The 72,089-nt window shown below is 36.3% G+C and overlaps 2 protein-coding genes across 9 annotated transcripts; one reads left to right on the top strand and one right to left on the bottom strand.

Moving 5' to 3' along the window:
- Positions 1-10,187: 10,187 nt before the first annotated feature.
- Positions 10,188-13,829, top strand: LOC107818244 (uncharacterized). Its single transcript, XM_016644198.2, has 3 exons — positions 10,188-10,642; positions 12,185-12,856; positions 13,015-13,829. Exons 2-3 carry the CDS (start codon positions 12,246-12,248, stop codon positions 13,697-13,699), a joined length of 1,296 nt encoding a protein of 431 aa, XP_016499684.1. The 5' UTR covers positions 10,188-10,642; positions 12,185-12,245; the 3' UTR covers positions 13,700-13,829.
- A 2,464-nt stretch (positions 13,830-16,293) lies between these two features.
- Positions 16,294-41,710, bottom strand: LOC107818245 (uncharacterized). 8 transcript variants are annotated; one of them, XM_075238866.1, is made up of 27 exons: positions 41,378-41,710; positions 40,569-40,649; positions 37,783-37,920; positions 36,882-36,992; positions 36,581-36,631; positions 36,351-36,451; positions 35,275-35,368; positions 32,878-33,009; positions 32,397-32,660; positions 32,215-32,293; positions 31,177-31,265; positions 31,000-31,083; positions 30,575-30,649; positions 30,411-30,458; positions 30,058-30,153; positions 29,715-29,944; positions 22,525-25,298; positions 21,838-22,308; positions 21,651-21,730; positions 21,363-21,443; positions 20,560-20,631; positions 20,377-20,482; positions 20,189-20,243; positions 19,274-19,402; positions 19,068-19,185; positions 18,351-18,430; positions 16,294-17,034 (listed from the first exon to the last, which is right to left on the bottom strand). In XM_075238866.1, exons 1-27 carry the CDS (start codon positions 41,540-41,542, stop codon positions 16,620-16,622), a joined length of 6,219 nt encoding a protein of 2,072 aa, XP_075094967.1. In that variant the 5' UTR covers positions 41,543-41,710; the 3' UTR covers positions 16,294-16,619. The 8 variants fall into 8 exon arrangements, with proteins under 8 accessions (XP_075094967.1, XP_016499686.2, XP_016499687.2 ...); XM_016644200.2 differs by having other exon boundaries at positions 21,838-25,298; XM_016644201.2 differs by having other exon boundaries at positions 16,294-17,031; positions 21,838-25,298.
- Positions 41,711-72,089: the final 30,379 nt, after the last annotated feature.

Genomic DNA, 72,089 nt, shown 5'->3' with positions numbered 1-72,089 from the left:
ACGTCTGTAGTCTCAATTTAAATATGCAATGCAAGATAAAATGACAGGTATGGCCTCGAATTATACAGTTTACACTAATCACAGATAAGGAAAATAGGGATTTAACTAAGCATGGCGCACAGAATGTCAAATAGGCAGTTAAAACACGTAAGCATGCTTTTCTAGTCTAAACTAAACAAGTAAACATATTAGTGCAATTTAATAAGAGAAACCATTTATGATTTTAAAAGGATAAACAGGATTTTTGAAATAGCAGCCCGTGTACGTACTCTTCACCTCACGTACACGGCGCCCACACACCAAATAATATCGAAATATCCTAAGGGGAAAGTCCCCAACACAAGGTTAGTCAAGCCACTTACCTCGAACCGCTCAAATCAACTCGATATCACGTTCTTGCCATAGGTATCCGACTCCAAATTGCCCGAATCTATTCAAATTAATTGCATAATGTAAATATAACTACAATTAACTAATTTAAATAATTAATTTGAAGCTAAAGCGTGAAATTAGAAAAAATGCCAAAAAGTGTCCCTGGGCCCACATCTTCGGATCGGGTAAAAATTACAAATTTTGAACACACATTCACTCACGAGTCTAACCATATCAAATTTACTAAAATCCGACACCAAATGGTCCTCTAAATCCACAAATCAAATTTCCAAATCCCTAGCCCCCATCTTCCAATTTCCACCTTAAATACACACTAACTAGGTGGGAAATTAAATGGCAAAGCAATATTATTGATCAAAAATAAGCACAAGGGACTTACCTCAAGAAATGCCTAGAAAATGCTCTGAGAAATCGCCCTAAACCGAGTTTGCAAAGTCAAAAATGACAAAAATCGCGAAGCCCTTCGGTTTTAACCACTACCTAGTTATTTTCGCACATGCGGAACCTGGGATCACACATGCGGGTGCGCTTGTGCGGAAAAAGTGCGCATCTGCGCAATTTACTTGCCCCCTCCGCCTTCTCACCTGCGATGAAAGGGCCGCACCTGCGCGTGCACGCCTGCGGAAATCCCTTCCGCTTCTGCGTAACTTGCGCACTTGCGAACGGTCTTGTGCATTTGCGGGCATCGCAGATGCGGCCTTTTCCCACGCACCTGTGACCCCTGACCAATCCACCCAACTCCGCTTCTGCGTCAATTTTCTCGCACCTGCGGGCAGCCTTGCGCAGGTGCGATTACAACAGAACCAACATAAGCACCACATTTTTCCTAAGTCCAAATTCATTCCGTTAAGCATCTGAAACACACCTGAGGCCCACGGGACCTCAACCAAATATACCAACCAATCCTAAAATACCATACGAACTTAGTCGAGCCTTTAAACCACATCGAACAATACCAAAATCATAAATTAAGCACGAATTCAAGCCTAAGAATTTAAAATCTTCCAAATTCTATAAACGACGCCGAACCACATCAAATCAAGTCCGAATGACCTCAAATTTTCACACAGGTCACAAATGACATTACGAACCTACATCCACTTTCGAAATTCCATTCCGAGCTCGATATCAAAACTTTCTTTATCGGCCAAAATCGCCAAAAAACTAACTTTCGCCAATTCAAGCCTAAATCTACTATAGGCTTCCAAAACATATTTCGGACGCACTCCTAACCCCAAAATCACTCAACGGAGCTAACGGAGTTGACGGAATTCCATTTCGGATCCGTCTTCACATAGTTCCGAATACGGTCCAAATTCTAAGACTTAAACTCATAACTAGGGACTAAGTGTCCCAAAACTCTCTGAATTCCATAACCAATCACTCCGGCAAGTCCCAATAGCGGAAACAAACATGGGCAAAAAAGTTATTAGGGGATCGGGGCTCTAATTCTCAAAATGACCGGTTGGGTCATTACAATGGCTCCATACAGTGTGTATAAAACCTCAAAACAACAACAGAGATGGAAAATACTCAGCATAGGGCACCGCCTTCATTAATCCAAATTCTTGATAATTATATAACGCCTCGGTTTAAACTTATTTCATTAATTATTTACAGATGAAAAATCCATAATATAATTATTTCCAGGAAATATCAAATCACCAAACTCACGAAATTCACATAAATATACAAGCAATAACCACATCAAATTGTCATATAAAAACAAATTCAACAAATGCGAATTGAGGCATGGAAAATAGATTATTTAATAAATGCCAACAATTATCCAATTTACTACACAATATGCCTAAGACTTCAACCCAATCAATTTTGCACATATAATCCCGAGTACGTACTCGTCAACTCGCGTACACGGCTTTTCACATTTCACAAATGGCACATAAGACTCGATGCCTAAGGGGTAATTCCCCCCACTCAAGGTTAGGCAAGATACTTAGCTTTTTGAAGTTAGGCCGATATTCCAAAATTGCCTTCTTGCTTGAATTGACCTCCGGACAGCTCAATTCTATCCAAATTAATTCAATTCAGTCAATACTAATTATAGGAATTAATTCCATATGAAAATACTAATTTTCCAACAAAATTCGAAATTTAACTCAAAAATTCTCCGTGGGGCCCACGTCTCAAAATCCGATGAAACTCACAAAATCCGACAACCCATTCAATTACGAGTCCACCCATATCAATTTTATCAAATTCCGACAACTCGACCTCTAAATCTAAATTTTTTGTTCTTGAAAAGTTTTACAAAAATCTTGATTTCTTCCATTTAAATCCGAAATAAATGATGAATATAACCATGGATTTATGAAATATAATCACTTTTGGATATATATTACACTTACCCAAGTTGAAGTCGTGAAGAAATCCTCAAAATCGCCCAAGAACCGTGCTCCAAAAATCCAAAACGAAATGAAGGAAATGACCTTTTTTTGGTCCTTATGTTTCTGCCCATCCGTCACTAAAAGCCCATTTTCCGTCACTAAAAGTCCATTATTTCGTCACTAGAAGTCCACACGAGAACTTGCTTGCACCAGCAGTTATTGTTTTCACTAAAAAGGATCTAACTTCATCATACGAACTCGGAATTCGACGATTCTTATTCCTATGAGTCACAAATAATAATACGAATCTAGTCGTTCAATCAAAACTCAATTCGGAGCTCATTTACTCAATACAATACCAATTTCACTCGTTAAATAATTAACTCATGTTTTGCGCTAAAAACCCAATCGCGACTTGATGAAATTAGACCAAACATTCTAAATCACTCCTATAATTCATTATCAAAATCTCGGAAGTATCGAAATCGAATTTCGATCTATAGAACTAAAAATGGACATTTGGATCATTACATGCTTATGCTGAAAACATCAAATTCTTCCAAAACTCTTCCCCGACAGCCTGTAGTGTATCAATCATAACTTCTTGTACTCAACTCCAACTGCCAAACAGTTTAAATTTCTGCAAACTAGATACAAAGGGCTACAACTTTCATATTTTTCTCATCGCCCCAACTCCTTGTAGATTGCGAGATATAAGCTCTCAAAGTCAGCCCTGTGCAGCAGAAATTTCTGGCGATGCACACTGTTGTAGCCAAAATCTGCAGTACCAGCTTCAGTCAATCGATCATAACTTTTTGTACAAATGTCCAAATAATGAATGGTTTATCATTCTGGAAAGTAGCATCAAAGGGCTACAACTTTAATATTTTAATAATTTCCATATTCCTTATAGATTTTGAGATATAAGCTTTCAAAATCAGCTCTGCGCATCAGAAATTTCGCACATTGCTGTAAAAAAAAACTAGCAGTTAAAAATGATCCGAAACTCACCCGAGGCCCTCGGGACCTCAACCCAATAGACCAACAAGTCCTAACATATCATACAAACTTAGTTGAAACCTCAAATCATATAAAATAATGCTAAAACTATGAATCATACCCCAATTCAAGCTTAAGGAACTTAAGAATTTCCAACTTCTACATTCGATGCTGAAACCTACCAAATCAATTCCAATTGACCTCAAATTTTGTACACAAGTCATAAATGACATAACAGATCTATGAAAAGTTTCAGAACAGGATTCCGACTCTGATATTACAAAGTCAACTCCCCGGTCAAACTTCCCAAAAATTCAACTTTGGCCATTTCAAGCAAAATTTCACTACGGACTTACAAATAATTTTTCGGACACGCTCCTAAGTCCAAAATCACCATACGGAGCTATTGGAATTATCAAAACTCTATTTTTGGGGTCGTTTACATATAATTCACTATCCGGTCAATTATTTCAACTTAAGTTTCCAAAATAAGAATTGATCTCTCAATTAAATCCTGAATCATCCGAAAACCAAACTTGACCACCCTCGTAAGTCATAATATACATTTCAAAGCTGCTCGAGACCTTAAGCCACCGAACGGAACGTAAATTCTTAAAACGACAAGTCGGGTCGTTACAATCAACCATAGAGTTCGAGCTCAAAGAGCAGGTCCGGAAGAAGGACATGTACAGGGATCTCAGTGAACAACAAGATGAGGCTCTCAAGGACCTCCCAATTCTTCGAGTCGAGCTGGAAAAGGCATAGAAGGAGGCCTCGTCCGTGAAACGGGAGCATGTCGATCTGGTCGAGAAGGTAAAGATCTTTGAGGCTAAAAGCAAGAAGCTACTCGTAATGACTAACGACGTGACTTCGCAGGTCCAAGAGAAAATAGACTTGATTGACCAGCTCCGGGTCGAGATGGATGAGGTCAAGACCACGACTGAGGCGATGAAGGGCAGGATGGACCTGTTGGCTTCAGAAAAGGAGGCTACAAAAGAGGAGCTAGCATCAGTCAAGGACCAACTTCGGGTGGCAAAGGATAAGGCCGACAAGTGGTTACGGCTAAATGACGAACTCTGGGCACAACTGGCTTCAGCCGCCTCGGACGGGATCCCCTTGGCCAGGAATATACTACGTTGAAGTCCAAATTGGAGGCAACCTCAATTGATTCCTCCGAAGTCGAGGAAATATTGGTCCAATATAAGGTTGATATAGAGATAGCCGAGGCCCGCTTAAGAACGAAGACCGAAAATGTAAAGCGGCTGTCCCGGAGGGAGTATTATTTAATGCGAACAATTTACTTATCTATTTATAACAACAATTAAATAAGACAGGAATGTATATTCATTTATTCGAAGTTAGTTGATAGGAGTTTTTGTGAAAATATATAACATGTTGTTTACCCTAAAATTGAGTAACAATTAAATTTGTATGCGGTTTAATTCAATACGAATAATTAAGAGTAACAGATAAATGAACTAAATACAAAATAAACGATCAAACCAAACGCAATGTGATGACCAAGCTTGATCTTAGATTGAACAGTGGAACTCGTTCTCGATCGGACTCTCGGTACAAGCTCGGTCGCGAATGATGAAAAGAGCAAATGGGTAATGCCTTGAACAACAACTAGAAGACAAAAGTAAATTTTTATTGCTTTGAATTGTGTGTTATCCTGTGTTAGAAAAAAGAAAAAAAATTCCCTTTATATAATAGGAGAATTTCAGTCCTAGTACAAGTCTAAAAAAGGTCAAAATTCTATTTTTTTCGTTAATTGTTGATCTATAATTGATACCGAATGAGATTCGCACCGTAAAATCCGGTTGAGGGCGAACATTACGGCCCCTATCCGTCACGCATAACCGTTCACCGCGTCTCCGAAGTCCATAAGTCATGCTTGGTCCGAGATACGTCTCCTTGCCGTGTCCGATCTCAAATACATCGTTCGTTCTTCCTGGTTCTCGATACGAGGAGTTCCTGGCCTCGATTATAAATTATAATCATGTCAGCCGTGCTTCCCCTTCCTTCTCTCATCAGGAAATCGGGGACAATTCTACCCCCGATTTTACTCGTACACATATATTTATTGATTTGGTATAAATATCGAGCTTTATGAATAACATATCGTTTACCATTCTTTTTGGAATACTATATCGGACTTGTTATGAATAGTTACTTGTTGTGTACGGCAATAAAAAAATTTCCTTCTTCAATAAAAAACGTGGCTGGCATTAATTATTATGAGCTGCAATTTTGATCTATATCTTGATGTCTAATACGTTCGAAACATATATACATACATATAATCTTTTTCTATGAGGTATATATTATTTCCCTCTCACCAAACTTCCACATCTTCCAGATCAATGTTTGAGGCTATAAGCCTATATCTCAAAGCTTGTTTTCATCAAGTAGTTGGTATCTGATTTTGACCATTATAGACAAGTCCAAACAAATAATCTGCTATGAGAACATGGCTGGGGATGCCAAGTTGATAATATCCACTAGTACAAAATCCTCAAAAAAGCTTGTCAACATCATCAAGTTATTTTGACATATTCTCATTCTCAAATAATCTCTCAATATATATGTGTATAATTTTCTTGGAAAATATTGTCATGTTATTGTTTTTTTTCTTTTTTCCCCTCTTTTGGCTGATGCAAATGTGAACTTCGCTTCTTAATATCTGCCAGGCTTTCATTTGCTGAAATAGTCTTCTTGGTATCAATAATAGTTTTTTTCTCTTGGTAGTTGAAAGCCAGATCATCCTTTTAATTTTTAAGAGAATACATACCAAAATTGTCAAGTTTCGTCTTGATACTTTAAAAGTAAACCCTTAAAGAAGGGGGAAAAAAAACATAACTATGTCATTCTATTCCTACTTTCTATCCACCCCATTGAAAATGAAAAGGGAAATGGTTTAAAATATTAAGTTATAAGTACTAATAATGTATAGATTTTTTATATCATTAAATTAAGTTGATCTATAGATAATTCTTCGTCGTTGCACTGTGTTCGAAAATAGCGTAACAATCTGCTAATTCTATGATCAGTGCATATTGTATGACAGGTTAACATTGTCATATATTAACTTTTAAAAAGTGAAGTAAGACGGGAGGAAGAATTTCCCCTCTAGATTGACTGAAATTTAATTATTTAAACAATTATACATAAACCATTTGGAGAATGGTGAGGATAAACCCTAACATGTGAAAATACGTAAGTTTTCCAAGAACATGGAGGGGCCACACAAAGACAGAATCCAAGGTACATGAACACAAAAATTAATAAAACTACCAAATTTCCAAGTAATAATAATTCCCAAATTCACTTAACCCACTAAGTAGATTATTTAGCTGATCAAATCCCGGCAAAAATCGTGGAAAAATCTTCACAAAAAACTCTTGTTTGGATCTCGAGAAAATAAGAAAGGCAAGGCAATGAAATCCAACACTTTCCAAGAGAACAGACAAACAGCAAAAAGATGTAAGTTATATATATATATATTTATAGCTTGAAGATTATTTTACATATCAAAAATATAGTTCAACATATTATAGTAAGTAACTATTTTACCTGGTCATAAAGATTTACCTATAATCAGAGGTGGAATAAGGATTTAAACTTTACTGGTTTGACTTTTAAAATTCTAAGCAATAAAATTGTTATAATTTTAGAAATTATGAGTTTAAAATCAAATATTGTTATTTTTCACACATATAACTATGTTCAATGTCAAAAATATTAGTTTTAGTTGAATCATATTTCAAAAGTTATATCCACCACTGCCTAATTTCTTCAGGTAATCTAATTGTATAATAGTCTGTCTTTTACTATGTTAAACTTATAATATACTATCAAAATGACCAAAAAGTTCTTTAAAAGGAGCTTTTGTTTGGGATAGAAGTCGTTCCAGCAAAGGCTAAAGGGGGGCCCAATGCGCTGCTACTTTCACATGCTCATGAGCTGTCTTTTGTATTTTTTTAAAAAATTTATAAGTTTTCTTCCCATTTGAAAAACATATATATTCTATTTTTTATATTTTTCTTTGACCAGTTGATTTTTTTTATTTTCATATAATTTATTCTGTTTCTTTCTTTAAGTCACGAGTGAATGTTATTGGGATTCAAACTCAGGATTTATACTGCTTTTTATTTTTTACCTTTTTTTTTAATTAGTTCTGTTTTTTTCTATTCAATGTCAGACTTCATGCTTGCCCTTCATAATATCTTTTCACAACAATAAGTTGTTAACGAACGTTATCCACTTTTTAATTATATTTCTAGAGTGAGATAAAAATCTTTGTCGTACTTTAAAAGATTACATATACTACATTTATTTTTTCTTAAATCACATTTTTGCATTCAAAAAATGTCTAAGAATTTTTGTGCAAATAAGATTTAATTTATTTGTTAGACATGTATACTAGACATCCAAATTGGGAACAAAAGAATGTTGCACAAAAAAAGATAGCAATAATTTAAAACATAATTTTGGTGCCTATTAAGGATAATGAGCAAAGAACCTAAACAGATAAGAAATATAAATAACAATAATTATAATTTAGAACACATAAAACTCCTAATATCTACTTTCATTAGCAAATATTTAGTGGTGTGGTAGATATGATTTTCTCACTCTTAACTAGAAATCTCGAATTTGAGCTCTTGAAATAGAAAACAGTCCTAGTAGGGAACGTCTACTAGTTTAATAAGCCTTACGCAATGTGATTTTGGATTAATCGAGTCGCAAAATAAGTAATAAACGTCGGGCAGGAAACAAATAAATTTGCAAAAGAGAGGAAAAAAAAGGGTTATTTTGAGAAGTGTTTTTCATAAAAAAGTACTATTTTTTAAATTTTAGGGGTAATAATTCATATTTCTCAAAATTTCAGCTATCCTACTATTCCATTATCCTCTACCATGTATATCCCGTACTATCGAAGCCTACAACACTTCTTTGTTTGCCCAAAAAAGTCCTTTGGTTCCTCTCTTACCACAAATAGTAGATTCAACCATCCATCACTATCCTAAATATACCAGCTTTGACATTTTTTACCTTTAGCATGATTGATTACCCAATTAACTTCTTGACTCTATCCATAGGTAATCTGTTGATGCCTTGCCAGTTTAGCAGTTTGGTTCATAATCCTGCAGAGAACTTGCAGCTGAAGAACAGATGTGTGATGTAGTAACAAACTTAGAGTGTCCTCTATGCAAACACCGAACATCTGTTCTTCAGCTGCAAGTTCTCTGCAGGATTATGGACCAAACTGCTAAACTTGCAAGGCATCAACAGATTACCTATGGATAGAGTCAAGAAGTTAATTGGACAATCAATCATGCTAAAGGAAAAAAATGCCAAAGCTGGTATATTTAGGATGGTGATGACTCGTTGAATCTACTATTTGTGGTAAGAGAGGAACCAAAGGACTTTTTTGGGCAAACAAAGAAGTGTTGTAGGCTTCGATAGTACGGGATATACATGGTAGAGGATAATGGAATAGTAGGATAGCTGAAATTTTGAGAAATATGAATTATTACCCCTAAAATTTAAAAAATAGTACTTTTTTATGAAAAACACTTCTCAAAATAAGTTGATTTTAAAAGTTTGGCCAAATATGCTATTAACCTTTTACGTATTTTTCTTCAAATAAGATATATGGTTTGCCTATTTTTATCGAATGCTAGAAAAAGACGGAATCTCTTTTTTATTTTTTAAATTTTAATAATGATATACGTCGTATAGTATCTTCATCATATAAATTTTCATTTTCCACCCAATATTGAGCTTATCTTTAGAATATTAAAAATGAATACTAGTTGGTTAAGGAAATGAAGTCACTTTCACCACCAACTTAGCTGTACTTGAAAATGATTTTCTCATTTATAACTACAGGATTGGATACAGCTGTATCCAAATTTCTAGTCATTTTCCAACCCTTCTTCTCCACTTCCTACAGGGCAAACAAAGAAATTACTAGAAAACAATGCACAAATAGGTCCCACCAATCTCAATTGTTTCTTTTGAAAAAAAACAAAGGATTTTGACTTATATCTACCATAATTACTACGTATAAATGTTACTCAGTATTTGTTTCACTTATATCTATAGTTATACGTAATTAAATTCGAAATAATCTGATAAAAGTTATTACACTATCAATGTATATAAATTAAATTAAAATATTTATAATCTCTCTATAATGAATAAGTCCTTACATCACGACTCATGAGAGTTACTTTTTTTTATAAACAACATAATGACTAACCAACTATAAGTCGAATTACAATATAAGTTTGAATTTCAATAGCAATGGATCGCCTCTGTTTAATTAAATTTTTCCTACTCAAATGTTAACTAGGTAAAACAAAAAGAAATTGATCTTTTAGCTTAATTTTTTACTTTATAGTACTATTTGTTGCATGTGCTAAGACCCTTCCGCCTGTTTCGTTCTAAATAAATAAAACCCCATGTCTCCTTACTTTTCTCTCTCTTTCTTGTTAGATATAAAATACACATAATAGTGTTTCCACATATGCATATATAAAAAATACAGTAGGATATATATGTTTAAAAGTTGGCTCTTCTCGTGATCTGTGCACAGTCTACATGATACTAATTCTTGGGTTTTGGTGGGTTTACTTCAATCATTGCTATATATCCACCTATCTTTGAATCATTCACTTTATAATTGGGATCTACTAAATTAAGAGAAGAGAGAGATAGAGAGACAGAGACTCATTTTGGAGTTTTGGGTATTGATTTTGAAAGTGAAATTTTTTTGAATGACAAAGTTATGAGGATTTTGCCAGGCTTTTGGAAGGATTTGAGTGGTAGCAGCTCAAAAAGTGGCTTTGGTTTTGCTATAAAAGAAGATAAAGCTTCATAGTAATATAAAGGTGGGTTCTTCTGGTTTGTTTTCTTCTCTTATTACAGTATTAATCTATAATCCGGTGTTTAGTTTTCATGTATTATGTGGTTTTGACTTTGGTTATGTCTTAACTTTGAGTAATTGTTAAGTTGGTTTACCTTGGTGTTCACTGTACAATTCTTGTTTGAACATGTTAAGCACAATTAATGGGTAAAAATTGTATCTTTAAAGGGTTTTTGTAATACTATTAGTTAGCTGGTTTTTCAGCAAAATGCTAGCTCAAGTGAATTTGCTATTGTTATTGGCAAACTTTTTATTGCTATATAGAATTGACTATGGTTTTTCTGAATTGTAACCTAGATATGATTGCTTGTGTAAAAGTTGAAAAGGAGTTTTAAGGCAAAGGTGGACTACAGTACATGCTCTGGAACAGCTTTAATAAACTTTTTCTAATGAAGAAAAGGCTTTTTATGAGCCTTGTTCAGCTATTTTACCTGGAAATGTCTTTCAATTTATTCTTAATCTTGATTGAAGCACATAAAACAGCATGATTCACTTATGCAAAACGGTTTCACCCTCATGGAAGAAGAAGACAGCTCAAAGATGGAACTGAATAATACAATTCACACGGATTATAATAGTCTGGCACTTTTACATATTATAGTGAAAAAGCTTCAAGAAGTGGTGCAATTTTGAGAGGGATGTAACATTTTTACAAACACTTACTATGTTGACATATATATTCGCATCGACATTTCATGGAGATGTTGATGTCCTATATCTCTAGTTCTAAAAGGATCACACTGTCTGTTTCTTCTAACATTGCACAAGTATGATAAGTAGTATCTGCTGAAAAATTGTGGACTTGATCCCTTAGGAAATGTTTGTATTACAGTATCGCTTGTGTAATAGATATATGTGCTTGATGATTACCAAACATTTAAGTGTTAATACGGTACTTCCCAAACCACAGGGGATTGATATTGCTCATTTTGCATTCAACTTCTATTTACTATTTTGAAAAGTTCACCTAATAATGCTGGATCTGAAATAGCCGATTGTGGGGTTTGTCGAAACTTTCCTTTTAAAATTTGCAGCATATGCCAAGTAAATCTGTGACCTCATTAGTCGGCTGGTTGTAAAATGTTTCACAGTGTTATTCATTGAGATATCATAAAGAAATGCAACTGCTCATTCTTTTCTATTCTTCCTTGTAGTTATGAGGGTGAGTTTTAGTTTGTTTTTTCAATTTGGATGTGTATGGTTTGAACTCTGGATTAACTCAAGTTTGTGGAAAGCGTGGCCCTTCTCTTTTCTTTGTGAAAATTTCTTCATCCTATTTGATTGTAATTAAAATCTTGCGGTGCCTGGTCGTATCAAAGGGTTCTATGCATTATTTCATCTTATTAGCCTTCTTAAGAAAAGGTTGAACTGGAAGCTCTTTTATTTATTTGAGTGAATAATAGGGAAACCTATTTTCTGCAATAGAATGTGAAATTTGTGATTTTCCTGTTTGGCTTTGTTAACTACTTTAAATGTCCTCGCCTGACTATCATTTGTGAACTGACAGGATTAATTAATAGACAGTGAGATCAAAGCATACTACAACATATGGCGGTGTTTTGACCAGAATGGATCCTCAGGCTTTCATTAGGCTGTCAATAGGGTCGCTGGGGTTGAGACTGTCTGGAACAACTACTTTGAACAGTACAAAATCAGGGATAAGTGCAATCTCTTCTCCCTGTGTGTGCGAGATCCGTCTTCGAGGTTTCCCTGTGCAGACATCATCTGTCCCCTATATTTCCTCACCTGAAGCTACCCCGGATATTCACAACGTTGCATCCAGCTTTTATCTTGAAGAATCTGATTTGAAAGCTTTACTGACACCTGGCTGTTTTTATGCGCCACATGCATGTCTAGAGATAGTTGTATTCACAGGACGCAAAGGTGGCCACTGTGGTGTTGGTATTAAGAGGCAGCAAGTTGGGACATTTAAGTTGGAAGTAGGTCCCGAGTGGGGTGAAGGAAAACCAGCCATTCTGTTTAATGGCTGGATAGGAATTGGCAAGAACAAGCTGGAGACTGGAAAACCTGGAGCAGAGCTTCATTTGAGAGTGAAGCTGGACCCTGATCCAAGATATGTTTTCCAGTTTGAAGATAAGACGAAACTAAGTCCTCAAATAGTCCAGCTTCAGGGAACCATCAAGCAACCTATTTTCAGTTGCGAGTTTAGTCAGGACAGGTAAAACATTGTTATGCTCTTTTACCCTTTCCTAGGGATGAGTAGCATATAAGTAGAATTGAAGGTCTACTGTTATGGTCTACTTTTTCCGGGACTCTTAACTTTTAAGTTGCTTCAGTTCTAATTCTAATAGTTGTGTGTTATGCTGAACTTTACAGGGTATCTCCGGTAGATCCATTAAATAATTTTTGGTCAAGTTCATTTGACGGTTCTGAACTAGAGGTAGAAAAAAGAGAGAGGAAGGGATGGAAGGTGAAGATACACGATCTCTCTGGGTCGGCTGTTGCAGCAGCCTTCATAACAACTCCGTTTGTGCCATCAACAGGTTGTGATTGGGTGGCCAAATCCAACCCAGGAGCTTGGTTGATTGTTCGTCCTGATATTTGCAGGCCCGAAAGTTGGCAGCCATGGGGAAAGCTTGAAGCATGGCGTGAACGTGGGATCAGAGATTCCATTTACTGTCGCTTCCATCTTCTATCGGAGGGGCAGGAATGTGGTGGTGATCTTCTCATGTCTGAGATCTTGATCAGTGCAGAGAAGGGTGGTGAGTTCTACATTGACACGGACAGACAGGTACAAGCAGCAGTGAGTCCACTGCCCAGTCCAAGAAGCAGCGGAGACTTTGCAGCACTAAGTCCTGTTGCAGGCGGTTTTGTCATGAGCTGTCGAGTGCAAGGGGAAGGGAAATGCAGCAAACCCCTAGTGCAACTTGCCATGCGACACATCACCTGTGTGGAAGATGCAGCCATTTTCATGGCGCTTGCTGCTGCAGTTGATCTAAGCATCGAGGCATGCAGGCCTTTTCGCAGAAAGCTACGGAGAAGTACTCGCCATTCCTGGTGATGTATGTATACACATAATGGGAGATATACTGATATCCAAGCCCATTCCTGTATTTCTCCTGATTGTTGTAACAACTTGATTTTTGCTGTGTAGTAACCAACTTAATCTATATTTACACTGGTTCAAGTGACCCCACGCCATCCAATGGCTGACACCCTCAGAACCCATTCTGTCTCGCCATCTGAATCAATTCTGAAAGAACAGCATCACAATTTTGGGGTTTTTTGACAAAAAAATTACTTTGCTTACATTGTTGATCAGATTGGGAAACTGACTTGCTCTTTTAGATGAGTCGATTCACATACTTCAACAAAGTATTAGGAAAGATGAAGTTCTAGATTCAAGTTTCACTGTTACACGTTAACAAATACTAATAGATTCACATACTCAATTACAAAACTAAATCTAAAAGGATTTTGTCTTAAGGCAAAAAGATGTGCGAAATATTCCAAAGAATAAGAATTGTGGGTTAAAAGAGGTTTATCACTATTCTAATAACATTTTACTATTTATTTATTATCATTATCCATGGTAAAATAATGATGAAAAATAATAAAATCTCGTTCCATTATTAGCCCGTACCATAGTGTTATATCTCTCCTAGGGATATTCGAAATCGAGCCGTACCGCGCCGAACCGATTTATATGTTTCTTTAATTTAAAGAAACCGTAGGTTTTTTATAAATATATAACCACACCGATATTTAGGATAAGTTTTTTATTTTATAAAAATAAATCGAAAAATTTCAAGCCGTACCGAATAGATTTTACATGTGGAAAATATATTTATAAAGTAAGTTTGTAAAAATTGCATGGGGCGTCCTATTTGGTCGCCCCCATTTAACCTATACCCATATTTGTAAAATTATTTAACCTATACCCTAATTTTGACAACTTCAGATCCTGCGACCTATGCGCTCCTTTCTTCCTCCTCTTCTTTTCCTCTTCTTCTTCTTCTTTTCTCTCTCAAACATGTTATCCTGTAAGTTACACATGTTATCGTTTCTGAAAATTGGACAAAGCGACAAATCAAGAAGAAAGAAAGACTCGCCACTTCCTCTCAAACATTAATACATCCCAACACAAAGTACGTAAATAATAAAACAAGAGTTTATTGTCAAAACTCGAAGAAGCATCAACTGAAGTTTGGGACTGCAGGGACAAACTTCAGACATTACCAGGTTAAATTTTGTCTGAAGTTTGCAACTATCATGCCGGGAAAAATTATCTGAAGTTCAAATATAACAAGCTGATTTTGTTTGAAGTTTGCACTACAAACTGAAGAACTTCAGACTAATTTGTCTGAAGTTTGTACCCCAACACAAAGTACGTAAATAATAAAATAAGAGTTTATTGTCAAAACTCGAAGAAGCATCAACTGAAGTGTGGGACTGCAGGGCCAAACTTCAAACATTACCAAGTTAAATTTTGTCTGAAGTTTGCAACTATCAAAAAATTATCTGAAGTTCAAATATAACAAGCTGATTTTGTCTAAAGTTTGCACTACAAACTGAAGAATTTCAGACTAATTTGTCTGAAGTTTACACTACGAACTGAAGTTTTTTTGATTGCTTTTGCAAGTCAGGCCAAACTTCAGACGAAAATATCTGAAGTTTTACTTTGATAAGGTCACACTTCAGGCAAAAAATTCTGAAGTTCAAACTTCAGACATAAATTCTTGTTACTTCAGGCCCCGTATGTCTAAAGTTACCCGAAAAGTGGGTACACTTGCAATTATTTTTGTAAAGCGGGTATAAGTTAAATTGTGACCCAAAAACTAGGTATAGATGCAAATCCCTAAGTAAGTTTAAAAATAATAAAACATTAAATTTTTCTTTGGGCCTTGGAATTATGAAAACTCTTACAAGCCAACAAACAAGTAATTAAACTCAAACTGCTAATTCCTAAAACCTATTATGGTGCTTCTACTTAAACTAAGTTATTTCAAGTATCTTCATTAGCAAGACACAAAGTATTCTAACGATTATGAGTAGCAAACTACAATGGATTGAAAATGTTTCCTTTTATATAATTTAGATTTATCTTTTTGAATATTTAATCTTTTATAGACTTTATTCTTGAGTCCCAACCTGGTTAATATTTTTCCACTGGTGTGATTTATATTTTCTTTGCCTTTGCTTGGTTTCTTTTACGTTGTTGTAGAATAGTTAATGGATCTATACTCTAGCCATTTTATATTTTTTTTAATTTATCATCTTTTAAAAAGTAAAAATGTCTAGAGAGTTTTGCCAAGTCATAAAAGAACGTATCTTATTGCATTCTACCTCTAGCGGTGAATTTTACATGATATTTAAAAAAATATTGAAAACTAACCAAACCGCACCGATACCGAACAGAAACCGACATGATTGGAACAGTTTCGAAAAGTTTAATTTTAGTTATAGATAATTGAATAACCGAAAAATTGATATAGTACAAATTTTATAAAATAACCGGCCGAACCGAACCATTGACACCCCTATCTCTCCATAAAGAAACTTTCAACAGGGTATTTACTAGTATATATTGTTAAGTGAGGAAAGAATGTTTACATAAGGAACACACACACACACTAGGCTGTAACCAAAACAATCTAAGAGCGAAAGCGAGAGATTTATAGGATCTTAACATAAAACTCACGTCATTACAATGGATCATGGTACAATTAATTTTAGATAACGGACTTAGGTTCACTTTTACAATGAGGGAAATTGTCCTGATTTTACAGTCTTCCTAGAGCTTCTCTCTCTCTACAGATAATTTATACCTACAAGGCTACAACAACATTTTTACTAATGCTGATAAATGGTTATCCAAAAATTAATAACCATTCTATAGCACTACTACAATACTACCTGTCAAGGAAGTGTATAGTCTGTCAAAGTTGGTCGGCAATGGCCATTGATCTTGTGGGTACTTCCTAATGTTTTCTCTCCCATTTACCTTCCCGTCTGCCATCCCGTTCTCTCCGTTCCACAATTTGCCTAGACTTACTCCCCCGGGAACCATGCCTTTGAGACGACCCAAAGCCCATGGACGGTCCCTCAAGTGCTGATACTAAGTCTGCATCCCCAATACTTCCCGTGTCCCCCGAGTCTTTACTACCATCAAAGTTTTCTTCGTAGCTGCTACCACATTCGTCTGATCTGTCACGTGATTGCAAAATAGTTGGAAGTTGGCCAGAGAATTGCCTAGCCCCTGATAGAACCAGGGTAGGCATGGCCACCATTGATGAGCTCGTTGCAGTTTCGGGCTGTGTTATCCCCATGCTTGTTTTGGTCCCTTCATTACCTGCTTTTCCATTTTCCCTTTCACGGTATCTTTCTCGTGGCCTACTGCATTAGATTGAAAAACACATCAAGAGAGGATTCCTTGGATTTCAAAATTCAGCTGCACTGAACCACTGTATTTATCACTTGTCAAATGCGAAAGTTAATGCAATAGTGCGGCCAGGAACTGCATTCCCAATTGACACCTAATGCTGATTGAGAGACAGACCAAGTTACTTGCTGCTTGATGTTGCAATTTTTTTTTTGTTGCTAAGCAACAGGATATTTTACTGCTTGATGTTGCAACCTTTTTGTTGCCAGGATAAAGCAGAATAGGACAAACATGATTCATTTACTCCCACTGCCACCATTTTGGTGGCTGTGATGTGAGATCTACAATAAACGGCCTCTGAATATACCATGATGTTGAGACCGTGACATCAGTTGCCACAAGCAGAAAATCCAATAATCATGAGGAACAAACACTAGAAAAGAATTGCTAGTTCAACTATCAGTCAAATTTAGTGTGTTCATAGTTCATAATACATGAGCCGAGGGTCTATCGAAAACCATTGGGTTGTTGTATACAAAATTATCATCCTGGAACAACATAGGGACTCTTCCAATCTTACATGACATTAAAAAGACATGCTTGATCAATTCACATCGTCAATGTGCATAGCTAGCGTGCAGTTGCTTTAGTTATTGCCACTGGACACAGTAGGAATTCTTCTATGTCCAGAAGAAAATTCAATAGCGATGAGCAAGAAAAGCTAGAGGCTACTTCAGTACAAACTCCTTAGTCCGAAGGGACCTTGTTATTTTGTAATGATGCATAATACATAAGGCTAGCTTTTCCTACCAAAAAAAAGAAAAAAAAATAAACCTTAGAGGAAGAGAACTACTGACTCAACCATTGGAAAATGAAGTATGTTCATTGTCCATAAAAACAAAATTGTCTGCCAGAAGATTAAAGAAATCACATGCTCATCTTAGACCAAAGAAGGTAAACCATGTAATCTTATGTGACATCCAAACGACAAGTTTGACCAATTTAGAAAGCTTCAATGTGCATGGCAAGTGCTTCCAACCATTTATGTCTTGACAATTTATCCTTATCCTTAAATCACATAAACTAGACATGAGATGATGAGACGATTCCTATTGTCCAGCGGCAATAACTAAAGCAAATGTTGCAGTTGAAAATAGAAAAAAGAAGAGGGTGAGAGGCCACCGAAGGAGGGGGCAGGGTTTGGAAGGAGTCAGAGCCAAAGATTAACCTAACATAGCATGCTCATTCTCAACACAGAAATTTGTCGTCAGATGCCAAAATCATAGTTATAGTTTATCGTGAAACAAAAGTAATAGGTAACAAAATTTACCTACTGTGTGTGGATGAAAATTCTCGCCTCGATGGTCTAACTCCAGACTCAACTTGCTCAAGTTCTCGTTGCAGTTCCCTCTGCAAGAAGATCAAGTGAAATTGGCATGCAAGACTCCCACTCCATCATATGAAACTTAAATCAATCTAGCATAATCACTTATGATGAGGATACAAAATTCTCTACAAATACCGGACGGTGGCTCATGTTAACTTTTCAGATTACACGGAAATTGTTAAATTCAAGTATAACGGTGAGGGTGAAAGGTCCACACACTCTCCGCTGATGGAAGTGTGTGATTAGGCTGTTAAGGCTGGATAAGACAAACAATTCAAAGGAGAAAGCAACCAGAAATTGAGTCAATGTTTGAAATTTTAAAGGAAGAGACGAAGGAAAAGCAAGGACAAAAACTCGGGGAGAAACTTAAACAAAGTAAAAAAGATAACTTGTGCAGATTTGGAGTCTGAATTCCCCATGCATAAAAGAAAGTTATTTTTCAAAGCTGATATGATGGTGTACTACTGATTTCCATATTAAAAAATGTGTATGATCTCACTATACTCAGAAAAGTCACTCGGCATACAGGTAAATATCATCGAAACAAACAAACCCTAAACATCCACTAGGCATCATTTCCATCAGTCTAATTTGAAACACTTTAGTCAAATCCATCATATAAGCAAGGGATGACAAATAAGCTACGATCATCTTTCTTACCTGTGTTTGCCTTTCCTTCTCTAGGTCAAGGCTGAGCCGCAACTCCCTGGTTTTTGCGCGCTCAAGCTCCAGCACACGTTGTCTCTCGATTTCCTTTTCTACTTCAGCTATCTTCTCTCTGACACAGTAGCATCACATAGACATTTACAATCAACATGCAACCGTCTAATGTAAGCAAGAGATTTCAGGGAGTCCCAGGGAAAAACCTATCCAGCTCTTGTAGAAGTTCAGCTTCGCGAAGAGTTGCCTCTTCCAAGAATTTTTGACGGGCATGCCTACTGAGTAGCTTCCTTTGCCTGCGTGCTACAACCTCCTCTTTGAGTTTGGCCTTCTCTCTGGTTAGACAAGGAGAACACCGAAAAAAGATTAGTTTGGGTTCAACCTGTTTTTTTTTCCTTTGGGAAGATAAGTTTAGAATAAGCTCCCTCAGATAAAATAGTGTTTTTTTTTGCTTCAATCAATCAGTTCTACTGTCCACGGGTGGGGAAGGGGGTAGGAGATGAAAGGCAAGATGTTCTATTGAAACTTAAATTGCTATATCAGCTCAATTTAGCACAGCTGCATGGATAGAGAGAACTTACCAGAACGAATAAGTAAACAACAAGAAACTACAGTCTAATGTAAAAACAATCTTTTATCTTGAATCAAACTACAGGAGACTACCAACCCCACGCTTTATACAAGTGAATCTCAGACATTGAAAGACAGTTACCCTAAACAAATGTGATAAATTCTCCAACCACTAAAACGGGCAAAAAGGCAACAAAGAGATTCTTTCTTCTTTTTTTGTGGGGGGGGTTTGGGGGGGAGGGGACAAAAAGGGCCAGGGATAGATAAGTAGGACACGATCACATTCAAAGAAGTGCAAGTTAATTCTCGAAGTGATGGATAAAAAAGATATATTTAGAAATTGTCAGCATGCCTAGACAAATAAGTGACACCCTGAAGTTACAAAGTGACAGTGAAATGTGGGTGTATACAGCAGCCATCATAAACTAATGATCAGCTTATGCTGAACACTCATTCAGCCAGAAGAAAGAAAAAGAAAAAACTCTTCAATTAATACAGCCATGAAATATAACTCTGATCTAATTTATATACAGTTTGTAGTTGGTGCATACAAGGATTTGATTTCCTCTTTGATTTGCTGCAAGCGGTTATCTTGCCTTGCCGAATCTGCACAACAGAATTTAGAAAGGTGAATGTCAGAAAATATGGAAGTGCCTCAATTAACAAGAAAACATGCACTGACATGATGGATAGAATTTTGTGTTCCAAAAAATTTGACAACATATGCAGAAAGTATTACCAGTTAGGAAGGGAAGCTGATGCAAATCTTTAAATTCAGCCGATAATTCCTGCATTGCTTTTTCCTTCTGAAGAAGTTCCATTTCAATCTCGGCCTCCTCCAATTCCTTCAAGAATTGAAGCTACAGTCGGTAAAAAAACTCAAGTAATCATCCCAAATGTCATAAAGCCATCAAACTCCTACCAGAACCTTTTGGTCACATTCCTTTGAGAAAAAATCAAAATATGAGTTGACAGCAGACAAATCAGCTATGACCTGAAAAATTAGAAGAAGAAAAATGGATACTCAATACAGTATTCTAAATGACAATTAATGGCCAAATTAGTGAAAATATGGTTTAGAGAAATGCAAAGTAGAGGGTACTAACTAATAGTTGATTGAACTGTCTGCAGAAAGATCCCAAACCCCGAAATAAAACAACTAATAAGACAAGGGAAAGAGACATAATGAAGAGTTCAGAAACAAGAAAAAATATAAACTACCTTGTGCTCAATATTTATTATTCTACAAGAGACAAGACACTAATACGAAGAAAGGCCATGAAAGGTTATTTACTAACTTTTCTTTGCAACTTCATGTTGACTTATCCACCTCGAGTTTGAAAGGACTGTTAAGACCATAAGACTGTGTGTGCACTGAAATGTTACAAATATTGTCCCACATTGAAAAAGGTATTATATGTAATACAATCCTATGAAACATGTATCTTGTATCCTATGATTCTCTTCTCTTCTGTTAGTTTCTCCAGGAGAAAAATCAACGAAAAGACCACATCAGACATTGAACTAAAATGAATGATGCTGATGCTGATGCTAATTGCTACTTTAAAGTCAAATATCAAAAGAGCAACGTGATACGATATATGTTCTGAACAAAGTTCAAAGGTACAAGTGGAGTTCCTTTATACATGTCGTGTCAGATGAAAAGTGAGATATCTTGCTGAAATATGGATCATTAACAAGAGACAGATTGGATAAAGATTGTACCTGAAGGATTGTTTCGCGTGTATGACCAAAATCTGGATCGATTTGCTGCTGGGAATTTGAAGAGAGAGCTTCTTTCAACATCTTTAATCCATACAAGAAGTTGACATTAGATGGACATCACAAAATAACATTATCAAGCTAATAGTAAGGATTAAAAAAAAAAAAGAACAGGAATCCCATATTTTGATGTTTCTTCAACAAATTCTATATTTTGATGTTCGAAATATATCATACTTAATTTACTAAGAAAATGACAAATGAAAATCAGACCCCTTATTGGTCCATTACCTCTTTAGCCTCATCCCCTTCATTTCTCAGCCTACATAAAGCTTGACAAATTCTTTTCTCAAGGCTGACAGGGACTCTTTCTGGAAAATAAATGAGACAAATGAGATGGCACAATAAGTGTGATACTGATCCAATTCAATCTTATATCTGCTTTTGGTTGTAATAGAAAAGTACAAAATGACAATACCATTTCCTCCTAATGCAAAACTTTCAACACTGCTCCAAATATTTTCAGGAATCAGTGAAATATCTTCAACTGGAGAGTACAGGCAAGCACTGGCAAAAAGTACAATCGAGAGTTGTGCTAATGGGCCTTCACATTTTGGTTGCGATAGTTTTGTCAAACACTGTAGAACTGTATCAGCTGCTGCAAGAAATGATTGCAAGTTGCGCCTTTCAGAGAATGGCACATAGTTCACAAGAAGTGCCATGGCATGGATTCTTAAACGCTGTGATGGGTCAGATGAAGCCAGCAAAGCTACTTGATCCCACGTACCAGAAACAATAGCAGATATGATCGGCTCACATGCAGAAGACTCGCTTACTGATAAGGTTACTTTATCACGAATACTAGAACATAATAAAGCAGACCCACTATGTCCATCTTGGCTTATGAGCTTCCCCAAGTGCTTAAGTGCAATAAATCGTTGTTCAGGCTCTGGATGGCAAAGCATGAAAGAGAACAGATCAATCAGAGAACCTTGACATTCATGGTAGCTATGGATGCCTCTTTCAAATAGCATAGAAATCCACTGATCACTGTGAAGCCTCCAAGTAATACTTGGGGCACCATGCAAGAAATTTTTAACTGCAGAGCATACACTGCCAATTACACTATCCAAAGAAAAGTGTTGAGGAACAGCAAGTACCGAACCAAGGATCACAGAAGCGAGCTCCCACAAATGGTTCTCTTGAAGCACTAGAATCGTTTCTGCAAGTCCTTCAAGACTGATTTTCCAACAATAAGTGAAATCAGATTCTGTCTTGAGCAGAATTCCCTCACTGCCTTCAGAAACTGGAACTTTCTCAGCAACCAAAGTTAAGCATCTTGAGTACACAAAGCTTTCTGCAGAAACAAGGGCTAGACTCTTTGCTAATTTATGGTGAATCCTAAAGCATCGTTCAATAGTTGGATTGAGCTTAGAAATGAGTGCCTCTAGGTCCTTTAAGACTATTCCAACTTCCGCAACTTTGAGCTGAGATTTTTTGTTCAAACCAGCATTATCATCCATGTTCGTTTCATTCATCTCAGTTGAACAGCAGCAGATATCCGAAAGAAAAGTTGAGTACTGTTCAGATCTATCATCACATGGTGCGGAAATATCCGTTTCAGACAACTGCGATATAGTGCAGGGAATGACACCCCAGGCTCTCAATGTCTCGAGGAGCAAAACTCTGCAATTTCCTACAATAGCCTGATATGCACAAAGATAATCATGAAATGAAGTTGTTGGCCCACAAGAAGCAAAATCAGCACAGGATATAGAAGACTGCAATAGTTCAACTTTGCGTCGGAAGGATAGATCAGGAAACACTGATGCCAAAACAAAAATTGACATTGCCCTGCATAGTCCATCCTCTCTTGGAGTGCTCTGGTTCTCATCTTTGATGATGTCAAAAAGTTCATCAAAGCATAGTGCTTCTAAATTAAGACATGAATCATCACTCACTAAGTTTTCATTGGCAGAACATTTTCCCAAAGAATATGAGATAATTGGCTTTACCAATTGTAACACTGAGCTGAGAAATGACACATCACAATATGAAGACCTACACAAGGAAACAAGAACTTGCATCAAAGTCGGTACTTCTGGTACCACTGCTTCCATATGCTCAGCTACAATGGCTTCAAGCACATAAAAGACAATTGCTTTTGCATTCTTAGCAACAAAACCTTTTGCAAACCCACTAGATTTACTACAAGAAAGTTGGTTCTCTTCTCGAACAAAAGGCAATAAACAAAAATCAGAAAACCAACATAATAAATCAGGTACAATAGCAGGAGAAAGAGATCTTAATTGCAAAGCAACAGCCTCCAATATCGATTCCCCAAAAACTCCAAACTCTTTTTGCAAACTGGGAAAAAACTGACTTATGTCGGGGTGTATAACAGAAAAAGACTGATCTCCACTCTGTGGACTACAACTTTCAGCCCCTTTCCTGGAATTGGAATTGCTACCAGATTCTTCAATTTTCTTGTCATCTTTCTTCTCCAGGTAACCTACTACAGCAAGCTCATCTGAAAATATAGACAGAAGATATGTCAACTGTGGAAGATCTGAGATAAGGAAGAGTCTCTCCTTCTGATACTGTTTAGCATTACGAGATATTGCCATCCAGCCAAGAAATCGGGCAAGGGGAGAAGTTGAAGATGAGAATGCAGGTATTTTCTGCAGCCAAGCTGAAGCAGGAACTAGATTAGCAAACCGAAAACCACTCCTGTAGTTAATTGAAAGCTCGGACACTTCATCACAACCACTTGAAGCAATTATCAATCTTTGAAGAAGGATCCAGCGACGTCGAACTGCTTGCAGCTTCCGCTCATTCAACTGGCCAGTTCCTTCTTTTAATTGATAATAAAAAGATCTCAGCTGCTGGTTTAAGTGCTCCGCAGATTTTATTATAGTGTCAACAACGAGTTCAGGGAGACAGTTCAATCTAGTTCCAGAGTGCAATAGAAACAGCAGAATTTGCAGTAGTATCTCATGTGTCGGGTGCTCCTCCTCCTGCAGACAATGAATTAAAAAGTCGCATAAAAGTGCTTGGTTTTGACGAAGTAAGGTGATAGCATCTGCTGATTTTATATCTTGCTGAGACAATTCAAGTTTTTCGTCATTCCCTTCAACATAGGGAGTCAGACATTTCCCGTCCAAGTTCTGCTGATACTTCCTGTCAAGCTCGGCTGCTTCAAGAATTATTTCAAGAACAAATTTGTCCCTTTTCCTCTCAAGATCTGCTACAATTTTGAAGTCATTGTCCTCCTCAAAAAAATTTCGAAGAACAGAAACTTCATAGTTTTTACTAGGCTTCTTAGTACTCAGTTTGTTCATAATAGATGAACTGTCCCGGGAAGACATCATAAAGAATGGATTAACGTAGCATTCTGCTGCTAAAAGCAAAGCATCTATGGCAGCATCATGACCCTCGGGAGTGATCTCACACTGAGAATGCAAGTCCATAGCTAAACGCCTAAATTCGGAAGCTTTCATCTGACAATCTCGATAACTCACAAGCTGAAAGTAATCAGCATGCAGATTAGAATACTCAACAGTATAATCACTAGCAGATAGCGCACCATTGTCAAACTGATTGTTTGTAGCCTGTTCATCAATGTGATTAATTTCCTTTTTGACATCAGAACTTAAGTCTGTGCACTTTTTCTCCAGGCTGCCAGAGACTAGTGAGATTCTATTGAGCTCTGGTGGAGCAAAGAGAAGGCTCACTTCCTCAGGCATGTCTGCTTGTGCAGTCATATCGGAATCAACTTTTGCATCCGAATCATCATGAACGCCAGATCTGGAAGAAGCTCCACCACTGCAGGGTGAAACATTCAATAATTGTGGTCCTAGCAGCTCAGCACTAGGAGATTGGCGAAGGTCAACGTCAGAAGGAAGCTGCATGTGAGGTTCCAAAACTGAGAGAAGTACACTGCATATTCATTGATTCGACATATTCAGTCAAGTCAAGCAGCATTGTATATCTTGGGAAAGCTTATTATCATATGCACTAAAGTACTCAGGATACCAGATAACTCTTTCAATATGACACTTAAAACTCTTTTGAATAAAGAATCAGCTCAATGAAATAGAACAATTTGGTTTACCGACTACGGCTAGCAAAACAGCCCAATCAGATCTTGCCACAACAATCATTCCCGTTAAAGTTATTTTACTTCTAACCTAACAAAGATTTTGCAGTTGTTTGTTTCTGAATGAAGCACAGAAATCCCTTTCCAAGATAATCAACAGTATACAGACTATGTCCAGGCCAGGCACATTGGCGCCAACATTACTTAACAGTCGGTCTTTTACGAATTATAATACTAAGAATAATAATAGTCATAGGACATAGAAAAGTAGCTCTTAATTGCTTATCCAATCCTTCTTTAGAAAAAAAAAAATTGACAAGGTGCTTAGCCCCAGTGTTGTGAAAAGCGAGCGCTTCCTCGCTTAAAGCGAGAAGCGAAGCGAGCCATCGAACACTTCTGTTAGCTGAAGTGTAGCAGGTTCACAAAAGCGCTCGCTTCCCATTAAAAAGCGAGAAGCGATGAAGCAATGCGAAGCGTAAGAAGCGAGCGCTTCTCTTTATAACAGGGTTGCCAACCTATTTAATTAAAAAAACTGTTCTTTTTTTAAAACATCATCGACCAGCAGCAACAGAGAAAGAAAGAGGCGACCTAGGGTTCAAGTTTTCTACACTTTTCAACTTCAAGATCATCAAGTTTGGTCCCAGGTATGTGATTTCTTCCTCCTCCTCCTCCTTTTTCTTCTTCTTTTTCTTTTTCTTTTTCTTTCACTGCTTCAGCGTCCAAATAGCAGCGAAATGCTGGCGAATTTTTTTTTTCCCTTCAGTTTTTCTTTCTCATTCTTCTCCTCTTCTTCTTCTTCATTTTCTGCACTGTTTCAGTGATAAAAAGATTGAAATGCTGCCCATTTTTTCATTTCAATTATAATGCCCTTCGTCTTATTTTCATATCCTTTATTCTTAGTTCTTATTGCCTTTTTTATGTGTTATGTAGTTGTTCTTTTAGTGGCACCAAAAGAAGATAGGAAAGACCCGGCTTGGGCTTATTCTGCAAGAGTTAGCGAGACCAACAAAATGGCAATTGGATGTCTTTTTTGTGACAAGTAATTAAACTAAAAAAAGAGGTGGAAGAGACTAACAAAATCGTTGAGGAGTACAAAGTAGAATGGAACAAGTTTGGTTGTTGCATTATGATGGATAAGTGGACGGCAAGAAATGGAAAAATGATCATCAATATCTTGGTGAATTCTCCTAAGGAAAGCTTGTTTCTTGAGTCCGTTGATGCAAGCGACTCTTCTACTGATTCAATCAAAATGTACTCCTTGTTCGAGAGTACAATAGACTCTATTGGAGCAGAAAATGTTGTTCAAGTTGTCATGGACAACGCAAGTAAAAATGTTAAAGCTGGTGATTTGATGTCTGCAGGGTACCCGCATATTTATTGGACTCCATGTGCAGCACATTGCATTAATTTGATCTTCGGTGACATTTTCAAGGAAAGACCCTTCAGTTCAGTCTTTAATCAGGTAATTAGAGTGCATTCCTATATTGTTCAAAGGCCTTTGTTATTGAATATGATGAAGAGATTCACTAAACAAAGAAGCTTGGTGAAACCTGCAAAGACGAGATTTGCTACCACTTTCTTGACTTTGCATAGGATGTATGAGCAAAAAAGCAATTTGAAGAAGTTGTTTGTTTCAGATGAGTACACTAACAGTGCCTATGGAAGGGAAGCTCGAGGGAGAGAATGTGCAGATTTTATACTTTCTACTTCATTCTGGAACAATGTGGTTCATGCATTGAAGATTGGTGGTCCTTTAGTTAAAGTGCTTCGTTTGTTGGATGGGGAGCAAAGGCCACCAATGGACTACCTTTACGAAGCAATGGATAGGGCAAAAGAGGCTATTCGAGACTCTTTTAGTGATCAAAGAAAATACAAAAGAGTCTTTGAGATCATAGATAAAAGGTGGAGCGGTCAGATTCATCGCCCTTTGCATGTAGCTGGACTTGTTTTGAACCCGGAACTGTTCTATGACAATGAAGAGAGGATTCTAGAGGATGAAGAATTATGGAAGGGATACATTGAATGTATTGAGAAGTATACCTGATTTATCCGTGCAAGATAAAATAACAAAGCAATTTAGTACTTATAGGAATGTTGAGCAACCTTTTGGAAAAAACATGGCTATTAGACAAAGAAAGATGAAGTCACCAGGTGAGCGAGTGCTTATATGTTGCTTTATAGTTAATAAGTTATTTCTTTATCAATATTATGTTTTGAATATTTGTTCTACTTCTACAGTTGAATGGTGGAAGCAATATGGCCATTCCACTCCAGAATTAAAAAAAGTTTGCCATCAAGGTTCTAAGTCTAACATGTAGCTCATCCGGGTGTGAAAGGAATTGGAGCGTGTTTGAACATGTAAGAACTAAGAAGAAAGAATTAGTATATTGAGATAATTAAATTATATCTCAATTGTCCTAATCTTACTAATTACTTATTATTTGCAGATTCATACCAAAAAGAGGAACAAACTAACCTTGAAACGTCTCAATGATCTAGTCTTCATTAAGTACAATAGAACATTGAGGCGTCGTTACAACGCTCGCAATGTAATTGATCCAATTAGTTTGGACAACATCGATGATGCTAATGAATGGCTAACAGGAGTCCCGGAAGATCATGCAAATGAAGTATTTGAGGAAACTTCTGATTTCACTTGGGGTGATGTTGCGGAGGCGCGTGAAATTGGGGAGAGGATTTATGGTTCGAGGGGGAGTACCTCAACTTCAAGATCACAGAGGAGGAAGGGAAAAGAAGCAGCTACTTTGTCCCTAGTTGATGAAAAAGAAGTTGAAGAAGATGACGAGCAATATAATAATGATAGTGGAATACAAGAATTTGACAATTTGTAGAAGAATAGGATGCTCATTTTGTGCTTTAATTGATGCTACTCTTTAGTTTTTACATTGAAGTATTGAGCATTTGCTTACAGTTACATGTGTTGTCTATACAGTATTTATTTTAATTTTTTTTTTTAAAATTCCGCTTCATTTCAAAAAAGCGAGCGCTTCGCTTCTCGCTTCTCGCTTTAAGCGAAAAGGAGCTTGTCGCTTTTCCTCGCTTCACGCTCTTCACAACACTACTTAGCACCAATCCTATTTTCAACATAGAATAACATTTCCCTATTAGTACTAATACCTGCTTTAATCAAGTACTTCATACAGGAAATCTATCTTGCTGGGAGGAATACAAGGGGGGAAATGCCAAAGTAGATTGGCAGCAGAATTGAACGAGATGCAGGATATTTTCAGAAGAAACCGAAAACCTTCATTTCACATTAAGATCATCTTTGATCATTTGAATATCTTCTATGCATAAGATTATAATATCAGGATACCATCCAGATTGATGACATCTTACTCTTTTACTGAGTATAGACTCCCCAAATGGCTTTTAACTTAAAGTTATTCCTTTCGTAAAACTAGCACCCCCTTTCAAGCACTACCTGATCTAGTCTCAGAAACTCACTTAAAGAGGGTTTAAGCCCTGAAGCTAGGTGTGAAATAAGTTCTGCAAAATAGGTCGTACGTTTCGCTATAAGCGCTAAGGCATGCACTTCATCACCCATGGGCTCTGTCCTGAAGAGAGCAACACTGTCCAATAAATATTTCACCTAATTATAACATTTTCTGTTTGTTTGTCTGCATCATTCTGGTTTGGATTTATAGTTATTATTATTAACTACATATATATTTTTTATCTCTCCCTTCAGTTACGCCTTTCTTCATTAAAGCCCGCGCTTTTATTTGCTTTTCGCCTTTGATAACATTAGTTCAATTAAGAAGTGCAATAAGCACTCCAGAACCATTAGGTCCAGAAGGGAAAAACACTAGCTTTCAAATTACATAACACCTCGAAAATGAAGCACCGGTGTTATTATTTTGCCATGGCCAATGTAAAGGAAGTTATGATGGAAAAGCCTGCAGTCAGATTTTTCTTTCTTTGGGTTGGACTGTTTCTTAAGTATATAGATAGGCAGCTCAATTGACCATATTGCAATTTCATAACTTCCAAAAAGTAGAGCAACGTATACAACAGAATACAAAAGCAATTAATGGCACCGTTACTTAAACCTAATGATCCAAGCCCCAAAAAGAAAAAAATGTATTTGAATTATGCTAAAAATCTGTCTTAAAATCAAACCGCATTGAATCAAGAGGGTCTAAGTTCTTTAATTTCGAAACAGGACATAAACTGAAGCTGTTCCCATGAAGAAACATAATGCTTTAAGAAAGACTTAAGTATCCTTCTATTACCTTGGAGCAACTGATCTGCGCCTCCACTCAGCTTCCAGAGAAGGAAGGACAGCAGACTTCTGTACAGCTGTGCGAATCACATTTAATGCAATAGCACAATTTTTCTCTTGCTTTTCAAGAAAAACTGAAGAAACGTTCCCAAAGGCTATAATGCTCTGTACAGGGGTTATTGCAGGATCAAGATAGGGTTCTAGCATCTCAACAAGAAAAAGCATTTGGTGCTTAGCATCCTGAAATAATAAAATTCCCAAATTTAAAAGCTTAAAGGAGTCAAATCGAACAGCTAAAACTTTACGGTGATTCCCTGAATAATAGTTGACAAAAGTTTTAGTCAAAAGATTACCTTATATTTGACCAAAATATCATCCATAACCCCAGATAAAGCTAAGACAATATATTTAAGGGCTGCACGTGCACGAGCAAATGAGTGGCGAGCACACTGATATACATTTTAGACAAAGGTAAGTATCAATAATAAAAGAGTACATAACGAAAATGGGCTCTCAACAGCAATAATATGGTCATATAATGGTAACAACAGTTAGAAATGATCTTCGCTAAAGATCCCATTTTTACAGCAATAGGAAAAGATAAAACCAAATCATGACCTGGAGACTGCAAGCGTCTGCTAGTCAATCAGATAAGTCAGCACAAAAATCTCAGTAAAGTAAAATGAAATAATAAAAAAAGACACACCTGGATTACAGGTAAAAGGTCCTCCAAAAGCTCAAGTGCTAAGTCAATCTGTAATAAAAGCAATCCTAGAATTTTAGAAGATTTTCCCAAGGAAGATTGCAACGGAAAACCTACATTCCACTAGAGTCTACACAGCAGAGACTAAGGCGAAAAATTTGAATAACCTTTGCTATTACTTGAGGCATCCATGGAGCTAAGACACCAGAGCAAAGATCAATGAGCACACATGCAGCCCTCCCCTGTCAATATGTGTCAAATAGATTTTCAGTAAAGAGAACCAACTTCAGAAAAAGAAAGGACAGAATTAGATACTGATGTATATTATTAGTTCAATTCATTCGTAACATCGACTATTATATGCCTTCTTTCCTAGCTCTGTATATACTTATGTAATTGCATAGGAACCACGTTGAGAACGTTAGAATTAACCAAACAGCAGAGCAAATAAACTTGGTTGATCTTGCAGGATAAATATCCAATGGATAATGAAGCAAAGGCAGAGAAAGACAAATGAAAAATGTTCAGCATTAACCAAAGTGCAGATGTTGTGTTGACAGAAGGGAACCTAAAAGGAAGTGGGGGAACCTACATTTGATGGTGAAAATGATGATAGGTAACCTGCACAAGCACGAAGCAGAGGACGATAAACTGATGAAGATGAAGTCCCAACAATCTGCACAATAGCAACAGTAATGACACTGCGATCCTAGATCAAAGAACAATCAAATGAAGTTTATTGAAGTTTATGGCAACATCATGGAACAACCTGGGACAGGGCTTTCTGTACAAAAGGTTGCTTCCACAGAGATAAATCTTCATCAATTGGGTCACTACTGTTGATGCTAGGACGAAGTGCTACATGTCACAAAAAAAAAACAAGAGAGAATAAAAGAAGGGAAAAGAATTAAAAGATAACTTGATGATAATGGAATAATTGGGTAAGATTCACATATTATATCTGACCAATGAGAGACTGACTCAAAAGTACCCATCACTAGAATTTCATCAGAAAAGTTGCTTTTGGAACATTAGTCAGAAGAATGATCAGAATGCAGGCCAAAAGACAGTACTGCCAAAACAGTCACAAAACAAGACACAGCGTTGCCAAAACGGTCACAGAAAGAGGAGCAGTTATGCGGAACAATCACCAAAAGGAGACTCAGTGCCGTCGTAAAAAATCACGGGAAAGAGGATTTGTGCCACTAGAGCAATTACCAAAGGCAAGAGTAAAAAATCCAAAGTCGGCCATACAGTATAAGTTTGTTTATTGGTAGAAGGAAACCACTTAAATCTCTACCAAGATTATAGAGACTCTAATACCAAGTGAAAAAAAAAAAAAGAGAAGGAAAAAGAATGAATGGAGAAGATGCTGACAATGGAATACAAGAGACATAAATTCATAGCCTTAAGATACAATACATCTATATTTAGCTGACAAGGGACTAATTTAACATTAACTCTGGCATTCTAACTGCTAATACTTACATGCCTAATAATAAGGATGATGAATGCCCGGCATTTACTAAAATACTCAAAAAGGGTTAACATTCAACGGTGAAGCCATCTAACTTAGAAAACACTTCTGACAGAGAGGAAAAAGAACTTTCCACAAAACCCTAAGGTCTCAGGTTAATATGCACTTGTAGTATAAAGCATGTCAGTTTACTTTATAATGAGAAAGGAAAAAAGATAATCAATTTTGAGAAAAAGGAAAAAAGATAATCAATTTTGAGCAAATATTAAATCAAGGACACAGACTATCAAGCTATGATCGAGTAATTATGGAACCGCAAAAGCGATATACCTGGTTGCAATGCTTGAACTAGGGGCAATGCCAACCAAAAATCAGAAGTGTTATCTGCCAACTTGCTGCAGAGCAGAGGCTGTTAAAAATGAAATGTTGAATGTCAAACAAAGCAACATGTACAAGTACATCGATGAACTACGATGGTTTATCTGTAGCAGACAGCTTTGGTTGTGATTGACCTGGGATACACAAGCATACAGAACATGTAAAATCCCTTCCTCCACTAGCCCAATATCTAAAACGTTAGTGAACTTGGAGTCCCACTGATATTCTGGAATCTGAAATTCATCTCCAAACAAATCTGAGTAATCAGCAAAAGAAGCAGGGGTGCAAGGCTCAGATTGTGATCCTTCATCAGGCACTGAAGTTGTAATTTCACTACATGAAAGTGAAGCTTCAGGTGCTTTAATAGGCTCCAGAAACTTTAACAGAATCCCAGAGGCCTAGATAAAAGATAAGAATAGAAATTAGTGTAAAAGTAAAGGGTACTTGTAGAGACTTCAAAGCATGAAGTTCTGAACTCTCAATATTTTGGAAACAAAAGATGGAAGAGGCACAAGGAAATATTTGCATCTAGCTGAATCTTGATTTATTTTCTTTCTGTTATGTCTTCTAACGACTCAGAGGGAAAAAATAATAGGGAAAAAGAATGTGTATTACCACTCTGCAAATATTTCCCAGGTTAGAATCCTTGTAAGCTTTCCTCAGTAAAATGAAGATTGCATCTGGACGAAAAGCTAAGTAACAAGATGTGGGAAAATTCAAGGATGACATGTTGCGTGATCTCCTCGGCTGCCACAACAAAATATACAATTAGCCAGCAACCATACCATATAAGTAAGCAATGTAAACACTTAGCAACAACTGTGCCTAAATCCTTCTGCATGTCACCAACATGGCAGTAAACCCTTGATATCTTTCCACGATGACCCAAAAACAGTAATAGATGAAACAATAGAGCACATTTAGAGACCCTCATCAACACAAGAAACATGTAACCAGATGTATGAAATAAAGCATAATATAAGTTCCTAAGCTGAGCCTGCAGAATTACAAAGGCTGGAAAAGTTCTTTATTAAATAGAGGTTAAAAGGATTAGAAATAAAATAAAAATGACTCAAAAAAAAAAAGAATAAAGAATGAGACTTACCCAAGATAACATAAAGTGGCAACCCCGTGTGCATCAAGTATTGAGCCAGAAAGTGGATACGTAAATATGAAGGGAAACTCCCGAAACGATGCACAATAAGTCTACGTTAGGTCAAACTCCCCCCTCCCACTCTTATAAGAGGCATTTACATGTACAGGAAATAAACATTACAAGGATATAAGGGCCATCAATACAGCACACACATATACACTTGGACAGGACTGTGAATCATGTCAGAATTTGGAAGCCAGCCAAATCTCTTCTGCCTTTCTACACAACTGCCAATGACAATGAAGGCTAGCTAAGCACTCCACTCGGAAGAGAAGTGTTTTGGCAAATGAGAAGGAACACATGAAAAATCTCTATTTTACTTTTTGCTATGAAGGTAATAAACTACAATAAACACATGCTAAATTAAGAGGATGAGTTCCATTCATGTGCACAATGGGATGTCCCAAGAATCCAATGTCTCTAAGAACTGCCCTGCTTTTTCCCTACCTAATTCCCACCTCTATGAGTGGATTTTGCCGTTTAGGAGTGAGTAAAACTTTTAGACTTTCTAAGGCAGATTAGCCTCTCTTGTATTTCATCTTTTCTCTTCATCTCTTCAAACCTTATCCAATTTTTTTATGTTATCTTGTTTCTTTATATGTGAAGTAATCACATGCTCAAATTAAGAGTACAGAGGAGGACAGGATCTAAAAAAAAAAGGGCCTAAACAGGAAATGCATGACAGTTGCTTTGAGGTCTATCAACGTTATAGAATAAACAGTCATTTTGCCTAACACCAATGCAATGACAAGGAACCAATCTTTTGACAAACTTAAGTTGGAAACATGCTTTTGCTCAGGAGTCTTTGACATTGCACTCAAGCCATATACGCTACATAAAAAATTGCACAATTTTGTTAGAAAATGGACCTTGAAGCAGGTATGTTGACTACATCCTATACAATAAACCTCAGGGATGGCTCTGGCTCTAATATATATGCCAGAAAATGAACTTTGGACTTCAAAAGCTAGCTCATTAAGTGAGGATTGTCCAAGAACATATAAAGAGACTACAACTGTAACCTCAACCAATGTAGCACTCTGACCCCAGCATGCCCAAAGCAAGACATTTGGAGCGTAAATAACTACTGTAGAGGCCAATATAGGACTAACCCAATATCAGGGATGGGTTTGGCTTTAGCCCTGATACCCTGTTAAGAAATGGACCTTAAACCTAACTCAATCCAAAAACTAGCTCAATTGGTAAGATTGTCCAAGGTCAGATAAGGAGCTACAACCTACACACTTAACTAGTGTGGGATTTTAATACATCCCCCATACTTAGAACTAGACATTTAGATCATATAAAATAAAATAAAAAGGACTCAACCAAACTTCTTTGTTAATATATGCTTCTCCTATAATTGTGATTAACCTCCTCCATGGTTCCTCCGCAAACATATGATGAATGTGCATGACTCGTAGCTGATATTATTCCATTTTAACTTTTTTGTTTTCCATTTTTCTCTTTTTTCTTTTTGATTCAATAAGTTTACATACATAACTACCTAATCAATAATAGTATGTGATAGTATAGATGAGACAGAGTTCATTAAAAAAACTATATGAAGATGCTTCTTTTTGCCCAATGTGATTAATGGGAATTGGTCCATCATATGTTCAACTTGTTAAAGTAAAGGTCAGTCCTGTTTTCTCACTCTATATAAAACTAGGCTAGACACTAGCAATCAGGGTAGATTGAAAGAAGCAACAGATCATCTGTGGACACTTTCCTGTCAAGAGTACAAGGCACTACTACTTCTAGTTTTCCTTTGAGAGGAGACAGCTACTTGTTATGAGGTAAAATTTCACAAACTGAATGCCATGAAAAGCAGAGGAGCGGTACCCTATGCATACCTCAAAATTCGAGGATACAGTCAAAGCTATAGCAGATTGACTGTTCCTCAAAGCTTCAGATTCTGAAATACTGCCTACTGACCTTGGCGTTTCCCTGCTTTAGCATAGAAAATAACAGTGAACAAACAAATTCTAACCTCAAGGAATGAAGCTTGTACAATATTCATATCTAGTATTAGAGAAATAAATATTCTTTCACTGAAATCAAGGTTGGGAACCATCTCAAAGAGGCTCATTAATAAAATTACCAATAGCCAATGATACCCGAAACATGTGGACAATTCACAATAAGAGAATTTTACCCAAATGAATAGGAAATCCCCTTTCAATAATTAGTAGAAGCAATATCGCAGCAAACACAGGGTTCATACAAAAAGTTAACTTTATATATCAGTAGAAGGGCTATTCAAGGTTAAGGTTTCATTCATCTGCTTCTCCCACAAACTGACTTTTTTGTCAGTTTTAATCTCCATTTTCTAGACACACACTTATATCTGCTTAGGAAAGTAAATATTCTGAACTTTATAAAAGATCAAGCAATCTGTTAAACCTCTAGCCTTTTCTTTCCCCTAAAAAATATATTTCACCAGCCTGGGCAAGAACTTGTCACCACGGTATCAATACAATTCCAGAATGTCCAGCATCACCACACTTTTCCCTTTCTATTAGCCAAGGCAACACCAATCATCATTACAAGTGAGCTTAATAGTAACTTTGTAAACCTGGCAAGAATACCTCAAAACAATAATAGTTCCTGTATCACTGAGTAATAAATTTTGAGCTGAAAAAAAGTAATGATAATTTAGTTGACCATAAAATCAGATATCTTGTTTCCTATTATGTTAATGAGTTCTTCAATGCTAGGAATGAAGTCTTAACCAATGAACGCACTCAATCAAATCAAACATCCCCAAATCCAAGAGAAGGAAATCTTTTAAGGGAAAAAATAAGATTCAATTGTCACTGTGGACAAGATGGCTAATACATCAAGTAATACTTTCGATAAAATCCAATACAGACCAATTCATGAAGAGCTATTAGAGAAATACCTTGTACAAGAAATAAGGGATACCAACCTTTCCTTTACAATTCGAAGAATTGGGTAGAGGGGACCAGCAAGCATTGCAAGAAAACGCGTAGCATATTCTGAAGCTTCTGAAAAGCTGTTAAGATCAGCCTGCACGGATATAACAGAATTCTCAATAGAACCACGTAATCCACCAAAACTATGCTACCAGCTTGCCACATTTCATATTTCAGAATAATAAAGATACTCCTATTTATATACTTAAGATTAAAGAAATACCTCTAGTTGGGGAAGGAATACTCCCAGCCGGTTTGTGATATCTTGAAGCAACTATAAAATCAAAGGTTAGATAGAACGAGCTGAAATAGTTAAAAACATGCTAGCATACATAAAAAATAAATAACATGTCAATGCTTATCAAGACAGCAATCAAAGCATTTCTATCCATAACAAAAAGGATAAGACTTGAGGAATGATGTGCCATCGCATAAATTTATCTGACCATGACAACCGGCAATGCTCACATATGCATATTACAATTAATATGTGCAAGAAAAGTAGCACTAGCAGTATCTTCTACCTGAAGATGCATATCATTATCATCCTGCTTGCTTGATATTATGTGGGGTAGCAAGTAGTTGAAGATCGGTTGAAACTCCGATTCAAGACCAGTAACCGTAATACCAATCAACTGCACAGCAGAAGAGAAGAAATCAGTAAGTGATGAAATTAGAGCCCCGAACTTAATCAGTGCCACCAGTAACAGCAAGCAACCGACAAGTTAGAAAAAAAATGAAGAAAGTAAAGCCAAGCCCAATTCTTCGCAACAATATCTTTTTCTAATTGGTAGCTCTTCGCAACAATATCTTAGTTTTCAATTTCACTTTTTGTGTCATCTAAGGTAAAGAGTAGACTAGATTATAAAAGTGAAATTTCTCGTTTTATAGAAGCTATTAACGTGATCTAGCCCAAGTTGTCTTTCTTTCTATTTCCTAGTGAGTTTCCCTTTTTCTCTTTTTCATTTCGCTATAAAAATGACAAACTTCTCCACGAAGAGCAGAACTATGTTGAAGACTTGGAGCAATTTGAAATTAAAAACAAAGCCAATAATGTTTTCCATACACTGCTGAAGCATGGGTTGGCACAAATAAAGTATGCTTGTACTAAATAAAAAACAAAGCCAATAATGTTTTCCAGACACTGCTGAAGCATGGTTAAGCAAAGATAATCTACGAGAGGCATATGAGAAATAAGAAGATTAGTTGATGTGTTGATGCTTTATTTAGTACAAGCATACTTTATTTGTGCCAAACCCAATATAGTATCTAACTTGGGAAGTTAAACTTTCTAAATATTCAATGGAACATGAAAAACAATCTAACATGATTCCTCAAACTAAAGATGGGAAAACCAACTTGAAATTGCTTATTCTGAAAATTTAATGTAAATATAGTCATTGTATGATACCGAAAGTAATTCACCTGAACAAAGAAAATTGCTATAGGGCTCCCACGCAAGCAAGATATCCGAACATAACGGCATGGAGTATAATTCATAGGGTACATCATGTCCCGTCGAGGGGCTTCACAGCGTGGGCGAACTTTTGGAAATGTCTCTGGCTATGAAGAACACACAAAAAGATAATCAAGAAAACAGGCACAGGTAATTATGTCAGGGAGAATTCATATGAGAAATATCTAAATTTTAACAGCCATTGAAGTACAACGCTGCTCGAGAACAAATAGGCTATTAATAATCAGCAAATAAAGAAAGGATAATAACATTTATGAGAACTTGAGAAAAATTATCCAATAATGAGTAGAAAAGGTTGCAGTATAAAATAATAAAATAGCAGTAAGCGGAGACATAATTACTACATTCTCCACAAATCTCAATTAGCGAGTAATAAGCAAAGTAGGCAATATTTTATAATGGAAGTGTCCGGACCAACTTGCACGCACCTCGATTAATTCCACCGAGTCAAGTAATTTTCTCATGTTCTTCCTGCACTAGGCTCCAACTTCAAGGGGACAATTAAAAACTAATAGGACCTCCATAATTTTTTTTTAAAACCAAAAAATCCTCAAGGCTTGTGGCGCATAGTTCGAAACTTGGTGTATAATGGGCTCACTTCTCTACCCTTCTCTGCTTAAATACCAGGGTCCGAACCCGTGATCTGCGTCTAACCCACACATCACGTGTTGCGCTCTTAAAACTACTAGACAAAAGCCCCAGGACCACACCTCCATATTAATTTACATGAGACAACTTGATACATCATCGAGTATACAAAATGAATTGTTTAATAATACAATGTTAAAGCTCAAGTACATATTATAATAGTCGTTAAAAGTTCGGGGTAATAAAACCTCCACACAAAAAAATTATAACCGAGAAATCCTAAAGGGCCTATGGAGCACGGTTCGAAACTCGATGGATGATGGGCTCGCTTCTCTACCCTTCTCCGCTTAAATACCAGCCTTCTTTCTTTGGCACGGCTCGAACCCTCGACATATGTCTAACCCACAATCACATGTTAAGCTCTTAAGACTACTAGACCAAAGCCCTCGGAGCACACCTCCAAACTAATTTAGATGAGACAACTAGATTATATGAGACAACTAGATACATCACGGAGGATAAGAAATGAATTATTTAATAATACATTGTTATGGCTTAAGTATATTATAATAGTCGTTAAAAGTTTGGGGTAATAGGCAACATTGGGCCATACTTAAACGAATTTTTTAAATGTACTAGGACTCTGGATACTTCCAGAAACTGTAAGGAGCATTATTAAATGCTTTTTATTATAGCTGAGAATCCCTAAGCATCAGTAGCGCACGGTTCGAAACTCAGTGCATAATAGACCTGTTGTTTTACCTTCTCCGCTTGAATATCAAACTCTTGTATGCGGCATTCAAACCCATGGCGTGCTCCTAACCCATGTATTTTTTGTACTCTTTTTTTATCGTGGTGTCCAGGCCAACTTGGCGCACCTCGACTAATTCTATGGGATATCTGCTACCTACCACCAGTACAGGTACCGGTAACTCTGTCCACCCAGGCTTGGACAGATGGAAAAGAATCACCTCGCGTTTTTAGCTCCGCTGGAATTAGCAGATTTGAACCTGAGACCTCATGGTTCTCAACCCATTTCATTGACCACTAGGCCACACCTTTCGGTGCTTATTTGTTGTACTCTTACCAGTAGACCAAAATATAAAATGTTTTTCGCATTCCGCCCGAAAGAAGTAACCACAAGCAACTTCAAGGAAGCTGTTGACGGTTTTTTAAGCAAAGAAGTTATTATTTCAATGGTTTTTATTGGACCATAAACCATCCTTCAGCAAATGCCATCAACCACACACCTCCACAAGAACCACCCTCTCCTCCGTGGCGCAACCTTATGACTTATGAGTACTCAATCCTTTTAGTCCAATTCCTTTGCGCACCCGCAAAAGTGAAGACAATAGGTTTCCCTTCATACAAGGTACTAAATTAGCTTCAATTATTAAAAAGGGAATCTTTGCTTAGTTGAATGAAACAAGACAAGGTGCTTTTGGGCCTCATCACAATATTTATAGGACTTTTTTGGTGGGATACATCTTCGTTTTAACCTTTTCCTTTTTAACAGTAAACGCTACTTACATAAACTAGATCCCTTTTTTATTAAAAATAAAGACCCTTCTGATAGATCTTCTGGGAGATGATTCCTTCAGAGAGGATGCAATAATTAGTGATTCTGCAGACCGCCTTCCACCCTCCCCAATCCCTCCTGGCCGATAAATAAGAAAAAACACAAGATAAACAAGCATTATTACAAATTTTTTCTCTACGTGGAATGAGGCATAGCACATCAAGGATTAAGGATACCAAAAAGGTCAGAAACCACTACAATTCTGAGAATAGATAAGTCATATCCTCTGGAAACCCGCAGACTCATCACACAGTAACCTAATATTAAGGATATCATTTAGACCAGAAATTGAACTCCCTTATTGTAAACCCTCCATCGTAGCAACCTTCTGTAGAAGGTTGATGATTGTTAGATACTATTTTTCTGAACTCAATGGGAGGTTGGTGATAATTAAAAAATATATATAAATAGATAGTGATTGAAGCCTTTTCACACTCAATGGCAGTAATATAATGTCAATCATAGGGATTCTAAACTTCAAAAGCGTTCCTATTGTATGTATATGAAACAAGAAAAAAAAACTTCAACCAGTACAATCATTGATGCAAAGATATCTTTACACAAAACCTTGTAACGCAAGCCAGCTGAGATTTCCCATTCCAGCACAGACTTATTGTATATCCTTATATGTGAAAGCAAGCAGGGTTCCTGTATTGACAAACATGAGGAGACCATAAACTACCATCAGTTTAACTCCAAAAATTAGTTATCAATAGGAAAAAGAAATATGCAGAAGAATATAAAATGACAGCAGCAGTCAGTAGGCTCATCCTAGCTAAATCAGTTACATGCTTACGGAAGCAAACTTCTGAAGCCAGTAGTTTAATCATCTGTTGCAGGTTAAGTTATCTAAAACCAAACAATTAACCAGCAACACTGAACAATGTAAGAGAAATATTCATTATCAATTGGTGCTTTTGTTGAGTATAAGAAGAATTAAGTTGAGATGTAGGCTTCTATTGATCAAGCATTAAAAGGATGATACTTTAAGCACAACAAAACTAGTTTACCCAATGAAAGGACTTAAATCAGTCTACTTGACAAATAAATGAAGCAAGCCCAACTTTCCCTTGAACCCAAAATTCACTACATGACAAGAAAATGAAGCAAACCCAATTTATCATAAGCTAATTAGTAACCAAATTTTACACATGAACCCAAAATCCATCACCTTAGAGAAAATTAAGTAAGCCCAATTCAACTTTAAAACCAATCTTTTTTTTTCACTTGAACCCGAATTCATCAAATGACAAGCAAAGGAAGCAGACCCAAATTCGAATTAAGCACATTAGAAGCGAAAGTTTTAAATTTTAACCGGAACAGGAAAAGGGAAAAAAACAAGAAATTGGAAGAAGTGAAAAGGGTAAATAACATACGTCGAGTTCGAGCAAGATCCATTCTTTGGTGTTAGTACCAGTGGACCAGTGATTTCTGAGGTCGGGGTCAAGTACATGGGAAGCCTTCTGTGAAGGTGATTCTCGAGACATACCCTTTACTTTAAAGGGCAAAGGCTTTACCCTCGGCTCTAACTCTACCTCCATTGCTTTCTGCTCAATAACACTCTTTGTTTACTGCTTAGATACAGAAGGAAGGAGACTGTGAATAGACTTGGAATAGTATTGAATCTTTCACTGAAAAAACTCAGTTTAATCCCAGTTCGGATATAGGGAGGACTTTTTACTAATACGTTCTTCGCTAAACCGATCAACAGAAGGGCCCCGACGGGCTAAGGAGAGGAATTTTTAATTTTTGTTTTTTCCAAGTCCTAGTTTTATGAGATTTAACTTCTTAATTTATTAAAGAAAAAAATCTTAATTTATTTTATTTTTATTTTTTTGGAGAAAGAACTTCTTCATTTATTTGACGATAAACAACTTCTTAATTTATTTGGGTTTTCTTCTTGAATTTTGTTATTATGTAAATTGATAATATATGGATTAAAAATGATGATACAATATTCCTATTACAATGTTAGGATAGAGTTACAAGCATAGTCCAATAAACAAACTGATAGTATTATTCATTTAGGGGAAGTGGGGAAGACAAAAGTTGGTCAATTATAGGTTATGCTTCTTTTTCCTTTTTCTTGTAAAAGCAGTGCATTGTTTTTAGAGTTTGTCCCAAAATTACACCATTTAGTCTTTAATCTTAACTCAATTCTGTGTAGTTCTATATTATGCTTTACAAGACCTTATAATTCACTTTTTAGATTCTCACAAATAAAGAATTAAATTATCAAAATAATCACCTTTTCGGATTATGTAAATTATGCCTTTTGTGATAAAATCAAAATTTTATTGAGGCGTATTTATATAATTCTTTCACATCATGCACCTATCCACGATCTAATAAAAAGAAAAGAAACTCAAGATAATAATCTATTTAAATTAAGAGACATTGTTTTCCTAAGTTGTTCAAGACTAATCATTAAAAAATAATAATAATAATAATAATAATATATATATATATATATATATATATATATATATATATATATATATATATATTTATTTATTTATTTAAACACGAATATTCCATGCTAAATATTAAACGATCAAAATATCCTTAAAATATTGATCGATTTTTATGCCCTTAAATATTTGTCTAATCAAGCAAGTTAAAGGTGAATATGATTTTCATTAACCACGATTTTGATTTTATTGACAACTTTGGATCGAAGTACAAGAATCCGTGTTTGTCAAGAAAACGTTTTCCTTTTTTAATTAAAAAAATCATGTTTTACATCTTTAGATAATAAAGTAATGTCTGTATAATGATTAGTTTCTTCTTCTTTTTTCCTCGATGCATGATGTTTCACGTTTGGTGATAATTGTTGTTGGTATTTTTAATATTTTGACTATATTTGTGAATCCCAAATCATAGGAAGAATACCAACAAATAGAATCGTAGATGGATTGCAAGTGCACGAGCATCATCTAATGAAATGATGAAAGTCATTATTATTATGTACTTCAAGCATCACGTATCAAAAAAAATATGACATACAACGATATTTTAATATCAGTATAAGTCACATAAATGTCACAGAATCAATTACTGACATTTATTTTACACTTATTTTTTCCAATATTTAGATTAATATCGGCAAATAGTTTGTGACACTTAGTTACGACATTTATCCAATGTCAATAATTTGGGTTCTTAACCTATTTTTTGCGAAAGATATATAAATATTGTTAAATTCTTTATAGTTTTTGACTAATAATATGAATGTGAAGAATTATTTGTCATGGATAAAGATTTAATTAAATTAAAAGAAATCGATAAATTAACAACAATTTATTCACAATAACATCCATTCTTATTTCAATACTTTCAGTACATTACAAACAATTTGAATCAAATACAGAGTTACTTCACATACAGCTAATGGTTGTATGAAAATTTATCTGCCTTGTGAAATTGAAAAGATATATTATGGGAAGAAAGAGAACAAGTGTTTCAGGTCAAACCGGTTAGAAGAAGATTACATATTATGTTTTAACATTTTTAATGGTATGATAATAGGAATTTACAATAATTCGACCGATCGTTTCGAGCATTTGCACTTCGCTCGATAGTTTAAGGGCATAAGCAGCTATGTATGATGTATTATGACTTATGCGAATCGTCGGTTTTGATTTTCAGGTTATTCTGAATCAATTTGGAAGAATGAATTTTCATGGTTTAAGCTTTAAGTTGGAAGAGTTGACCATGTTTGACTTTACTGAATTTAACCCCGGAACGGAGTTTTGATGGTTCCGTTAGGTCCGGATGACGATTTTGAACTCGGGCGCATGCCCGGATTTGCATTAAGATATTTCTAGAAGGATTCGGCACCAAATTGGCAAAAGTTGAAAATTTTAAGGTTTGGAAAGTTCATAAATTTGACCGAGAGTTGACTTTGAGGATATTGGATTCATATTGTAGTTCTGGAAATTGGAATAGTTTCGTTATGTCATTTGGGACTTGTGTGCAAATTTTGGGTTAATTCCGGGTTGATTTGATATGTTTCGGCGGGAGCTTTGGAAGTTGAAAAGTTCATTAAGTTTGATTTGAGGTGCGATTCATCGTTTCGATATTGCTATGCATGATTTGAGGTCTCAAGTAGGTCCGTATTATGTTATGGAACTTGTTGGTATGTTCGAACGTGGTCCCGAGGGGCTCGGGTGAGTTTCAGACGAGGTTCGGATTTGTTTGGATCATTTTTGGCTAAAGTTGATGGTGGCAGATCTGGTGTGATCGCACATGCGGCTGGGTTACATAGGTGCAATGGTCGCAGAAGCAACATAGGAGTCGTAGAAGCGAGGTGCGAGTTGGTGAGGAAGACCGCTGAAGCGGAAGTAAGGGCGCATCTGTGCATCCGCATAAGCGTAAGACTAGCCGCAGAAGCGGCGTGTGACGCCGAATCGGGAGTTGGTTGGTGCACTTGCGCCTGCGCAGAGGCGGAAAATGTCCGCAGGTGCGGAAGGGCCGGTCTTTATGGGGCTTCGCAGAGGCGAGATTTTTATCCGCAGAAGCGAAGGTCGCAGATGCGACATTTTGACCGCATATGCGAAAACCGCTGGGCAGAAGCTATAAAATCGAGGTTTTGGTTCTTTTATCATATTTTGAGATGTGGGACTCGGATTGTGGCAACTTTAAAACAATTTTCATCACAAGGATTGGGGTAAGTGTTCTACACTTGGTTTTGATTACATTCCAAGAATCTATCTTCGTTTTCGGTAATTGGGTTGTGAATTTAAAGAGAAAATTGGGGGGAAGGGGGTTTGCCTAAAGTTTCATAATGTGAATTTTTGAGTTTTGAACATCGATTTGGAGTCGGAGTTGAGTGAAACTAATATGGTTGGACTCGTAATTGAATAGGTTGTCATATTTTGTAAGTTTTATCGGGCTCCGAGGCCCGGGCCCGAGTTTTGACTGTTTGGCCAATTTTGATCTTTTGATTAAGGATTCGACCTTTACCATTTGAAATTGTTTCCTTGGGCTTTATTTGATGTATTTGAGTTTCTTTTGGCTAGTTTTGAGCCGTTAGGAGGTCAATACGCGTGATGGAATTTTTGGAGCATCGCTTGGCTTACTCGGTATTGGATTTGTCTTGTTCGAGGTATGTAACACTTCTAAACTTGGTGTTCAGGGTATAAAACCCTGAATTATGTGTTATGTGATTTGTTTGGAGGTGACGCACATGCTAGGTGACAGGCGTGTGGGCGCGCACCGTAGAAATTGAGACTCAGTCGATTCCGTAGAGTTGTGTAGTCAATTAACTTGTATGTTTCTATGTTTTTGTCATGTGTTAGAGAAACTGAGTTGTGACTCATGTTAGAAATTATGCTTAGGCAAATGCTGGTATTATTGGGACCCACTGAGGTCATTTCTGCTGTCGAATTATATTTTTAAATTATAATTTCGTACACAGTCGTATATATTCATTAATATCATATCTTAGTCTCTGTTATTAATTATTGATATATCACATCATCATTTTGGGCTAGTTTCATGACATAGTGAGCCCGAGAGACTAGAGAGATTGATGACTGAGTGAGGCCGAGGGCCTGATTGTGAGGTTATTGATATTATAGCACGCGAGTTGTCTGTGCAGCACGTGTGTTGTCCGTGCGGATCCATATATTGATACTATAGCACGTGAGTTGTCCGTCCAGCACGTGAGTTGTCCATGCAGATCCAGATTTTGATACTATAGCACGTGAGTTATCAGTGCAATACGTGAGTTATCCGTGCAGCACGTGAGTTGTCTATGCGGATTATAGCGCTTGAGCTGAAGGAGCCCCTCCTGAGTCTGTACATACCCCCAGTGAGTGCAGGTACCTACTGAGTGCGAGTGCCGAGCGATAGGGAGGATTGAGTGACTGTGAGGACTGAGTGAATGTGAGGACTGAGTGATAGGGAGGACTGAGTGAATTGATACTCTGAGAGTATGCACATGGTCGTTCATTATGTTGTACTGCATTCGACATCCACACTTGACAGTTGACATACAAGCATAGAGATGTATTTTTCCTCATGTTGTACGGTATCACGTCATTCATGACTTCTCATACACATTGACATGTAGGCATAGAGATGTACTTTTCCTCATACCATTTGATAATGAAACATTTACCTGTTGAAAAGTTTTGGAAGGAAAATCACGATTTTGCAAACTTACTCATATTTTGTTGCTTTCGGTAGAAGATTTGGGCTTTCACTGTTATACTTGAAAAGCATGTCTATTTTCTGGAACTGTGAACGAGCTGAACATTATATTTCTGAGTTATTTCCTGTACCACTTTTATTATATTATTATGAGATGTTGTTGGCTATTGGTGTTGGACTTTTTTGACTTGTGTTCTAGCTTGTCACTACTTTCGACCTAAGGTTAAGTTTGTTACTTATTGAGTACATAGAGTTGGTTGTACTCATACTACACTTCTGCATCTTGCGTGCAGATATTGGATGTTGATGTTGTTGTGATCGAAGGGAGCTAGATTTGAAGACGTACCTGCATTTCGGTTGTAATTGCCTCTTATTTATGATAGCATTAGATTTATAAAAATCTATTTATGTATATTTCGAACAGATGGTGTATTTATTTCATACCAACTTTGTAAATTCTAATCTTAGAAGCTCATAATTTGTACTACCAATCCTTGGAAAATGTATAAGATTCAAATATTTTCTTTTATTTATTGGTCTCATTAAATTTCATTGTAATTGGTTTATATTCATTTGGCTTACCTGGCTGGTTGGGTTAGGTACCATCACAACTAGTTAGATTTTGGGTCGTGATAAGGTGGTATCATAGCTCTAGGTTCATAGGTTCTATAAGTCATGAGCAAGTGCCTAGTAGAGTCTTGCGAATCGGTATGATGACGTACATACCTATCTTCGAGAGGCTACAGGGCATTTAGGATAATTTTTCATCTTTCTTTCCTTATCGTGCGGAATTGATTCAGCTTGAAACATAACTCTTTGAATTCCCTCCACGCATTCGTGTGTGCATGTGAGCGCTCAGTATTGACTGGTGATTTCATGGATGGGGTGCGAGATGTGATTTCTGGGTGCTGATGATGGGCCAGTCTGGAGGACTTGAAGCCGAGTTTTGACTGTAGCTTGAGCACATGGATTTCAGCTATGTGAGCACGTGATTTTGGAAATTTATGTGATCGGTAGCGTCCCTATGAGTGGAATTTGTGACTCGACGAGTGGTTGGATGGCTATATGATGAGCATAATGTGACTACGGAATGTGTTCAGATGGTTTGATTGTGACGAGAATAGTTTGCTTGGGATGTAAAAAGGACTATGGGGTGCTAGATTGCTATCTTGATGTGACGCATATCTTCAAGTTATGAGTGTGTTGAATGATTTTTCATTTTGATTAATTGTGGAACGAAGTAGATTTTCATGTCTTGTTGCGAGTTTAGACTCAGGAAGATTCGGTGATGGCGTAGTAATCGTGGCTGCGAAAGGGTATAACAAGATGTCAATTTGAGGCTAAGCAGGTGGGTTATCTCATGCAGAGTAATCTACGGAGGTGTGATCCTTATAATGTTGTGCAGAAAGTTTCCTTTCTCCCAGTGGGGTATACGTGTTGAGACTTGAATTTGAATTTGGTTGAGAAAGTTAACATGATCGTCATGTGGATGTACGCGAGCTTAGTGGATTATATGAGGTACTATATGGTTTGTGTTATGTGGGCTTATGAAGGATTTAGTTGAATCTTCCTGCGGTATTATGGCAATAACATAGTATGGGTATGGTGAGTTATTAGATATTCTATTCTATGGCATTGAGCTAAGTGGGGGAGTCTGCTATCAACGATTTGATTGCATGGTTACGTGTTGTATTGGTTTTGGTCTGAAGCATACTTGTAGATCGGTTATGACTTGCAGAGGTTGAGATCGAGGATGACTCAAGTAAAGGAATTTCTGGATATGGCTGGTGTTACACTCTATGGGTATATGAAAATCATGGAATGATTAGATTGTTATTTGTGAAAGATGTAGTGTGCGTGGAGTAGGAAATTGCTCGGTTGCTTGAATGTGTATATTACTTCTTTAGGTGTTGTTATGCTAATGGGGCACAGGTCGTTCGACCTATTTGGCCGGTGCAATTGAGATTTGATCAGAGTGGATGACTCTCGAGAAGGTTCTAATGGGATCAAGATTTATATGTAGCAATTGAGAATTTTTCGGATTTGTATATGGCTAGAATCTGATATTTAAGTTGGATGGTGTCGAGGCTTGTGGCATTTTTATATCATTAGGGATTCTACATTTCAGCATCATGAAGTTGAAGGAAATGGTTTTGGATTGACAGAAGGTCTCTTTAGACTGGGTGTCTTTGTTGTGATACTTTTGGGGTGCTTAAGAGGGAATACGGCGTATGGGCCTTAGGGTGGGTGGTTTTATTTTAGGATCTTGCGGGGTGAGTTTTGGTTAAGGATCGTGGTGTTCTGGCAATAAGAAGTGTCACCTTGAGGGTAATTCAGAAGGAACTCAGAGGAATAATACATCTTGGTATTAGGTTGGAGCAGCAAGGTAATAGATACGATTGGTTCCTTTGGGTACTTATAATGTGGTGAGTCTCTACAGGTGTTTCGTGGCAATACTCATGGGTTTGGTGACCTGCATGGCTTGGTTAAGTTAGAGAGATTCAGTTCTGATGGCTTGGTTATGTGCAAATAGGTTTCGAAGAGTTCTCGATGGTTTTTACAACGATTTGAGATGTATATTTTCTACGAGCGTGAGGAACATGTTGCGTATTGTGATTTTATCCTGGATGGGATCAAATGGAAGGTTTCTGACTGATCGAGTATATATTCTGCTGGACTCAGAGTTGATTATGAGATTCTCGTACTTTTTATTTGATGGCATAATAGCTATGTTGTGTTGTGTGGTATTGAGGTTAGCATGTGCAAAGTCACAATCAGTTTTGAAGGGAAGATTATAAATTCTTAGACGGTACTGACGGTTTTCAATGTTTAGATAGATGTTATAACTGCTTGGTAATTCTGGAGAAGGGTCCACATTTTAGAAGGCGTGATGTGTGTTGACTTACAGATGCTTCATTTGGTATTGCGGTACTCGCCCGGATGATCGACTGCTGATATTCAGATTTTGCTATATGGCGCGGAAGAATTATAGAAGTATTCCTCGTGGAATGATCAGGTATGAGAGAGGTGTTAGAAATTCGGGCTGTGGAGTGGGAATCAGATATGGTGATTCGTATGTTCTATGGTTTTGGAGACTGAAAATTCTTAGAAGCAGATTGTTTCGTGGTTGTGGAATGTGAAGATGTGTCTAAAGCTAGCCAGATGATAATATGCGTTATGATTCAGTCATTGTGGACTTTTGGAGGATTATTTATCTACTTGTAGATGACTAGAGTTTATTTGGGGCCCATTGGTTGGCCCAACGAGGATGTGTATTCTACACCGGGTCGGATTGGTCGATGTTGTATTGCAACTGTTGAGAGATGTGCCATTCGGTTAGAGTTGAGCGTATTCGTGTTCTGATATGTTCTATGAGTTACCCTTCTATGCCACGAGGGGTTTGGATTTGTTGGGTATATGCACACATAATGCAGTCCTATTTGGTCCTTATAGCGGAATTTGAGCGAGATGGATATTAGGGTGTTGAATGATTGATTGCGCATTTGGTTATGTTCTCTACGGACTGTGGTATATTGTGCTATTTACTCCTTCGTGGTTATGGTCATGCACCTTGGGTATTTGATGTCAAATAGCACGCGATTGTTAGTTTTGAGCATGGTAGCTGGAGGTATTTCATACGGACCAGTGTTTCGATGGGGTCACGCATTGCAGCTGGGATACGTCGGGATATGATCCTTTGTTTTAGATTCGTGTATTTTGGCTCTTCTATGTATGATGGGTTTGTAGCATTGCGGTCGTGGTGGTATTTGTTGAAGTTGCGGGATGGTTCTCTCATTTGAGTCATTTTCCATTTTTGGGTACACTTGAATTATTGCGTATTGGTGCACAGATTGCACGATTTCTGGCTTAAGGTTGTGTTGGTGTGGCATATCAGTAGGGCGGTTGTATTTGATAAGATGAGGTCGTCAGACCTAGAATGAGTGCTATCATATTTGATTATAGTGTGTTTGGAGGAATAATATTAGGAGTCGGCTTAGGATTTGGCTTTGGTTCTGATTGGACGAGAGATGGCTTCATGACTTGTTGGTCGGATGAGTGGTTATTAGTTTCTGCATGTTTCTTCCATCATTGGCAGTGTACGAAGGTTTTAGAATGAGGTTTTGTTTGATATGAGGTTCATTATCGGTACTGGGTATGTTTTGAGCAACTATTGTGGTGAAAAGTTATTGCTCTAAGAATCTGAGTTATGTGGTACATCATGTGATTACATCTTGGGTTATGGCTCGATACAGCTTGTTCAGACTTCTATAGTGTGTAGGTACGAGATTTGGGTGTTGTAAGAAATTATGGATGTGGAAATTGGATTCTAAGGTTTACGGGCTAAGGATGAAGGAATGATCTTCAGTTGTGTCGCGTTGTCATGCCTATATGGAATAGGGTGACCTGGAAACACCCCCCGGGAATGCGCATGGTAAGGTTACACGGCGGTTTGATGGCTTTAGAACAACTCTTGGCACGTTCGAGGACGAACGTATGTTTAAGTGAGGGAGGATGTAACGACCCCGACTGGTCGTTTCGAGCATTTGCACTTCGCTCGGTAGTTTGAGGGCATGAGTAGCACCGTATGATGTATTATGACTTATGCGAATCGTCGGTTTTGGTTTTCAGGTTATTCGGAATCGATTTGGAAGAATGAATTTTCATAGTTTAAGCTTTAAATTGGAAGAGTTAACCAATTTTGACTTTTGTGAATTTAATCCCAGAACGGAGTTTTGATGGTTCCGTTAGGTCCGAATGGCGATTTTGGACTCGGGCATATGCCCGGATTTGTATTTGGATATTTCTAGAAGGATTTGGCACCAAATTGGCGAAAGTTGGAAATTTGATGGTTTGGAAAGTTCATAAGTTTGACGGAGAGTTGACTTTGAGGATATCGGATTCAGATTGTGGTTCCGGGAATTGGAATAACTTTGTTATGTCATTTGGGACTTGTGTGCCAAATTTGGGTTCATTCCGGGTTGATTTGATATGTTTCGGCGCGAGTTTTGGAAATTGAAAAGTTCAAAATTCATTAAGTTCGATTTGAGGTGCGATTCATTGTTTCGATGTTGTTGTGCATGATTTGAGGCCTCGAATAGGTCCGTATTATGTTATTGGACTTGTTGGTATGTTCAGACGTTGTCCCGAGGGGCTCGGGTGAGTTTCGGACTATGATCAGATTTGTTTGGATGATATTTTGCTAAAGTTGGTAGTGGCAAATCTAGTGTGATCGCACATGCGGCTGGGTTGCGCAGGTACGAAGGTCGCAGAAGCGACAGAGGAGTCGTCGAAGCGAGGCGAGAGATGGTGAGGAAGACCGCAGAAGCAGAAGTAGTGGTGCATCTGTGCGTCCGTATAAGCATAAGAATAGCCGCAGAAGCGGTGTGTGGCGCAGAATCGGGAGTTGGTTGGCGCACCTGCGCGTGCGCAGAGGCAGAAAATGTCCGCAGGTGCAGAAGGGCCGGTCTTCATGGGTCTTCGTAGAGGCGAGATTTTTATCTGCAGAAGCGGAGGTCGCATATGCGACATTTTGACCGCATATGCGGAAACCGCTGGGCAGAAGCTATAAAATCGAGGTTTTGGTTCTTTTATCATATTTTGAGATGTGGGACTCGGATTGTGGCGACTTTTGAAGCAATTTTCATCACAAGGATTGGGGTAAGTATTCTATACTTGGTTTTAATTACATTCCACGAATCTATCTTCGTTTTCGGTAATTGGGTTGTGAATTTAAAGAGAAAATTGGGGGGAAGGGGGTTTGCCTAAATTTTCACAATGTGAATTTTTGAGTTTTGAACATCGATTTGGAGTCGGAGTTGAGTGAAACTAATATGGTTGGACTCGTAATTGAATGGGTTGTCGTATTTTGTAAGTTTCATCAGGCTCCGAGGCCCGAGCCCGAGTTTTGACTGCTTTTTGCTAGTTTTGAGCCGTTCGGAGGTCAATACACGCGTGATGGAATTTTTGGAGCATCGCTTGGCTTACTCGGTATTGGATTTGTCTTGTTCGAGGTATGTAACACTTCTAAACTTGATGTTCAGGGTATAAAACCCTGAATTACATGTTATGTGATTTGTTTGGAGGTGACGCACATGCTAGGTGATGGGCGTGTGGGTGCGCACCATAGAAATTGAGACTCAGTCGATTATGTAGCGTTGTGTAGTCAATTAACTTGTATTTTTTCATGTATTTGTCATGTGTTAGAGAAACTGAGTTGTGACTCATGTTAGAAATCATGCTTAGGCAAATGCTGGTATTATTGGGACCCACTGAGGTCATTTTTTCTGTCGAATTATATTTTTAAATTGTAATTTCGTGCTTAGTCGTATACATTCATTGCATATCATATCTCAGTCTCTATTGTTAATTATTGATACATCACATCATCATTTTGGGTTAGTTTCATGACATAGTGAGCCCGAGAGACTGAAGAGATTGATGACTGAGTGAGGCCGAGGGCCTGATTGTGAGGTTATTGATACTATAGCACGTGAGTTGTCCGTGCAACATGTGAGTTGTCCGTGCGGACTTAGATATTGATACTATAACACGTGATTTATCCATGCTGCATGTGAGTTGTGCGTGCAGATTCAGATATTGATACTATAGCACGCGAGTTGTCCGTGCGAATCCAGATATTGATACTATAGCACGTGAGTTGTCCGTGCAATACGTGAGTTGTCCGTGCGGATCCAGATATCGTTACTATAGCACGTGAGTTGTCCGTGCGGATTATAGCGCTTGGGCTGAAGGAGCCCCTCCAGAGTCTATACACACCCCAAGTGAGCATAGATACCTACTGAGTGCGAGTGACGAGCGATTGAGATTTAGAGTTTATAAAAGCACGAATGTTTTACGCTAAATGTTGAAAGAAAAAAATATCCTTAAAATGTTTATCGACTTTTATACCTTTAAATATATTTGTCAAAAAGATAGTTCCATGTTGGATAAAATAGTACTATCTAATTAATTTGCCTAATATTTAAGAATCTATTACCAACTAATGATAGAATTTTTTTAAAGTTACTAATCGAATGTAAAGTTCTAATACCATACTAATTCTATTTGGACAATTACAGAGAACAATACTACAATAATAGAATTTCATGTGCTCTTAGAGTTCCAAACCCATAACAATACCATGTATGAAACATATATTGCCTCTATTCTATATAAAAAATTCATTGTATTGACGCGTGCAACACAAAACATTTATACACGGATCTTTTTAGAGGTAATTTTTGTCTCTTTTATAGATTAGATTTGGCTCTCTAACATAAACAAAAAAAATTAAGAAGTTGATTCTTTAATTTTATGATAATATAATCCGTCCACATCCTTATGGGTTATTAAGTAAGATTTTTGTTTGTTTGTTGGAAGGGATGTTGATGTAAAGGCTGAATTAAATGACGCTCTGAATTGTGAAAATACGGTCTCTACAACTCCCATCCGAAGGAACTATTACAATATTTTTGCTCAACATCACTATAACTTGCGTTCAAGGGCGTAACAGAATTATAAGTAAGTGGTATGGGTGGCTCGACTATAAGGCCAGTAAATCAATCACTTGGGGGCGTGACTTTTTTTATGGCCCGTATTTTTTCTTAAAGATGTATAGTATATATATTATTAAAAAAAATTGTATACATTTAAATTTAAAAAAAAAAATTGCAGCGAAAGTACAGTAACTTTAATGTGAGGATCGTTGTAATAATTAGAAAATGGAATAATTTTTAATAAATTATTTTCTTATTTGGGTAGGGTAGCTATTTTTTTGCCTCATTTATATCCTAACAACTAATAAAGGCCCACATTATTATTTTATATTTACCTTTTTCATTCTCTCTTTTACTATTCCTATTCTCAATATTGAAAAATCTCTCAATCGGCAACTTACCGCGGCTTACAAGTTGTCTTCTTCAAAATATTAAATATTACAACAAGTTATCATTAATTATATTAAAGCAATGCAACAATTTTCGATATCATTTATATCAACTTATCTTGCTCTATAATTTCTTACACTTTGATTTCTACTACTATCTATTGTTTCTTGTACTTCGATTATCTTATTTATCTGTGATAGCTACTGCTCCTTTTTAGACTGCTTTATCATGACTTATTCACTTTCGTTACTTTCATTTTCATACTGCATTGAATTGATTTTCCTTATCTGACCTTCTTTTTTGCCATGCTTTCTCTTGAGCCGAGGGTTTTTCGGAAATAACCTCTGTACCTCCCAAGGTAGACTTAAGGTTTATATACACTCTACCTCCACAGACCCCACTTTGTGAGTTTCCACTTGGTATGTTGTTGTTGTATATCAACTTATCAAATTCTTGAGCCGGTTTTATTATTCTACCTTTATTTTATACTTTTTTTCATTAAAAATTTGACGTTGATATTCTTATTTAGGGTCTCTCTTTGAAATTTAGCTTTAGGCCCCCAATCTTGTTAAGATGGCCTGGTAAGTGGGACTATAATATTCGTTCTCTTCTCTTTTAACTTGATAGTATGCTCATGTGCTATTTCGTCTTCCTTTGCGAGATGGTTCCTAAACTAATTTCTTTTATTGTTGCAGTAGTAGGAGACTTAAAGATGAAGATGTAAATATATTAATTAATGGAGAAGATCTAATTTGTGGCATCATCCGAAGAGAATAGCTGATGTAGTTAGAAGGAATAATTAATCAACTAATGGTGTATTTTTAAACAACAAAATAATGCACTCTTATCATAATTTAAAGAATTTTGAATTTTGTTAGTTATATAATTTATATTTCTTCTTTACGTAAAGATTCAAACGTATGCTTACCTCTGGCCTTCAGCTACATAAAAATAATTATACCAACAATATACTTGATTATCCTGTTAATAATTGACTAAATATTAAAATTTGGATTCAGACAATATCAACCAAACTATGTTCATTGATTATTAGCCTATTTGATCAAAAATTGAGGTGTTTGGCCAAGCTTTTAGAAGGAAAAGGTATTTTTGAGGAGAATCAGAAGCAGTTTTTGTGAAGCAGAAAAATGTAGATTCTCTCAAAAAGCACTTTTCTCAGAAGCACTTTTGAGAAAAATACACTAAGAAGCAATTTTCAAAAGTTTGGTCAAAAACTAATTACTGCTCAAAAGTGCTATTCAAATTAATTAGCCAAACACAAACCGATTCTCACCAAAAATACTTTTTAAAAAAGCACTTCTCAAAATAAGCAGATTTTAGAAGTTTGGCCAAACATGCTATATGTCGGAACGTGTTCAATAGACGACGAAGCACATACATATCCATACAAAGAATTCACATAATTTTATATCTGGAATCCTTAACCGACACTATGAAATAGAAAAAAGATTGTAATTGATCGAGTCGCTACATATCACATTTTTTTCCACGTCATTTGCTTAAAAAATGATTTTTTTTTGTATGTAATTGCTTTAAAATTTTAATTTGAAATTCTTTCATAAATATAATTGACTCAAGAATCTCGCTTTCTAATTCAAAAAAAAGAGGTGTGAAGGCAGGGGTAGATAGAGGAAGAGAAGATTTATTTGAAATGACTCAACCGGTCATTTTGACTTTTAGAACCCCGTTCCCCTAAATAAAACTCCTTGTATGTGCTTTTATTAATTTATGTCTTGAGGGGATGGTTGGTTCGGTATTTGGGAGTGTTCAGGTTGAAATAGGAACACTTGGTTTCTTAAGTTGGCCTTACAATGCTAAGTTTGACTTCGGTCAATATTTTAAAAAAATAACCCCGGAATCGGGATTTGACGGTTGCAATAGCTCCGTATGGTAATTTTAGACTTAGGAGTGTATTCAGAAATTTATTTGAAAGTCCGTAGTTAAATTAGGCTTGATATGGCTAAAACAAGAATTTAAATTTGGAAGTTTGACCGGGGAGTTAAATTTTTGATATCGGGGTCGGAATCCAGTTCCGAAAATTTTTATAGATCCGTTATATCATTTATGACTTTTGTTCAAAATTTGAGGTCAATCGGACTTGATTTGATAGGTTTCGGTACCGAATGTAGAAGTTGAAAATCTTAAGTTTTATTAAGCTTGAATTGGAGGATGATTCATGATTTTAGCATTGTTTGGTGTGATTTGAGGGTTCGACTAAGATCGTATGATGTTTTGGGACTTGTTGGTATATTTGGTTAAGGTCCCGAGGGACTCGGCCAAGTTTCGGACGTCTAACAGATCACTTTTGGCCTTTGGGAAACTGCTGATAGCTGCTGGAATTTTTCTTCTGATTTCCTTATACGCGATCGCGTAAGTTTGTATGTGATCGCATAGAGTAATTTGAGCAGAGGCGATTTTTTTTTATGCGATCGCGTGAATGGGGTTGCGATCGCGTAGGCTTAATTGGGCAACAATAAAATTTGTTCTATGCGATCGCGTGGGCAAGTCCGCGATCGCGTAGGTTGGGCCAGTCTGTGCATCGTGATCGCGTGGCATTGTTTGCGATCACGTAGGGGAAATTGGAGAGGAAGCTGGGCCACACGTTTGCTTTATGCGATCGCGTGAAGAGGGATGCAATCGCGTAGAGTTGGAACCTTGTGCATCGCGATCGCGTGGTATTGTTTGCTATCGCGTAGGGTTATTTTCTAGGCAGTAAAAATTTGTGCTACGCGATCGCGTGAGGATGTTCGCGATCGCGTAGAAGAAATCACTGGGCAGAGAGTTTAAGTTCTGAAAATGAGATTTTCCATTTTATCGATTTGGAGCTCGGATTGAGGCGATATTTGGGAGATTTTCAGAGAAAACAACGGGGTAAGTGTTCTTAACTCTATATTGGTTAAATTACCCGAATCCATCACTGTTTTTATCATTTAATTGATGAATTAAGTTGAAAAAGTTTGAAAACCCTCTTGGATAGATTTGAGGGCTGAATTGTTATCAAAATTTAGTAATTTTGGTATGGGTAGACTCGTGGTTGAGTGGGCGTTCATATTTCGTAACTTTTGCCGGATTCCGAGACGTGGGCCCCACGGACGATTTTTGAATTAATTTCGAATTTTTATTGAAAAATATAGTATTTTCTTATGAAATTAATTCCTATAATTTTTAGTGATTGTATCGAATTATTTTGGCTAGATTCGAGCCAGACAGAGTTGAATAATCGTGGAAAAGTCCTTCTAGTGGATTAAATTGGAGCAAGTTGACGTAAGTCTCTTGTCTAATCTTGTGAGGAGGAAATTACCCCATAAGTTTAAATTAATAATTATTGCTAATTGTGGGGGCTACGTACGCACGAGGTGACGAGAGTGCGTGTGTAGTAACTATTAATGCTAAAGTCCGGGTAGTTTAAGACTCAAATCATGAATTACTTATCTAAATTATATCCGTTATTTAATTAAATTATTTGGTATATATTGTGAATTGTTAGGAAAAAATATTAAAAGATGAAAATCTCATGTGCTCATTTTTTTGTTTAAATTAATTAATTATTAAAAAAATTATTCATCCTCTCGAATTGATCTTATAATAAATATACTCTCCTTCCAGAGGTACATAAGAAAATATCCTCTTTTCTTGTGGAGCGGGCCGAACGCCTCGGCAAGATAGATGCATCTATGGATCGCGCCGCACGTCCCTCGGCAGTGTACATGACACTCTGGATCGGGCCGTACGATCTCAGCAGGAATCGTGCCTAATAAAATTTATAATTATACGATACCTAGGTATTTTAATTGCACCTTGTAAATCTAGTTAATAGATTGGAAATTATTGTATTTGAAGGAATTAAATGGTTTCTGTTGTTTAAATAAATTATTGTTATCTCTGTGAATCATGTTGATTTAGATATTCTAGTTTTATTTTAATTATTATTATTAACCCATAATGAGTGTCAAAGTCGGCCATCTCGTCTCTACCTCTTCGATATTAGGCTCGATACTTAATGGATACACGTTGTTTACGTACTCGTGCTACACTTGCTATACTTTTTGTGCAGGATCTGAGATAGGCACTAGTGGAGGCCCTATCATCGCACACACGCGTTATCCTGAGGCCTAGTGGTGAGCTGCCTTTCTGAGCTGTTCTGCAGCTACCAGTGCCTCTTCTTGTATTTGCATTCTGTCTATTTTATTTCAGACATTATTTGAAATTTTTGTATAATATACTAGATTCTCATACACCTGTGACACTAGGTCTTGGCACACACACTGGTAGAATTTGAATTTGTATTATTATCCCGGATTTAAATTATCAGTATTTTTTCTATTTTCATTAATATTGCTAGAAAAAACAATAAAATTATTTGGAAAATTTTTAAAGGATGATTGATATACGTTTAATTTATTAGTTGGCTTGCCTAGCTGTAGTGTTGGGCGCCATCATGACCTTTAGGTGAAATTGGGTCGTGACATTATTGAATGCTCTCGGGCATTTATTGAGGTTGTAAAATATTATGTTTCAGAAAAAAAGAGTTGTGCATCTCGGATGAACAAATAGGCGTTCTTCAACTAAAAAGTAGTCAAATCGCAAAACTCCTTACTACAATCCTCCTTCGATGCCACACACGAATGTAGAAACTAGCTATTATAAAAACATGAATATAATATCGATAGACCAAAATAGCCTTAAAATATTGACCAAAATATAATTTATTTAGGGTAAAATTGTCATCACAATTAATTAGCTTTGTAATTTGTTTAGGTTTCTTTTGTTAGTCTGTGTATATTTACTTAGATTTTGTTTTACGTTTATTTAGAATAAAAATTACGTCATTATGAAATCCAATTTAGAATATAAAAATAAAACAAAAAACATATTTTAAAAAAACACATATATACGGTATTATTTAGGATCTTAAAAGTTAAAACCAAAAATTATTTTTTCAAACCAAACACTATTGTGATATTGTTACAAATAGAATTTTATTTATGGGTGAATATCTATATTTTAGAGAGATTTTAGGTTTTTTTTAACTTGGTGGCTAAGTCACTTTTTTCCTATAAATAGAGGGTTCTATTCCATTGTAATTCATCCTAAATCAATAAGAATTCTCTCTCTCTACTTTTCTCTGTAATGCTCTTCTTCTTCTTTTATTGTTTTATAACACATTATCAGCACGACACTCTATAATTTCTGGATAAGACTCTGTAATGCTCTTCTTCTTCTCTATAATGATTGCCAATTGTTCCATGAACTTCCTTCATGATTAAATTCTGGATTTAAAGTAAGTATTTTACTTTATTTTTCTCTTTTGAATTCTTGAAATTCTATAATTTGATTTTAAATACAAGCAAAGACAATAAATTTTGATTATAACTCTAATGGAGTTAGTGAGAAATTATAACCACCCGAAGTGGTAAAATTTCTATATCTTGCCATGATCAAATTCATGTATGATTATGAGCACAAGAAGTTGAAACTCGTCCTATTGAATTTGCTTCATTCTCATTTCCTTAAGAGAATGTGATAGCATTATGTAATAAATCTGAAAGAAGACAAAATTATTATCGGGATGGTACAATGGATGTGGACATGGTGATAGACGAAATTATAATCGTCATAATTGTGGTAATGAGAACAATAAGGATTCTCAAAATAATCTTTCACTATGTGAAAATAATATTTGTCATCAATTTGACATGAGATTTTTTAAAACACATATATGATTATGGTCCATTCATGATGTGAATGTGACAACATGTGATTTATGAATACATATTCATTCTTGAAAGAATTTGAACGTACTAGTGGTAGTGAATATACCACACCCACCTCTAAAATGAGGTTAGAGATGAAATAAGAAAATAATTTCATTATTATGGCATGAATGGTCATTGATCACGTACCTATTGTGATTATGCCAAAATATTATGGCAATGTGATTATTACAGGTCAAAAGTAATAGAAGCAACATATCTTGCCTATAATGATTTTGACCATGACCATAATTGTATAACTTTTTCCTTGAAAGAGATATTCATTATATGGATGCTGTTGAATATATGGTAGTACAAAATTAATTGAAAGCTCTAGAAGAGCCAATTATACTACTTTGGAGAAATAAAATTAATTATCAATAAGGTATGGTGCGGTAGTAAGTCTCAAAGAAACTTATTGAGTTTCTAAAGTATTCGCAAAAGCGATTGGTTATATTGAGACTATAAATAAAGGAAAGATTTAATATCTTATATTATTATAACTTGTAGCGGGTGATATGTATGTGAAAAGCTACCCGCTTTATTCTTCTGTTTGTACTACACAAATAAAAGAATGCCACAATAAAGTAGAAGTTTATTGATATAAAAACCCATATCATAATAAACTTGGAGTTTATTCATAATTGCACACGTCATGGTGTAAACCTGAAGTTTATCAATATTGATAATTTCTCCAATTGGCTTCACCATTAATTTAAGTATGATGTGCAAAAATAAAAGAGAATTCACATGGGTAAATATTAAAGAACTAGAAAGTTCTTTTCGAATTCTCTTATGTTGCTTGTTCTCGCGATTATTATACCAACTAAAATTGGGATTGAATCCCTTGAATTATGAAATTTATCAAAGGTGAATATGGGCCCATTCACCTGCCATGTAAACCTTATAAAGATGCATCTATGAGATGGTTACATGTGCATTTGTTATTAACCCGCAAACTGGTGTTTATGAGGTAATTTGCTCAATAATTTAATTTATAGCATAATTTTCAGATTTTCTATTCAAAACAGTTCATCTTGATAAGTTGGTTTACATCACAGTTGGTTTAGCAAAATAATTTATTGAGTGCCTCCACTTAATAGCTAAATTATTATTTATGAGAACAAAGTTATCTATATAAGTTTGATATAAGTTATACACGAAAGTATATTACATTCTCCCCTCATAACTGGTTCATGGTCAGGAACCAAATAATTCCATTTTATTATTATTGATGTGCGGTGTATATTTTGATTAATACCATAACGCACAAAGATGAGTTCCCAAAGTTGAGGAAGCAAGTTAGTTTTTCTAACATGAGGGGGAGAGATGATAAACATTTGAGAAAACGTTACGTGGAATGAATTATCATTTCTACATCTAGATCCTCGAATAAAACAACATGAGCTTGAAGTTCATAAAAAAATAATTCATCTTCAATATATTGCAAAGCATGCCAGACGCATTTGCTGACCCAAAGAAAGTAACTATATTCTCACTACAAATGCTCATATTAGAATAAGTCCTAGAAGGACAAAATCTATGGTACGCTTAAAAAGCATAGACAAATCGGTTTCAAATAAAATTTTTGATAAAGAAGATGAGCAAATGATCAAAATGATCATAATAAAGAGATAAATGCTCTAGAAGAGTACATGACATAACATTTCAAAAAATCTGAGGAGAGGTTCAAGTACCTAAAATGAATGAAGAGATCTCTACTCTATGAAAAATATATTGGAACCGATATATAATGTTCGGGTCGACGACATATATGATAACGCTAAATATATAAGAGAATCTTAATTCTGGAGAAACAATGAATTTGTTTCATATGAAAGACATGTAGTTTTGAACATGTAGTTCAAACACTTAAAAGTATAAAGTCAATGGTGTGTGCAATCACTTTTATCTATTTTATATGTTGTGATGACCCGATATGTTATTTTTTAATTTTAGCTTTCATTTATTTATTCAGAGACCTCGAATAGCTCCATTCAGCCTTCCTCGATTTGCGTGTGCAATCCGTATCTTTTTTCAGAAAATTTTATGTGAAAAAAATAAAACCAAAGAAAATATGAAATTTTGCCTTTAAAACTCATTTGAGTTGACTTCGGTCAATGCTTTGAGCAAACAGATTTGGATCAGTGTTTTTACGGTTCCGGTGGGTCAGTATCGTGATTTGGGACTTGGGCGTATGCCCGAAATCAAATTTGAAAGTCCCTAGCTGGAATTATCGCCATTTGACGGAAACTAGAAGGTTAAAGGTTTAAAGAATTCTTAAATTTGGCCATAATTGTATTTTTGTTGATACCGGGTCACGATTTGGATTTCGAGAGTTCGATCAACTTCGTTAAAATATTTATGACTTATGTACAAAATTTGAAGTTATTCTGAGGTGCGTAGGCACATTTTACATTAGTTTTTGAAAAACTAAAATAAAACAAAAGGTTTGATTTTATAAGACTTGAATTTCTAAAGTTTGACCGGAGTTTGACTTTTGAGAAAACAACTCCGGAATGGAATTTTGATGATGTCAATAGCTTCGTATGGTGATTTTGGACTTAGGAGTGTGTCTAGACATTTATTTGGAAGTTCGTAATTGATTAGGTTTGAAATGAAAAAAATAGGAAGTTAAGTTTGGAAGTATGATCGGGGAGTTGACTTTTTGATATCGGGATCGAAATCCGATTCTGTAATTGGAATAGCTCCGTTATGCCATTTATGACTTGTGTGCAAAATTTGAGGTCAATCGGACTTGATTTGATAGGTTTCGGGATCAAATATAAAAGTTGGAATTTTTTAGTTTCATTAGGCTTGAATTGGGGTGTGAATCGTGTTTTAACGAAGTTTGATGTGATTTGAGGCCTCGAATAAGTTTGTATGATGTTTTAGGACTTGTTGGTATATTTGGTTGGGGTCCTGGGGGCCTCGGGTGTGTTTCGAATCATTTTGAGCTACTTTGGATGCTGATTGTCTGATATCTGGTGTTGTTCTTCGCGTTCGCGTAGAAGGATTTGGCTTCTGGGAATTTGTTCTTCACGTTCGCGAAGAGACTCTCGCGTTCGCGAAGAAGGAAATCTCTGTTGCAGTGGTATGACTTTGGAGACTCATATCTCGCAATCTATAAGGAATGTGGAGATGATCTAAAAATGAAAGTTGTAGCCCTTTGTGTCTAGGTTTCAGAAAGATAAACCATTTATCATTTGGAATTGTGTACAAAACGTTATGGTGGATACACTACAGGCTATCTGGGAAGAGTTTGAAAATCTCTGTTGCACAGGGCTGACTTTGAAAGCTTATATCTCGCAGTCTATAAGGAATGAAGAGATGAGCAACAAATGAAAGTTATAGCCCCTACAGTATAGTTTTCAGAAAGTTAAACCATTCATCATTCGGAGTTTTGTATAAAATGTTATGACCATTATACTAGAGGCTGTCTGAGAAGAGTTTGAGAATGGCTGTTGGAGAATTTGTTCATCGCGAATGCGAGGGAAGAAGCGCGAACACGAAGAACAAGCCCCTGGGCAGCAGAATATAGTCCAAATCCATCTCATTCTTCCATTTTTGGACCGAGGAAGCTCGGGTGAGGCGATATTTCGAGAGTTTTTCAAGGAAAACATTGGGGTAAGAATTCCTAACTTGATTTTGGTTAAATTACATAAATCTATTATTGTTTTCATCACTAAATTAGTGAATTGGGTTGAAAATGGTAGAAATCCTCTAGACTTTAATTTAATATTTGAAGGGCGATCCATTATCGGAATTCGATAATTTTGGTATGGTTGAACTCGTATCGGAATGGGTGTTCGAATTTCATAAAAATTCTGTCGGGTTCCGAGGGGTGGGCCCCGTGTTGACTTTTTAGAATAAAATTTTAAGTTGGTGTTCTATTATCCAAAATTATTTTTGATGAATTTTAATGAATTTATACAATTAATTTGGATAGATTTGAGCTGTCCGGAGGTCAATTTAAGCAAGAAGGCGATTTTAAAATATTGGCATAACTTCAAACAGATAAGTATCTTACCTAACCTTGAGTGGGGGAATTACCCCTTAGGCATTGAGTCTTATGTGGAAATTGTGTGATTGGAAGCCATGTACGCGAGGTGACGAGTACGTACTCAGGCTTATATGTGCAAATTTTATTGGTTTAAAGTTTTAGGCATTTTATGTATTAAATTGGATAATTGTTGGCATTTAGTAAATCCTTGAATTGTCACGCCTCATTCCTTATTTGTCGAGTTTATATTTTATATGATAATTTGGTGTTATTGTCACTAGGATTTTTATGTGAATTCCGTGTGTTTGTTGATTTGATATTTTTATTGGAATTAAATTCATGATGGAATCCTTATCTGCAAATATTTATTAAATAAGTTTAAATTGAAGAGTTAATATAATTATCAAGAATTTGGATTAATGAAGCCGTTTCCCTATACTGAGTATTTTTCACCTTTGTTGATTGTTTTGAGGTTTAATATACGTTGTGTGGAGTCCTGGGCTATTTGTTGAGAAATATATTGATTCTGCTACATATTGGAAATTTGGTTGTGGTCAGTGGCAAATTGTGAAATGAATTGTTGTACTGTGTTGTGGTTTAAACACTTTCCTTGATGTTATTTATGCTTCCTACCTTACTTGTTAATGATATACATGTACTTGGTAAGGAAGAGTGTAAAGCACGAAGGGTGATGCCGTGCCATTTGAGAGTATAAAGCTATATGATTAAGAGCTGAGATTTGTATGGGATGGTGTTGGGACTTGCGGTATTCCCGCGTCCTTAATAGTTCTATATTTCAGTATCAGTGGGGTCATGGAAACAATTTTAGAATACTCGGGGTGCTCCAGTTAGTTCTTTTAATGCACCACCGGCACGGGGTTCCTATAATGGTTATTCCAATTATCCGGCACAGACTCAGTATGAGCAGCCGAACCCGCAGAGGGGTTGTTATCAGTGTGGTGATACTAGGCACATCATGAGAGATTGTCCCAGACTTGGGAGAGGCGGATTTCATCAGAATACTCAGGCTACATGCTCTATTCTAGTTACTACCCCACTTGCACAGTCAGTTAGGGATGGAGGACATGCAGGTAGAGGGCATCCTAGAGGTGGAGTCCCGGGCCGTTGATATATTTTCTATGGTATAACTGAGGTCGCTACATCAGATGGTGTCGTTACAAGTATGATCTCGATTTATTATAAAGGAGTAATTTCCTTAACTTGATTCGGTTCTGAGTATCGAAGCAAGTCCTCCTATTATGCTCCACTTATGAGTGAGCTTCATGATTCTATAATCTACTTATGTGTTTACTCCTGTGGGGGGAGATTCTATGGAGATAGCCATGTCTATCATTTTATGTTAGTCACCAAAAAGTGCTGTGAGGCTGAAAGTGACTTTCTGTTACTCATTACGGTGAGTTTGATGTAGTTTCCAGATAACTGACTACAATTTGTAAATTATATGCGCTACCGGTATGGGGGTTCGTTATGTGTTGTGACCTTGTTTAACAGAAAATATTTTGACGAAGAAAATGGAAAGATTTTGATTGGCACGATGTGCATATTACTTGTGATTCAGAGCTGAGGACGGGATCCTCGCATTTTAATATGATTTGATATGTTTAAACCGGGCAACAAGCCGTGGTGGAAGTTATATCAGGATGAGACCCTTGTGGTTAAATTCATGTGTTTTAAATTCTCCCTTTGTGAAATTTAATTTGTAATGTTATACTAATGAGGAGTCATGCATGTTAGGCTTATTTGATAATTCTTGTATGTGTTTTTCTGTGCACAATTAGCCATATTCGTGTTGTAATTATTGAGTTTTAGCCTACGATGTGAGTGCCCAGGTGGCGTTAAATGTGACTCGTTAATTCGGGTAAATAATTATGAGATCTTTATGCCTCGTGTCTCGTTGTTAGTAAGGTGAAGGTTTGAAACGAGATTTTTGTTAACATGAGGTTAATTGACGATGTTGTAATTGATTATGAACAACTATTAAGACTAGAGATGTGGTTATGAGCATACGTATGATGTGTGCGAAGGCACGATTTGCTACCGCCGGTTGAGGCTAATACCGTGCGTTGATATGAAAATCGGACTTCTTGAAAATATTTGGAGTGTAAGAAATTTGGTTTTAAAGTTATAAATGTGGATATAAGAAATAATCTCTATTGAGATGGTGTGGTCAGACATATGTCGATTGCGGTGATGTAGAATGACTCGCGAGTATATGTGTAAGAGAAATATCAGCAATTTGATAACCTCAGAATAATTCTTACCACGTTCGAGGACGAACGCTTGTTTTAAAGGTGGAGAATGTGATGACCCGATATGTCATTTTTAATTTTAACTTTCATTTATGTATTCCGAGACCTCGAATAGCTCCATTCAATCTTTCTCGACTTGCGTGCGTAATCCGTATCTTTTTCGAGAAAATTTTATGTATAAAAAAAAATAAAACCAAACAAAATATGAAATTTTGCCTTTAAAACTCATTTGAGTTGACTTCGGTCAATATTTTGAGCAAACAGATTCAGATCAGTATTTTGACGATTCCGGTGAGTCCGTATCGTGATTTGGGATTTGGGCGTATGCCCGAAATCAAATTTGGAAGTCCATAGCTGGAGTTATCGCCATCTGGCGGAAACTAGAAGTTTAAAGAATTCTTAAATTTGGCCATAATTGGATTTTTGTTGATACCAGATCACGATTTGGATTCCGAGAGTTTGATCAGTTTCGTAAAAATATTTATGACTTATGTATAAAATTTGAAGTTATTTCGAGGTGCGTAGGCACGTTTTCCGTTAGTTTTTGAAAAACTAAACTAAAATAAAAGGTTTGATTTTATAAAGCTTGAATTTCTAAAGTTTGACCGGAGTTTGACTTTTGAGCAAATGACTCCGGAATGGAATTTTGATGATGTCAATAGTTTCGTATGGTGATTTTGGACTTAGGAGTGTGTCCGGACATTTATTTGGAAGTTCGTAATTGATTAGGTTTGAAATGAAGAAAATAGGAAGTTAAGTTTGGAAGTTTGACCGGGGAGTTAACTTTTTGATATCAGGATCGAAATTCGATTCTGGAAATTGGTATAGCTCTGTTATGCTATTTATGACTTGTGTGTAAAATTTGAGGTCAATCAGACTTGATTTGATAGGTTTCAGGATCGAATGTAGAAGTTGGAATATCTTAGCTTCATTAGGTTTGAATTGGGGTGTGAATCGTGCTTTTAGTGAAGTTTGATGTGATTTGAGGCCTCGACTAAGTTCGTATGATGTTTTAGGCCTTGTTGGTATATTTAGTTGGGGTCCCGGGGACCTCGGGTGTGTTTCAGATTATTTTGGGCTACTTTGGATGATGATTGTCTGATATCTGGTGTTGTTTTTCGCGTTCGCGAGGAGCCTCTCGCGTTCACGAAGAAGGATTTGGCTTCTGGGATTTTGTTCTTCGCGTTCGAGAAGAAGGAAATATCTGTTGCACTGGTATTACTTTGGAGACTCATATCTCGCAATCTACAAGGAATGTGGAGATGATTCAAACATGAAAGTTGCAGCTCTTTGTGTCTAGTTTTTAGAAAGGTAAACCATTTATCATTTGGAGTTGTGTGCAAAACGTTATGGTAGATACACTATAGGCTGTCTGGGAAGAGTTTGAAAATCTCTGTTGCACAGGGCTGACTTTGAAAGCTTATATCTCGCAATCTATAAGGAATGAAGAGATGAGCAACAAATGAAAGTTATAGCCCCTATAGTCTAGTTTTCAGAAAGTTAAACCATTCATCATTTGGAGTTTTGTATAAAATGTTATGACCATTATACTAGAGGCTATCTCAGAAGAGTTTGAAAATGGCTGTTGGAGAATTTGCTTATCGCGAATGTGAGGGAAAGGTTGCGAACGCGAAGAACAAACCCCTGGGCAGTAGAATAAAGTCCAAATTCGTCTCATTCTTCTATATTTGGACCAAGGAAGCTCGGGTGAGGCGATATTTCGAGAGTTTTTCAAGGAAAACATTGGGGTAAGAATTCCTAACTTGATTTTGGTTAAATTACATGAATCTATTGTTGTTTTTATCACTAAATTAGTGAATTAGTTTGAAAATGGTAGAAATCCTCTAGACTTCAATTTAAGATTTGAAGGGCGATCCGTTATCGGAATTTGATAATTTTGATATGGTTGAACTCGTATCGGAATGGGTGTTCGGATTTCGTAAAAATTCTGTTGAGTTCCGAGGGGAGGGCCCCGCGTTGACTTTTTAGAAATTTTTTTTAAGTTGGTGTTCTATTATCCGAAATTGTTTTCGATGAATTTTAATGAATTTATACAATTAATTTGGATAGATTTGAGCTGTCCGGAGGTTAATTCAAACAAGAAGGTGATTTTGAAATATCGGCATAACTTCAAAAAGGTAAGTATCTTGCCTAACCTTGAGTGGGGGAATTACCCCTTAGGCATTGAGTCTTATGTGGAAATTGTGTGATTGGAAGCCGTGTACGCGAGGTGACGAGTACGTACTCGGGCTTATATATGCAAATTTTATTGGTTTAAAGTTTTAGGCATTTTTATGTATTAAATTGGATAATTGTTGGCATTTAGTGAATCCTTGAATTGTCACGCCTCATTCCTTATTTGTCGAGTTTATATTTTATATGATAATTTGGTGTTATTGTCACTTGGATTTTTATATGAATTTCGTGTGTTTGTTAATTTGATATTTTTCTTGGAATTAAATTCATGATGGAATCCTTATCTGCAAATATTTATTAAATAAGTTTAAATTGAAGAATTAATATAATTATCAAGAATTTGGATTAGTGAAGGCGTTGCCCTATACTGAGTATTTTGTTTACCTCTATTGACTGTTTTGAGGTTTTATATACGTTATATGGAGCCTTGGGCTATTTGTTGAGAAATTTATTGATTCTGCTACATATTGGAAATTTGGTTGTGGTCAGTGTCAAATTGTGAAATGGATTGTTGTATTGTGTTGTGGTTTAAACACTCTCCTTGATGTTATTTATGCTTCATACCTTGCTTGTTAATGATATACATGTGCTTGGTAAGGAAGAGTATAAAGCACGAAGGGTGATGCCGTGCCATTTGAGAGTGTAAAGAACGAATGGTAATGCCGTGCCATTTGAGAGTGTAATGTACGAAGGGTGATGCCGTGCCATTTGAATTATATTATCATGTGAGGGAGAGTGTAAAGCACGAAAGGTGATGTCGTACCATTTGAGAGTGTAAAGCACGAAAGGTGATGCCGTACCATTATTTTTATATTATCATATGTTCATGGCACAAAGGGTGTTTCCGTGCAGGCAAGGACGAGAGACATACATTATATTGTGATATCTTCTTGTTGTGTATACATTCATGCCTTTATCTTGAGCTGTTATTGTGCACTTATGTTTTCTGTGTGACTTGTTATTGTGGTTGCTGACTGTGTGCCTCCCACTTTACTTCTTTTATTGTTATTGGCATTTCTCCCACCTAGTTGGTACTGTTATATGTATGCACGGTGAGAAAAAAATAAATGCACGAAGGGTGTTGCCGTGCCAATTGATTTGATTTACATATATACATTGGGTGAGAATGAGACAAGTGCACGAAGGTATTGTCGTGTATTTATTTGAAGGAATTATATTTGAAAGAGATTTATTTTAAAGAATTATATTTGAAGATATTTATTTGAAGGAATTATATTTGAAAGAGATTTATTTAAAAGAATTATATTTGAAAGATATTTATTTGAATGGACTATATTCGAAATATATTTATTGGAAAGTATTATATCCTGAAGATTATTTGAAAAGCATATAGGCGAAAGATTGATATTTGAAGGACTTGATTAATTGGTTGTACTTGTATTCATTATTTGTTGAGCAATATTAATGGTGTTCTTGTTGTCTTGCTGTTTATATCACTGGTTGATTAGTGTTGCCATCATTGTTATTTGTTTCATATTATTTTTGTATACTATATTGTACAGGTTATTAGACTAGTGAGTGTCTTGACTGTACCTCGTCACTACTCCACTGAAGTTAGTCTTGATACTTACTGGGTACCGACTGTGGTGTACTTATACTACACTTCTGCACATTTTTGTGCAGAGCCAGGTATTGGAGGTATCGAACTCGGACAAAGTTAGAGTGTGATTGCAAGGACTTAAGGTAGAGCTGCTTGGTCGTCACAGTCCCTTGGAGTCTTTCTATTTTTATTGTACTGTTAATTTCTTATTCGAACAGTATTGTATATTCGATACTCGAGATCATTCCATGTATTCAGTTAGAGTCCGTGGCTCAGTATTACCAGTCTTGGGAGGTTGTATTAAATTATATGATTTAAAAAAATGGCTTGAATTGTTATTAAAAATCGACTTACCTAGTCTTAGAGACTAAGTGCCATCACGACGCCTGTAGTGAGATTTTGGGTCGTGATATATGTCTAGCATGACATGAAAATTTGATATGCATCTAAAGTCTATTTATATGGCTTATATAACTTATATGACTTAATTTTTATGACAATCTCTGAAGGGTTTAAATTGCTTAAAGCATATACAATTCTTAGTCCTGAAGTTCCATATCCTAAGTGCAATTTGTGCACATATTTAGCTTGCTATAACTATAAGCATGATAATATGATAGCAAGAATCTCTATGGAGATATTGAAAAGGCCATTCCACGGCATTTTATGAAGACATTACATATCTCTCAAGAATGATGATTTCAATGTGCAACATATTCATTCAAGCTAATATGGCTGATTTGTTTATCAAATCTCTACCAACGATCTTTTGAAGATGGTACACAAAATTGGAATGCGAAGGCTCAAAAATGTGAATTGATGCTCTCATCAGGGGAAATTAATACGCGTTGTACTCTTTTTTCCTTACAAGGTTTTGTCTCACTGGGTTTTCCTTGCAAGGTTTTTAATGAGGCAACCAAAAAGGCGTATTTCTAAACATGTGTACTCTTTTTCCTTCACTAGAATTTTTTACCACTGCGTTTTATTTTAGTTAAGGTTTTAACGAGGCACATTATTTGTTGAATAAACATTCAAGGGGCGGCGGTGTTATAAATAAAATTTTATTTATGGTGAATATCTATATTTTAGAGAGATTTTAAGATTTTTTACTTGATGGCTAAGTCACTTTTTCCCTTTAAATATAGAGTTCTATTCCATTGTAATTCATCCCAAATCAATAAAACTTCTCTCTCTACTTTTCTCTGTAATCCTCCTCTTCTTCTTTTATTGTTTTATAACATATATCCATTTATTGAATTGGCCTAACATTCTTTTATTTTGAGTAGGTTATCTAAATATGGTTGATCACGCCCAACTCTAGTCCTAAAAAGGATAAGCGGTCGCTGCAAATATAATCCAGTCTAAGAATCCAGAGTCGAACCCCACAGAGAACTAAAGCTTAGCTATAGCTGTTTAATATCACTAAGAAGACAAGTTTGAACAATTTTCTATATTATAAAGATTGAGATTTATATTTCTAATGAATTAACTAGCAAATACTAGAAAGCGATAAAATTATCAACTAACGAGACAAAGGGTTGGAGACTAAATTAAGGAAGTCTAGAGTTATGATTTACCTAATTGTCGGAATCCTTCCAGCTATGTTCCCAACAATTTCGCCGATGTATTCTCTACTGATCGTGAGCACTTTAGGTGCCGTAATTCTCTCTCTCGAGCAACTACAATAATTTACTAGACATATTCTCTCGAACTACGCTAGTTGGCTTTATCGAACCGCTCACTATGACCACGTCAAGGCTTTGTTATTTCTAAACCTACCTTTAAACCCACTGTATTGATTTCTCACATACGTTAGGAGTGACGTTGTTCAACAACCACCTAAATATGTATCTTTTCTCAAGCAACACATAATAAATAGGCACAGTCAATCGATGGCCATTCAATCAATTGAAATAAACACGTAGTTGAACAAATAGATAAATTCAAAAGCTAAATTATATTAAAACATAACAAGAATTCATCCTACAAAAGGTTCCATCAAAACCCTAGATAACAAATTAGCTATTCATAATAGTATGCATAACTACAATACTAGAATTCATAACCAATAATAGAAATAGGAAAAAGAAAGTGAGAAACTTGTATAAGAATTCTCCGCCTTGCTCCTAGTGTGTTCTTGCCTCCTTAGGTCGAATCCCCAGTCTTCCTAGCCTCCTTAGGTCTAAATTGTGTCAAAAATATATCAAAAGTATGTCCAAGGTCCTCAAAATACTGTTTTCCA

The sequence above is a fragment of the Nicotiana tabacum genome, chromosome 19 (genome assembly GCF_000715075.1).
Source record: "Nicotiana tabacum cultivar K326 chromosome 19, ASM71507v2, whole genome shotgun sequence".
Classification (NCBI taxonomy): domain Eukaryota; kingdom Viridiplantae; phylum Streptophyta; class Magnoliopsida; order Solanales; family Solanaceae; genus Nicotiana; species Nicotiana tabacum.
The sequence above is the reverse complement of the archived record's forward strand: the minus strand, read 5'-3'. Positions and strand labels throughout refer to the sequence as shown.

Bases quoted from the DNA above. Each gene is read 5' to 3' on its own strand.
- LOC107818244 (XM_016644198.2), top strand. From the start codon at position 12,246: ATGGATCCTCAGGCTTTCATTAGGCTGTCAATAGGGTCGCTGGGGTTG. The intron at 12,857-13,014 runs GTAAAACATTGT...TGAACTTTACAG, and splicing joins TGCGAGTTTAGTCAGGACAG to GGTATCTCCGGTAGATCCAT.
- LOC107818245 (XM_016644200.2), bottom strand. From the start codon at position 41,542: ATGGAGGTAGAGTTAGAGCCGAGGGTAAAGCCTTTGCCCTTTAAAGTA. The intron at 37,921-40,568 runs GTTTTGTGTAAA...TGTTCTTCATAG, and splicing joins CAGCTGGCTTGCGTTACAAG to CCAGAGACATTTCCAAAAGT. The intron at 31,266-32,214 runs GTATATCGCTTT...TGTGACATGTAG, and splicing joins AGTTCAAGCATTGCAACCAG to CACTTCGTCCTAGCATCAAC.